The following is a 71333-nucleotide window of genomic DNA, read 5'->3' as shown; positions in this document are numbered from 1 at the left end:
GTGTGTTTAAGTGGTCTAGAGTGGGGACCTGTCTAAGGGAACTCACCAGTTTGAAGTCTGGTGTTGCATGCAAAAAGCTGAGTCCAGGCAAATGGCTGATGGGGCTGTGTCCGGGGGTCACTGGGGCATCAGATGGCTTTCCACTTGCTTAAGAGACAGTGGAAGGACCCATCATGAGTCACCGCACCAATGTAAGGAATTCCATGGAAACCACGCCGGACCCAGGAAATCACATAAAGGAGTTTATTAAGCAAAGAGTGTCTCCCTCCAGGGTAAGAGAGAAAATTAGAAGAAAAGAGAAAGGAAAGAGAAAGGGTGCACGCTAGAGAAAGTGGAAAGCAAGGAGGAGAAAGAGAGTGAGTCGGGGGAGAGAAAAGCAAGGGAAAAGATGGCGGGGTAGCCACCCTTAAGCAGTTGAATTCCGCCAGGCTAACGGGACCAATAATGGAGAAGGATACTTGCAAGCTGACTGATGAACCAATAGCTAGCTATGATGTTCACAGACTGACAAGTGGTTGGGAGGCGGGGAAAATGGCTGCACCAGAAAGGGCGGGGAGAGCAGCTTTCAGACTGACAAGCTAGGTTGTGATGCAACACAGATTTGTATTACAGAGCTGACATGAGTGTACTTCTTAAGTTGCATTAAAATTCATTGTTTTTCTTTTTAAGTGTCCATGTAGTGCTGTGCTTAGGCTATATTCTCCTGCCAGGTGTTTAAGACCAAGTTGGTCAAAACTGACCTTGTTTCTATCTATCTACCCTTAAGAGTCAGCTGAGATTCCTCAGAGATCACTCTTGGGGACATGTGTGAAGCCTTCTGGCTCCTTTAGCTTTCCTGCACCAGTGGTATCACTTGCCAGGATGGGCTGGGGTCTGACTGACCATATGGGGCTTCTCTCAGAAGCATCAGGGACATTTCCATCTCCAATAACCCTCCTCTTTGCAGAATGTGCACTGGTTGGCTTCCTGTTCTCTAGGGTCCTCTTGATCTCACTAATCAGCAGATTGGGCGACTCACCAGAGTTGCAGGGCCCAGAGAGGGGTCCCATAATTCTCTGCATCCTGGCTGAACTTAGAGGGCCAGGGCCAAAATATTGGCTGCTTTTTCCTTAGCATTTTACTTCCTTGACTTTGGTCTCCAAGTTTTTGATTTTAAACACCCAGCAAGTCAGTTTTACCAGTCTTAAAGGGGGAGTAACAGGTTACAACTTCAATATCTATAATTTTACAGATACCTCTTTCATTTAGTTGGGGTAGTATTATTACCAGAAGTCAGCATTATATACTATCTGCCTGTATGTGGTGGCTTATCTCAAATTAACCAAGGTTAGTTTTATATTTTTATTTTTTTAAGAAGCAGTACCTCTGTAAATCACTAACAGGAAACAGTTATAAAATTTTTAAGGAAAATACAAAATGAAATTAACAGAGAAAAACTGTCCAGTTTGTGTAATAACTATGAACCAAGAAGAATAACTTTTATAATCTTGAACCTTCAGTTATATATTATAGTCCCTGTCTGAGATCACAGTAATATTTACAACAAAGTCAATCTTTTGAACACAATTTTATATGAGCTGAAATCTAGCCTATTTTAGAGTCATTCTAACATGGTTAAGGTGGGAGGCAGAGCCTTATCTCAGGTAAGGTGGGCTCTTCACAATTAACACAAAACAACATTATATCTGAAAACATGACTCAAACACAGGCTAAAGGAAATTTTAACTTTATTTTTGTGGAAAAAGTGGCAGAATGCTTCCATGTTTTACAATATCACATTTAAACAGGTCAGGCTCTCCTTAATACCTTCCAAAAATACATTTAAATTCCAATTTTAGAGTGAGGAACAACACAAAATATAACTTATTGACAACAGGTTACTTTATCCAGTATAAAACATCAAATACCCACAAAAAATACCAACCAAATTGTTATTTCCACACCAACCTGAGACTTTTGCTATACCTAAATTTAGTTTGGAGAACACCAACTTGGCAAAGTACTCTCCAAAGCTTTACATTTAACTAAGTTTAACTTTTAAAGTACAATTTAGAATCCAGAGTGTATGATAAGAAAATCACAGGTCTGCACAGGTTAACAAAAATCAAAGAATAGCCTTATATCTCTTATACATTTAGAAAACAGTGTCAACAATCAGATATTGACTTAGTCAAAGCAAATAGATATAAGACAGGTCTTCAAATGTCAGTGTGGCCCTTCTATGTCAGACACAATGTATAAAAGAGAGCACTTAGTGGATATCTTGCCAATAAACTTACTTAAAATTTTATTTTATAAACTTTTATGAAAAAATAAAAAATAAACTTTTATAGAACACCTAGACAAGACTTAGAGAGTTCTCAAATGCATACACATACTTCTTCACATACATTTAGGGTGTCAACTACATTGTTATGACCTAAGTACAGTTGTTTGTTAACCAGTTACAAAGTAAACATTTATGACTTTAAAACAGGTACAAACCCTGATTCCTTAAAGACTTAATTTCCCCAAGTAATAAAACTGAACAAATACAAGAAAATCTCAATAGATAAGAGCATATCAATGTTTCAGACTTTGCTTAATATCATTAAAAGTTCAAATAACTTTGTGCTAATTATAGTCAATTTAATCACAAACACACACTTTTTGAGATTTACCTTCCACAAACCTTCTACAACATGCTTAAACATTCACAACTTCTTTACATCCTTAGTTTTGTCCTTTTGCATCTTGGACTTTAGTCCAAGACAAAATACTTTCTCATCCAGAAACATTTCTTTTACCTCTAATTTTCTATATTAAAATATATTTCCATACCAATTACTTTCTTTGATTTAGTTTCAGACCCTTTCTTAAATTCATAAGGACTGAAATAGTCCCTATGAATGTTATACATGCATTTAATTTACACAACAAATTTCATCCCAGGACAGGGTTGGACAATCCAGCATATACAAAAAAACTGTGCCTTAATCTTTTTCCTCCCAGGTTGCATTCAAGCGGTTGGAGAACAGGATATTTTTGATCCTGACCTGTCTCTGTTATTAATATCACAATGCCATCAACTTTAAGTGGGTTCCCTGCTGTCAGTTGTACCCAGAGGCTCCTTCAGGGCATTTTTCTTATGCTAGGTATATTGATATGCAATGGAAGAGGCCCTTTCTATCCTTTCTTTAGGCTTCCTTGAGGATCCCTTTGCAGAGCTGCCTACAAAACACAGGTTGGCCTTAGTTTCTGTCTTTTTCTTTTCTGGTTGCAGTTATTTATTCTGCCAGCCTCCCCAGGCATTGAGTTGAATGGGATACTGTTATAGCAAGAACTGCTTTGCCTCAGTGATGAATATTACATGGCCCAATGGGGCCTCTTGTCAGATCTTAGAAGGGGAGACTATTCTTGCCCCCAGGTCAGAACCTGACAGTACTGGAACCTTCTTCCACATCCTTTGTGGACAGCAGCCTCCACCACCTCAGGGGCAAAAAGGGCTGGATGGCAGGGCAGAGGCCAGGTTGTCTTTGGCCATTTTTCTACAGTCCGGGCAGTTTTTCTAGGATTTTTTTTCCAGTTTAGGGCTGGTGTCCTTGACCACAGTGAGATGATCTTTGGCTGCCTGGAGCCAGGCTGAGAAAAAGTGCTGGTAGTGCCAGCACTGGGTTTAAAAGATTGAAATCTTCTTTGGACCCTTTCTTCTGCTGCTCTGCTGTCCTTACACACCAGAGACAGTGCCTTTTGGCACCTTCAACTTATTTCCTGACAGTTCAGATCCCTTATCCTGCAACTGCATAAATGCGTGCACATATAGAATCTCTTTAACATACTTTTTCCCTGACAGACCAACTTCAACATCAAGATTGTATAACAATCCAGAAATTTAAAGGCCAGATTGTGTTATAGCAAACCTTCTTTCTTTTAGACAGGCTTATCTCTATAGGCGGCCCATGCAACCAAGATCTCTCTGCTCAAGAGACTACCAGTAAGATCAATGCAGCATGGCCCATTTCTTAAAGGACCAGTAACAGACCAAAAAGCAAAAAACCAAAAACACCACACATACAAGAGACGATCTCTGAAACCAGGCCTGAGAGATGGGAACCTTTAAAACAGATAGATCTTCAGGTACAAATTTCTTCCACTTACTTTACCTTTGACAGACCAACTCCAACTGCAAGATTGTACCATAACCTAGAAAGCTGTTTAAAAGCCAGATCATTACAGTAAAAAGCATTATCTTAGACTTATAGGTGGCCCTTTCTTCGACTCACTTTACCTCTGACAGACCAACTCCAATTGCAAGATTGTACAAAAAAGAAACAGAGAAACAACCAGAGAGGAGTCCCAAACCCATGTTCAGCAGATGGGAACCTTTAAATCGATGAGCTAAGATCTTCCCCAAGAGACTACCAATGCAGCACTGGCCATCTTTTAAAAGGGGCAGTGGCAGATACAAAGAAAACAGACAAGCAGTGGGAATTCCCAGGCCCAAGGCCAACAAATAGAACTTATAACAGATCAGAAGGGAGTGCATATCCCTAGGTTTTCCAGTCCCACTTAACTGTGACTCCTACACCACTTGTGCCACAGATGTTCCCAGAAAGAGGGACCAGATGTTCCCACAAAGAAGAACTAGGTGTATGGAATCAAGAATCTCAGTGTGCACACCAGGGGACCTACCAAATGGTCGAGGGTGTCACAACTTGTGTAGTTCAGGGAGAGCTTTGGCAGCTCCTGGGATGGTTCCTCAGTCCCTCCCTTACTCAGAGGAGCTATTTCCTGGTTTATCTGAGGCAAACCCACACTGCCCCCCAGTTTTTCCCAATTTCTCCAGTGGTCATCTCTCAACAAACTCGCCAGCCACTTTGTTCCTCAGTATGGAAGTGGGGGTTGTTTTGAGTGCCAGAACTGCCCAAGAAGCTGGAGCAGGGCTGCTCTTGGGTCCCATCTGGGGTGCCACATTTGCTGCCAAAATCTTGGTCCTTGTCCTTGATGCCAATCCAATAATGACATAGTTTTGAGAAAAAGGAAAAAGAGGGTTTATTGCTTTGCTAGCAAAGGCTGTGATTCAACATCTTTATTCTTAAGTTATAACAATCTTATTAACTTTTGCCCACTTAGTTTGAATGGTGCCTTAGTCAGTTTGGGCTGCCACTATAAAGCACCAGGGCCTGGGTGGTTTATAAACAACACAAATTTATCTCTGAGTTCAGCTGGAAATCCGAGATGGGGGTGATGGAATGCTCAGGTACTCATGAGGACCCTCTTTCAGGTTCCAGACTGCTAGCTTCTTTTGGTACATCCACATAGCAGAGAGTGAGCTAGCTCTCTGATATCATCTTAGAAGAACACAAATACAATTTGTGAGATTTCCACCATCATGACCCAGATAACTTTAAAGACCCAACTCCAAATAATCACATTAGAAATTAGATTTTGTTCCATCCAGCAGAACTGGAGCGAAGAAAGGAGACACCACCAATCTTTAGTTGACGAGATTTATTGCGTCCTCCCTGTTTTTCTGCCTCCTTTTTTCTCCCCCTCTCTCCCTTCTTCTACCCTCTCCCTCTCTCCTCCCCCAGACTCCTAGCTTATCAGCCAATTATAGCAAAGCTTTCTCTCACGCAGGAGAGCATGCAGAGGAATGTCAGCATAGCACTATATGAATCACGAACTGTCCACGCTCGGCATGATATTAGATAGCTAATCCTAGAGCCTGGCGTTAACATGTCATAAATCTCCAAGGAACTAGTAAGCAAGCAACTTATTTGGGTACTTCCTTATTTTGGTAGCCAGTGCCCTTTGGCTCACTGCCAGGCACCATCTTGTCCAAGACGGCCCTCAACAAGATTACAGTGTATGAATTGAGGATGAGACACGTTCAGCCCATAGTAAATAGTGTATGAAAGACATTTTATGCCTATATAGTTCTTCTTTACCTTTTATGTTGTTATTGACAAAAATTCCATTTGTACACATTGTATGCCCATGAATGTAGCTTTGTAATTGCTTTTTTTGCATTTGTCTTTCTAAATTATAAAGGAAGAGAAGTAATAAGCCCAAAACACAAGTATACTAGTGTTTATATTTATCTACACACTTTCCTTTGCTGATCTGTTTTTTCTTATGATTTGCTTTATCTGATATTTTCCTTTCAGTCTAAGGACTCCCATTATCATTTCTCCTAGAGAAGCTATACTAGTAGCAAACTATCTCAACTTTTGTTTACCTGGAAAATTCTTAATTTCTCCTTCATTATTGAAGGATGGTTTTGGGGATATTGACTTCCCTTTACAGCATTTTTCCTTTCAGTCATTTAAATGTTACTCCATTGCCTTCTTGCTACAATGGTTTCTGATGAGAAATCAGTTGTTAATCTTATCAAGGCTCACTTGTACATGAAGGGGTAGTTGTTTCATGATACTCTCTTTACTTTTGGATTTTGAAAATATGATTATAATGTGTCTCAGTGTAGATTCATGCTTCTGGTACTGGTACTCTCCATTGGTTTGCTTGTCTTATTATATGAGTGCATTTTTTTATTACTATATAGTGTGCCTTATAATCTCATAAGGCAAATCACACTTCTGTTCTTTTTTAAAAATTAAGTTGGCTATTTGTAACTTTTTATTACTTGATGAGACTTTTAGAATAAAGATCCTAAGATACTGTTAATGTTTTTCTTTTTTAGTGAGGGGGGCACTGGGAATTGAATCCAGAGTTACTTCACTACTGAGCTATATCCCCGGCCCTTTTCATTTTTTATTGTTTTAAATCTTGAGACAGTGTCTCCATAAGTTGCTTAGGGCCTCACTAAATTGCTGGGCTGGTCTTGAACTTGTGATCCTTCTGCCTTGGTCTCCTGAATTGCTAGGATTACAGGCATGTGTCACCATACCTGGTAGATACTGCTAAAATTTTATTAGAATTTATTGAGTTTAGAAATTAATTTGGTGGGGGGACAAAGAAATGATATCTTTATGTGTGAATTCTCCCCATTCAATGACATGTTATATTACTATATTTATTGAGGCCTTCTTTCATACAGGTATTAGGGTTAAAATATTACCTTTAGGGATGGGGGTACAGCTCAGTGGTTGAATGCTTGCCTAGAATAAGTGAAGCCCTGGATTCTATCCCCAGCAATGAAAAAAAGTTCCCTTTAAATGACTTGTGCCTTCTTTCCTAGGTTAATTCCTAGACATTAATATGGTTCTGTTGGTTTTTGTTTGTTTGCTAGTATCAATGGCATCTTATTTTATTATATATTTTAGTTGACTGTTAATGATGGAGAAGAACAATGATGATTACTATAAGTGTATGTTTAACTTTATATGAAATGGTCAAACTACTTTTGAGGATGGCTGAACCCTTCTGCATTCACATCAGCAATCTATGACTGTTCCATTGCCCTGCATCCTCCCAAACACTTGGTATTGCAGTTTTTATTTTAGTCATTCTAATAGGTATCTCATTCTGATTTTAATTTGCATTTGACATTGAATGATATATTATTGTATACTCATTTGCAATCCTTATGCCCTTTTTGAGAAAGTGTACATTGATTAATTTTATCCATTATTAAATTTTAATTTTGTTGAGGTGATTGTATATTCTCATGCAGTTATAAGAAATAATACAGAGGGGTGGGAGGGGGGAAGGGAAAAAATAACAGAATGAATCAAACAACATTACTCTATGTAAATTTATGATTACACAAATGGTATGCCTTTATGCCATGTACAAACAGAGAAACAACATGTATCCCATTTGTTTACAATAAAAAAAAAATCTTTCAAAAAAAAAAAAAAAAAGAAATAATACAGAGATTCCATATACCCTTTACCTGGTATCCCAAATTGGCAACAGCATGTACAGCCACAGTTCACTATCATAACCAGGTAATTGTTATATAATTCATCGATCTTTTTCAGATTTCCCCAGTTTTACTTGAACTTATTTGTGTGTACACGTGTTTAATTCTCTACAATTTTGTTGCATGTGTAGGTTTATGTATCCAACACTACAAGATAGACAGCAATTCCTCCAACATAAGGATCCCTCAGGTTGTTGTATTAGAATCATCCCCACCTACCTCCTGCCCCCATAATACTGATAACCACTAATTTCTTTGCTATTTGTAAAGTTTTGAGTCTCCAAAAATTAATATAAGTAGAGCCATATAGTATGTATCCTTTTGGGATTGGTGTTTGTTACTTAGCATAATTCACTGGAAATCTATCCAACTTTTTGCATGTATCAATAGTTTATTCTTTTTTATTGGTCAGTATTATTCCATAGTATGAAAGTACCAGTTTGTCTAAATATTCACCTACTGAAGGACATATGGGGTATTTCCATTTTTTGACTATTATGAAAGTAGAAGTTATGAACATTTATGTTCAGGTTTGTGTGTGAATACAAATTTTTATTGCTCTGGGATAAATGCTCAGTAATTGTACTTACTGAGCTGCATGATAAGAGAGAACAAACAATGATTAGAAGCTTAGAACTTTCAACCTCACCACACACCACTGGGAAGGGGGAGGAGCTAAAGACTGAGTAATAAGTGATCATGCCTATTGATGAAGCCTCCACAGTAATTTAAAGTATAAGGTTATTGAACATATGTTTGCTGAGAGTATGGAACACCCCCAACACCATGGGTACAGGGGATCTTGCATTCAGGAATCTTCCAGACCTCACCCTATGTACCTCTTCAACTCACTGTTCATCAGCATCCTCTGAAATGCTCTTTATAATAAACCAGTAAATGGAAGTCAGTATTTCTTTGAGTTGGGTAAGTCATTCTAGCAAATGATTGAAACAATAATTTGTTTCAAATCAAATGTGGGAACTTCCAGCTTATAACTGGTTGGTTAGAAGCCTAAACACTTTCTGCCTGCATTCAGAAACAAAATATGGATGCCAACTTTCACCATTAATATTCAGTTCTAGTGAGAGTGACTAGGCAAGTGAAAGAAATAAAAGGCATCTAAGTAGGAAAGGAGGAAGAAAAACTTTCCCTATTAATATATAACATGATCCTATATATATAAAAAATTCCGATAATCCACACAAAATTCATGAGTGCCAGTAAATTAATTTAGCAAAGTTGCAGGATACAGGCAACACCTAATAATCAATTGTATTTCTGTAAAACAACAATGAATAATCAAAGAATGAAATTAAGAAAACAATTCAGTTTATAATAACATCCAAAGGAATAAAATTCTTACAAAAATTTAACCAAGGAGATGAAAGATCTGTACTCTGATAAAAATTAAAGAAGATGCAAACAAAAAGAAAGATATCTGTGTTCAGTTTTGGAACCTGATATTGTTAATATGGAAATTCTCCCCAAAGTGATTTACAAATTCAATATAACTCCTATAATTTTTTTTCAGGAATGGAAAACTTGATCCTCAAATTCACATGGACTTCAATCTCAGAAAAGAACAAACCTGAAGGATTCACATTTCTAATTTCAAAACTTACTGTGAATTCACAGAAATCAAATGGTGAAATGCTGTCATAGACTATTGCAATAGAAATGAACCTCCAGAAATTAACTCTCATATTGATGGTCAACTGATTTTCCACAAGGGCACAAATATCATCCAATGGGGGAAAATAGTCTTTTCAACAATTAGTGTTTTGAAAATCGTATATTCACATGCAAAAGAATCAAGTTGGACCCCTAACTCACACTGGACAAAAGCAAAAGCTTTTGCTGAGGCTGGCTTTGAACTAAAGATCCTCCTGCCTCAGCCTCCTGAGCCACTGAGATTACAGGCTTGTGCTACTGTGATTGACTGACTTCTGATGTTCTTCCCCAAATTACCTGCTGTTAACTCTTCAGAGTTATCCCGTAACTGCTCTATGCATTCTCTAGATTTCATAGTCATTTCAATGTAACAGAAACAATGAAGAAAGCATTTCACTCTATCTTACTCAGAACTGGAACACCAATACTAATAGCTTTCTTTCTGCCTTTCCATTCCTTCTATCTTTTATTTCTTTTCAGGTGTTAGTGTACCTTCTAGGATCCTTAATATAATTTTGTTTAAAATCTATGACAGAAGCATAAATATAATGTTCTTGGTCTTGAATTATATATTGGCTAATATTAAATATGTTAATCTTGCTTCCTTTGATTCAATTTCCCTGATTTCATATTTTCTTATCCTTTTAGTATTAATTTTCTGTATCCTTATATGCTATGATTTGAATCATAGATGTCCCCCAAAGTCTCATGTTTTTAAACTTAATCTCCAATTGATGATGCTATTGGAAGGTGGTGGAACCTTTAAGAGGTGGAGCTTAGTGGAAGGAAGTTAGATCGTTGGGACTTGCCCTTAGAAGGGATAGGAAGACCCTAGCCCTTTTCTGTCTCTCTCTTTGCTTCTTAGCCTCATTAGATGATTAGTTTTGTTCTGCCACATGTTGCCCACCATGATGTTCTACCTCACCCCAAGTCCAAAACCATGGGGACCAGGTACTAGAGACTGAACCTTCTGAAATTGTGAGCCAAATTCAACTTTTTCTTTACAAGTTTATTTTCTCAGGTGTTTTGTCACAGAGATGGAAACCTGATACACCATATGTCTTATTTGAAAACTTTGTCTTTGATAAAAGAATTTGACCCGCTTACATTTATTGTAATTACTGTCTTATTAGGTCTTAATTCTGCATCTATTTTTTTAGGTTTTCATAAAGATATATATGTGTCAAGTTTTCTGGGATCCTTTTGCTAGATAACATATATTTCACCTTCACCTTTGAAGGATAGTTTAATTGCATATAACAGTCTTATTTTGAAGAATTTTTTCTTTTAACAATTTGAAATTTTCTTTGTGCACTCCATCTTGTTATTTAGAAATGTCTGATGTCAGTTTGGTTAATAATCTGATTTTTGTTTTGTTTTGTTGTTGTTGTGTGTGTGTGTGTGTGTGTGTGTAGGCTACTGGCAATTGAACCCAGGGGCACTCTACCACTGAGATACATCCCAACCCTTTTATTTTTTATTTTAAGACAGTGGCTGGCTAAGCTGCTCAGGTTGGTCTTGAACTTGTCATGTTCCTGTCTCAGCCTCCTGAGTAGCTGGGTTTACAGGCATGCACCACCTCCCTTGGCTCTAAGCTTTCTTCTACATTTTTACGTTTTTTCCCCTCCTTTTCCCTTCCTAATCCCTTCTGGAGTAGCTGCTCTACCTCATCTTTTAGCTTGGCAACTCCTTATTTGATTGCATCTTTTTCTTAATTGGCCCAACTGTTGAGTCCTTTATTTCATGTATTGTGCTTCCTATTCCCTAGGTAAACCAATTACCTTGGCAGATGAAGTGAAAGAGGGAAAGACAAAAAGTCAGGTCCCAGTGGTACTTCACCAGGTCAGTTTAAGGAGGAAGTGGAGCAACACCCTCAAAGCACAGAGCCTCTGGCAATATTCCTTGGATCCAAACAATTCTTATTTGCCATCTCTGTCACTGTTCTACCAGGAACCCTGCTTTTCAGTTGCCCTGTTATGTTTCCAATTTGGGTATATTCTTTTCAGAGAGTTAATGGGAGGAGAATGAGGGGTGAGATGAGAACTCCAAGGGGGCAGCCATTCTTCTTCCACCAATTGTTTTCCTATCCCCACCCTGGTCTGGCTCCACATATTCCCACCAGGGATTAACTTACCGTTTTAGTAGGGTGGTACTGGAGTTTTCATTTGTTTGTTTTTTCTGCCTCACAGTTTTGGCAGGCAAGAAGGATCTGCACAAGAAATGGTTGTGGGGAGAAAAGATTACCACTAGTTACTGCAAACTATACCTTCTATGTTGGGCTTTGTCCTTTTCTACTATGGACAACTGTGTATCCCCTCTACTCTACCCTATCCCCAACACAGCCACCAGGAGTCACTATCTTCTGTCTTCCCAAGAATTTCTCACCACTTTTTTTTTTTCAGTGTTTCCTATAACTCAAATCATACAATGCCTGGCCTTTTGTGTCTAGCTCTTTTCTCTGAGCATAAGATTTTCAAGGCTTATTCATGTTGAAGCATGTACCAGTACTTCATTTCTTTTTATAGTATTTATTCTTCGATTTATTAAAGATACATTTGTGGAATGTCTAGTGTATACAAGTTACCATGCTGGAAGGTGAGGGAGAAAGATGAACAAAACACTATCCTTCATAAGTTCACAACCCAGCTTGCAGACAGATGTAAGTGATATGATTGTTCTAAGTGACAGTGAATGTTATGGAACCACCAATTAGGCACACAAAACTCTTCCTGGTGGTGCTGAGCTTAGCAAGGAAAGAGGATGGGGGTTCAGTGTAATAGCTGTGTAAGTGTCAAATCCTAGTCTTCCTGCCTCTGTTACTTAGCTTAGTGAACTTTAGTTATTTAACCTCTGTAAGTCAGTTTGCTCATCTCTAAAATTAGGATTGTCACAATGGGTTTGGAATATAAATCCATTAAGATTCTTTCAGATGCAAGTAACAGAAAGCCCAATGCACATTATCTTAATTCATAATAAAATGCATTGACTCATATAACTGGAAACCTTGAGACAGGAAGGCTTTAAGGCTGATTTTGGTCCAGCTGCTCTGTTTTGTCTCCATTTTCTTGCCTCTGCCTTCCCTTTGTATGGTTCTGCTACATTCTCAGGTAGCAAAAGCAGCAGGACCAAGGTAGTTCCAGGCCTCACACAGGTGCATGCCCATGTTTGATGGAACAATGTATTTTCCTTGTGAGAAAACTTTCCCCAGAACCCCTAATAACTTTTCCTCTGACACTGTCAGGTGAAACTCTGATTCTTCAATAACTATAAGTAGTTTAGAGAATTATAGTTTTTTGCATGGAGTTGAGGGACTGGGAGATACCTAAAAAATTAGGGTTCTGTTGAGACAGAGAAAGGGAGGATAATGGATATTGAGAAGGTGGTCAATGAATGTGCACTGTAAGTGATGGTGACTATTCAATAAACGAATAAATCCCTATTCAGGGATTTTATATAATAAGAACTTGAAGACATGGCTTCTTATTCACTCTGTAAAATTCAGTTCAGTTGGCCTTGAAAAATAAATTTTCATCAGACAGAGAAGTAGGAAAGAAGCTCATCATTGCTATTGGTTTTCAATTATTACACATGAGATTCTTTTCTGATGGCTATAAATAAAAGGACATTTGGGGGTTAATTTCCATTTTAAAATTGGAAAATCACAAGGAAGAGTTTGACTCTGAGTTTTTCAAGACAAAGAATTCATGAGCAAATGCATGGAGGCCTCAGAATGCTTGACTCATAAACCATTCTGGATTCTTTGATGCAATTTGGAGAAACTGACTTTGATTGATAAAGTGGAAAGGAAATATTTTGGGGAAAAAATGCAGTTGCATACTGAATCTAAAGGGAATCTGGGTTAGAAAATATGCAGGGACAAAGAAAACTAGGAAGTAGAAGCCCGTCACGCCACAGGGGCAACCTGGCTCAGAGGTACTACCCTCTGAATACTACTGGTGCTTGTGCTACTGAAGAGAATCTGGGCCCTGCTGTTTCTGTAAGATGGAATTCTGAAAGCAGCTGGGAGCTTTACAGGATTGTCACTTGGGCGGTGGTATGATCAGAGGTGTTTCACCAAGAATTCTGGGATCTCTATAGGAGGAAATGAAGTGGGAAGAGATGGCCACTTCACATTGTGCTGTTAACTACATAGTAGATGCAGAAGGTGGAACAGGATCAGGATGGAGAGAGGAAGAAAGTGAGCTCAGTATCAGACACACTGGAAGTCAAACATTAGAGACATCCAGTGGGCAGTCAGAGGTTTTGACACAGAACTCACAAGATAGATTAGGGTCATCAGAGACCATCTAGAGGTGTGGACTGAAGTCATATGGTTATTATAAATCAAGTACAAAAAGTCCATGAGGCATACTACTAAGTGCTTAATATACATGATCTCATTTAACACAAAAACTGAATGAGGTGCATGTCATTATTCTCATCTTACAGGTAAGGAGACAGAGATTCAGAGTTTTAGTGACTTCTCCAATGTCACTCATCTCATAACTAGTAGAGAAACTCCTTCACATTTGCATGGGGAGATCTCTGTAAACATCATTGCATCACTGTAAAGAAAAACACCAGAAATCGTCAAGTAAATGGAATCGGTGAATTGTGGCATATTCAAATGGTGCCATTAATTAAAATAATGACCTGATGTGTAGGTACTGCTATAACTAAATCTCAAAAATAACAGACAAAAAAAAAACTTTGCAGATCATTACATAGAGTGTGCCATTTATGGAAAAAATGCAAAAACTATGTATAAATAATAATGACTATCTTTGAGGATGAATGCACATATACATACACATATATGATACAAAGTTAAAACAGACTATCTTGATGGTATTTGATGAATAATGATCCATTGTATGGGTACATCATATTTTATTTATCCACTCATCAGTTGAATGTTTTGGGTTGTTTCTAATTATGGGCTATTGTGAATAATGCTGCTTAAACATCTGTGGGAAAGTTTTTGTGTATTTACATTTCTCTTAGAAGTGGCATTATGAGATCATCTGGCAATTCTATATTTAACTTTTTTAAGAATATTTTTTAGTTGTAGATGGTCTTTTATTTTATTTATTTTTTATGCGATGCTGAGGATCAAACCCAGTACCTCACACATGCTAGGCAAGCATTCTGCTACTGAGCCACAACCCCATTCCTATATTTAACTTTTTTATTTCATAGCTAGGTATTGAATTCAGGTTTTCACATGTGCCAGGGCAGCACTCCACTGAGCTACATCCCCAACCCCTCTTTCTAACTTTTTGAGGAACTGACACACTGTCCTATCACTTTGAATTCCCACCACCAGTGTATGTGGACTCTGATTCCTCCAACACTTGTCACTACCTCATTTATTATTACTCTCCTAGTGCATGGTGATTTTGATTTGCATGAGATTTTGATTCACATTTCCCTGATGGCTAATTATTTTGAGTTTCTTTTCATGTGTTAAAAAGAAATATATAACTTATATAACTGATTTTAAGAAATGTCTACAGGTCCTTTGCTCTTTTGAAAACTGAGTTATATTTTTATTACTTTTTTTAAAGTAATAAAGTTATATTTTTATTACTTTAATAAAAATATAACTTTATTACTTTAATAAAAATATAACTTTATTACTTTAATAAAAATATAACTTTATTATTTATTACTTTTTTATATTTTTATTACTTTCATATACTTTCAAATAATCCTAACTGTGAAGAAGTTTTTGATTATTTGATTGTTGTGAAAAAACCATTGGGTAAACAGGCCAACTTAGTCTGCTTTGTATGGTTTATAAACATCAGAAATTGATTTTATCACAATTCTTTAGGCTGGGAAGTATAAGATTAAGGTGCCTTCAGTTTCCATTTTCTGGTAAGGGCTGCTTTTTGCTTCCAAGATGGCACCTTGATGTTGCATCCTCCAGAAGGGAAAAACACCAGGTCCTCTCATGGTGGAAGGCAGAATAGCAAGCTGACTGATTACTGCATGACACATCTTTTATAAGGGCTCAATCGCCTGTGACAGACCCCACCTTAATACTATCACATGGCAACACCTAGATTTTGGAGGGAACAAATTCAAGCCATCATTGCAATAGAATATGCAGTCATACACCACACAATGGCATTTTGGCATGGTAAAGTGGTGCATGGAAAGCAGTAATTGACCATAAATGATATTTCAAAGTAGCTTGTACCAGCTTTTTGACAGACCACATACGTGATGGTGGTCTCATAAGATTATACCACCTTGTGACATTGAGGTCATCTTAGTTTGCTTAAGTACACTTTATGATGTTCACACGATGATGAAGTAGCCTGATACTGCATTTCTCAGTGTATCCCCATCATTATAAGGAACACTTGATGGTAACTGCTTATATACTGAAGTGCCTATGATTTCCTTCAGAGCTCACTTCATGCCTCAAGGTCTCACTGAGAATGTAATGCTCTAATTATGTCAGTTTCATTGTCTTTAGGATTTAAAAAAAAAAGTCCCTGCAAATATTTGGGGATGTTTCCCAAATAGGAATACTCAAAATCCTCTCTCACAAAAGTGGAGAGTATAAGCCAATTCAGTTACATTCATTTGAAAAAGTAACATTATGCAAAATTGGAGACAGGTGTTTTTCTGATTCCATTTTGGAAGAGTTATGGCCTGAAGATAAGGCAGCATGAGAAATTGACCATGGAAAGTTAACCATTGACCAAATGAAAAAGTTATAGATATGATACCAATTATTTACACAATGTGAAGAAGCTCAGGAAATGCTCTCTTTATCTTGAATCTCACATTCTTTAGAAACAAAAATAAATGTGTATAAACATAATTCCAGCACCTAAAACAATGCCTAGCATAAAAAGTTCCCAGTAAATGTGTTCGCCGTGTTGAGGGAGTGATTCAACATACAGAATACTTACCTAAAAGTTCTAGAGAACAAACATCCTTAGGCAGGAACAGTTTTTGTCAACAGCTTAACAGAAAAGTCAATCTGGGAACTGCAGAGGTGATAAACAGCAATTTACAGCATAAGGAATTCTGATTGCAAAGAACTCTTGGTTGCTAAATAGGTTTCAATGATAAATGATAAAATATGACAAGCATTAATAAACCATAAAATATCTTTCAAAATAGTTTGTACCATACTTCTTGACTATCAGGGCATTGGGAGAAGAGGATGAAGGGAAGGAAAGGATACAAACTAAGGGAAAGGAGAGAAAAAATTCCTCAATAAGAGGATACATAATAACAAACAGGGAAGAAAGGAGAATGGAAATGTTAAATTTCTTGGTCATTTTTCTTCTCAGAAGTTACCCAAAAGTGATGGTCAAATGCTAATTAAAAAGACGTACGACAAAACAGGAAAGCTAAGAGGGAGGTGAATTATGATGACATTTTAATATCTTGAATACTTAATAAACTATTCTGAGTTCCTGAGGAATTGTTCCACATATGTTGGAAGGTAATTATCATTATTATTTAGTTCTTTGGGCTTCCAGGAAACCAGCAATTAACCTATGCCACTGAACTCTTAATTAACAAATCACTATGGGGCTCATTAAAAGTGCTACAATAGATCATGTAGTTTCCAGTTATTAAGTTGCTTTGGTGATCATTATGGAGAGCTGGAATCCCTTCTGTACCACCCTCATTATGAGACATTTGGGATGCCTGGTGTTCTCATAAATGAATACCCCAGGCAGAAGGCCAAGAGGGTCCTGTTATAAAGTCATCTTGAGAAGTTGTTGGTCAAGTTTTGGTGGCCATATGGGGGAGGGATAGGCAGCTCCTGTTCTCAATTAACCCAATTCCTGTGGGAGAGAGGGCTCTGCTGAGTGGAAACTTTTTCCTCAAAGGTGGTTTAGGGCAGAGATTGTTAAGAAGTATTTATCTCTTACGAATCAAACTATTTATGAGGAAAATGTTATCATGTCTGAGGTTTGCATTAAAATACTACTAAGCAAACAACCAACTACAAACAAAACACAAAAAACTGAAAGGGATAAATGAAATGAGATTGCAAGATGGTCATAATTTTTGAAGCCTACAGTGTTCATTATACTATTCTATTTTTAATGTATGTTTGATATTTTCCATTAAAAACCTTTTAGATATGTATCAAAGAATTGTCTCCTAGACATATTATCTTAATACTGTATACTTTTATGGCTCTTCCAGTTATAATTAAAAGAAACCCCAATTCACACTGGCTTTAACAATGAAGGGAAGGTGAAGACTGATGTAGCTGAAATGTCCATAGCCGTTTTAGGCCTCAGGTGATACTTGAAACTACAGCTCCATGATGGTACCAAGGCCTGAATTTCTATCATTCTGCTCTGCCTTTTATGATGTTGGTTTCATCCTAAAGTTCGTATCTATTATCGTTTCAAGAAGACTGCTAATAGCTGTTGGGTTACCTGTATCATCTGGAAAGAGCTGGATTTGTTCTAGCATTTCCAATAAAAGTTCTGAGAAGGGTTGGCTTAAGGTCAGATGCCTAACCCTAAACCATTACCTAACCAGAGGTAGACTCCTTCTCTTAATAACTTAGTTATGGTCACATTCTCCACTTCTGGAAACCAGGGTCAGAAACCTCCCAGACCCCAAATGGAATGTGAGTTGTTGAAAGAGAGGAAAAGTGAAATGGGTGTTCAGTGGCAGTCAAAAAATATGTCACATGCATAAAGTTTCTGGTAGAATAGAACAGAGGTCACTGAACACTACTTTATAAACATACAATGTTCATGTGGAGTTGTGGTCACAGACTAGCAGACTGGATAGTCTGTAGAGGTGGAAATTTAATGACAAGAAAATGTGCAGAAGAAAATGGTAGTGAGGGTATAATGTGCTCCATTTTGGAGTGAGTATCTATCCCATGATCTTAGGTGAGTGCTGGGTTTGTTCTGACTGTCCTGGGCTATGGTCAGTGGAATGTGGTCCTGCCACATAAAATTTTTCCAATGCCTTGGAGATAGATGTGATCACTAATACCCAGAACAGATAACAACATTCCTCACTTACCATGGCTATTTGTCTCAGAAGGATATTTTAAAATATATACATTTAAGATATCTATCTCTATAAAATATAGCTATCCACAAAGTGTATTTGTATATGTATTGATATGTGTCACAAATATACAGAGAGAAATTCATTACAATATTGTGCAGTTTAGTTAGGTATCTTTTCTCATGACTTCATAGTCAATTTGGTAGAGTGAGCCCTTGAGATGGTCTGAGAACATGAAGCTAATGCACCATAATGTATTTTCCTCAACTCAAGGGCCTTTGCCACAGTCTCTCTTTTATGCCAGGGTGGGTGGGTGGGTAAGGATACTGGGGACTGAACCCAGAGGCGCTTTACCACTGAGCTATATCCCTAGTCCTTTTCATTTTCTATTTCAAGACAAGGTCTCACTAAGTTGCTTAGGGCCTTGTTCAAGTTACTGAGGCTGGCCTTGAACTTGTGATCCTCCTGCTTCAGCGTCTCACACCTCTGGGATCACAGGTGTGCACCACTGTGCCCAGCCACATATTCTATGTCATGTCTTGGTAATCACTTTTGCCTCATAACAGCTGATAAAAAGATTTCAAATAAATCTACTGAAGGGGTCTCAAAGTTGCCAATGTAAAAGATTCTTGTACAACTTTGAATTAAGAAAGTAAAACTTTTCCCCAGTGGTTTCATGAACAAGGAAATGGTTTAGGAAATAGAATGTCATCACATGAAATAGGAATTGGTGTGTTTTATCTTTGTGAAGGGCATTAAAACTACCTGTGGAACAGACTATCTGAATAGGCCTGTATTTATTAAAGAAACCGGATCAGTAATTAATAAACTTCCCAAACACAAAGCACCAGGACCAGATGGCAGTCTATCAATCATTTAAGGCAGCAAATATGCCAATTCTCTACAATCTCTTCCAGAACACAGAAGCAGAGGGAATGCCTCTATGATCCTGTGATCATAACTCTAATACTAGAGCCAGATATTACATTAAAAAATGCCATATTTCTCATGAACATGGATGCAAAAATCCTTAACAAAGTACTAGCAAATCAAGTTCAACAATGAAATAAAAATTATATATCATGATCAAGTAGGGTTGTAAATTCTTATAATTTTACGTGACCTTGGCACCTGTTGTCAATGTTTAATTTTTCTCATGCCAAAAGCAGGGCTTAGTCACCCTTGACAGTTTCTAGTTTTCTACTTACCTCCCAGCATCCCAATGTGGATCTAGAACTGCCTCCCTATGGAGTAGCTAGAGACAACCTACTTGACTTGCTCCACTGAATCCCATGCTTCACATGGACTGTGCATGCCACACTAATCCCCTCTCAGTCATAGCATGCCTCTGTAGAACTTGTGTCTGCTTGCCCTAAACCTACCCATTAGAACTTCTACAGGAAACCTGCCTAGGTAGATGGACTCCCAAAGTACCCAAGTGTACAGGTTCTTTCTCTCCACTTGCTGAATGAATGTGTCTCAGATGACTCCCCACTTCCCATCAGTCCTGTGAGGCATGCTGCCCTCTTTTCTCTGTGATCTGTAAGTAATAAAACTGCTCCTATTATGTGTTTTGCTGCATTGCTTCCTGTCTTACATGACTGATGCTCCTGATACTTTCTTTCCCAGTCAGGGATCTCCTAGAGAGTGGCTACCTTGGTAAGAATAAACTGGAACACCTAGTCATCGTTAGGACCTGAGGCATTAGGTCATCCACCAGGATAAAAAAGTATTCCATGGAGGGCTCTGTAAACATCTGTGTCCTAACGGGGAAGGGCTAGAGTTTATAGTCCCTTTCCAGAGAGACTTCAAGACCAAATTAGAAGAAAATACAACAGGATTTATTTCAGGTATGCAAGGGATGATTCAAGATCTGAAAATCAATGAATATAATCCATCATATGAGCAAACTAAGGAAAAATCACATGATCATGTCAATAGATGTAGATAGGATTTGACAAAATTCAATCCTATTCATGATAAAAACTCTCAGCAAAGTAAAAATAGAGGGGGAACTTCCTCAACTTGCTTAAAAACTTGTTTAAAATCAGTCAGGTATGGTGGATGCCTGTAATGCCAGCTACTCAGGAGACTGGAGTAGGAAGATTGCAAGTTCCAGGCCAGTCTTCCAGTCTTGGCAACTTAGCAAGGTCCTATCTCAAAAAAGGGGGCTGGGGCTAGGGATATGGCTCAGCGGTAGAGCACCCCTGGCTGGGGGAAATCAACAAATACTACTACTTAATGATGAGAAACTAGGTGCTTTCTTGCTAAGAATGGAGTTCTAAGAACAATAGAGGCCAGTGATAAACCATTCCTGGCTCTTGAGGAGACAGGAGAGAGATCAGAATTTCATTGAGAATGACTGCACTCTCTGGGATGCCATTGCCCTGCTCTGAGATGATGAGAACTGGTATAAATGGTCAGGGTCATGGCAGGATGGAACACTGGGAGGCTGACTAAATGCTCATGGGGAAGAATGGCTATTGAGGAGTCAGACAGGAGCCATGACTCCTAAAGCCTGTTCCACACATGCATGGACAAGAATTGGAGTTCTTCCTAGGGATCTTCTATTCAAAGGAACTTTATCTGAACTGTGAACCAGGAAACCTCAATTTCTACCTGCACCTTCTCTGCATCTTCTCATATTCAAAGGCAACCACTTCCTGCCACTTGTCTGCCTTACAGGTGCTCTTTCAAAGAGATGAGAGATCCCTACTCTTTGCTCCTCCTGGGAACAGTAGATGAGAAAAACTTTGAATTTCAAAGATTCTGAGGTTGACAGTTTTGTGAAAGTACCATATTGCAATCCTGTTTTCAAACTACTCTTTCCCATGGCAAGTGCTGGAAGGTATCAAGACTGTTCTTCTTAAAACACTAGTATTTTCCACTAGGCACAGAAGATGCTAAACAGAACTGTTTCCTTTGATCTTGGAGGAGTGAATCCTGGGTAGGCCCTTGCAAGAGCAAGTTCTGTTATTTCCTGGAAGGAGGGTGTGCAGCTTGTAGTTCTACCTCACCAGCAATATTTAGCAAGGGGACCTGAAGCTTCTACTTTTTAATAGTCTAATGGATGCCTATGCCATGGACTGGAATCATGAACTGGAATCTTGACTGCTGAAAATATTTTTAATCCCCATAGCATTGCCCACTGGAGGATTCATACATGAAGGAAACCTAAGCATATCGTATGTTTTGTAGATGCTTCAAACAATAGCCCATCCTTGCTCCCCAGTGAACCTACACAAGAAACTATAAGATTTTATACTTATGTGTCAGCTTTCTATTACTATAATACCTGAGACAATCAACTTTAAAAAGTTCATTTTGGCTCACAATTTGAGATTACAGTCCATGATTAGTTGTGTGGCAAGGGAGCACACTGTGATGGGAGCAAAAAGAAAAGAGGAAGGAGATGGGGTTCCACTATCCTCATCAAGGGCATGCCCCCAGCAACCTAAACACCACTAAGTTCTACCTCTTAAAGCTTCCACTGTCTCCCAAGAGCACCAAGCTGGGAACTAAGCCTTTAACACATGCACCTTTGGGGGACATTTTGGATCCACTCTATAGCTATTTAGATGTAGTCTTACTGGGAAGAACACTAGAAAACAGTGTGGGCAAATCTCCAAGGCTTCTCACTTCAGAACCCAGTCAAAAGCTGGTAAGAAACCATAGGAGTTTTCATTTTGAGGTTTGATCTAAGCCCTCCTATCCTTCCCTTACAGTTAAAGATGTAAAGTTCCTAAGATCAATTCAAGTTTCTGGACAGCATGCTCAAGGCAAGGCCTCTACATCTAGCACTTTGACCACTTGGACTAGTAGGGAGAGAGGAAGGCAGTCTAGACTAAAAAAAATGACACAGTTCTCAGAAATAACTTTGTTAAGACTGCTGTCTAAACAAACGAGAATAAGGCACCATCTGATTTGTCCTGGAAATCATCTGGCTATTTATGGAGGACATATTCATTAGAATTTTAGTGCTTAATGTTTAAGACTAAACCTAGAGCTCTCATATTTCAGTTTCAAGCAAAGCTTCAAAAAACCTTTCTTCCAAATTCCACTCCAAATTTCAAGCCTAAGATATTGTGGGACATTGTGTTGATCACGACAGTCTAAGCCAGGACTTTCTCACTGGAGAACTACAACTGTCCTACTCCTGATTTCCTGCTCAACTCTCCAACTCTCACCCCTTAGCCCAGAGCAGCCACCTTCCTCTCTACATCAGTCTGAGGAAATGTGCTTTTGCCCTACATCTCTTCTGTTTTCTGAGGCACAACTGACAGTAAGTATAACAGAAGTAGGTGCCAAACCATACTATGAAATCTACTGCACTCACATGAAGAATGGGAACACAACCTCTCCTATCAACAGGTAAGGTGCAAGGGAGGGGTGGTGGACAGGGAAACAAAACAAGGAGGAAGGGAAGGTTGCCTTGTCCACTTGAACCACTAATTTCCCCTTGATTTGTCCCAGTTAGCAATGTCTTTCTTCCCTATAATCTAGTCTTGAGTGCCTAAGTGTTTCTACTGGAATTGCATTAGCTGCAAAGCATCTAGGAGAAGCTAGGTCTCTTATAGGACCAAAGTCAGGTGAAATGAAAAGGGAAATTCTTTTGAGTTCTATAAGTGTAGCCACCTCCAACTGCTCTTTTCTATGTTCTATTAAAACAGGCTGTGTTATGCTGCAGAAACACATGGCACCAGCATGTCCATGCTTTAACATAACATTTATTTCTCATTCCAACAAAGTACGTTATGGGTCTGGGGACTTCAGAATAGCTGACCTCTTTGCAGGGACTCAGCATTCCTGATGGCTTTGATCTTGTGGCTCCTCTAGCTATATATGTGCTTCCATGATTAAGGCAGGAAAGGAGAGTACTAGAGACTTGCACCAGAAAATAAATGCTTTGGCTCAGAAGTGAAGATTCTGCTCATTACCAGCTGATCAAATCTATCTCATGACCCTGGCTTACTACAAAGAACAAGAAAGTCATTCTTCTTTTTTACCTCCTTTCTCCTAGGTTCACTGGAATACATTCTCCATGAAAGGATGTGTTCTCTCCTTTGCTGTGTCTTCAGAGTCTGGACAGGGCCCAGAACACAACAGGGTTTCATTAAATAGAGCTGAGTGAATGCAGTGTCTGGAAGAAATCCACATGTCCTGAGAGAAGAGTCAGAGTCCCAAGGGTCTAAGACTGAAAGACTAGGTAGAGCAGAGCTTCCGATCTCTGTGCTTAGAAAACAAACTTGGTCCAACTTATCTCAAGGAATAAAACAACTGTTGCTGAGAGCTCCAGACCAATAGCTCAGGTAGCTCTTGTGACATAAATCATAAAACACTAAAACCAATAATCAAATCATCTTAACAACTCAAGTGCTCAAGTCCTGAATGGGGCTGCCACAAATGCCATTTGCTTTCTTAATGTAGTCAGCCAGTCCAACTTACCACTGGGGAGCAGGGGAAAGGGAAAGAACACATACACACCGTGTTTCTACTATGGGAGAGGCCATTTTAGGTGCTCTACTTTCATCAATCCATCTAATCCCCAAACAACCCTAAGTTGGATGCTATCTCTATTTTAGAGAGAAAATGGAGACACAAGAGTATTTCATGAACCATCCAAGAAATGCTAATAAAAAAACAGGAATGTTTTATAAACTAGAATTAGATACAATGCATTATTCAGGCTGGCTGTGTGGGGATAACATAAATTGGTCCTATTAATCCTGCCTTCATATATGATAGATGATGCTAAGTTGTAGTCCTTAGACCCTCTAGCAATGTCTTAATCAAGTTCCTGTCTTTAGGGAGGAGGTACTGGGGATTGAACCCAGGTCCTTGCACATGCCAAACAAGTACTCTAACAGTGAGCTACATCTACAGCCCTTTTTAGAGATAGGGTCTCCCTATTGCCCAGGCTGGCTTGGAACTTGTGATTCTCTTGCCTCAGCCTCCCAAGAGCCGGTATTACAGGTAGGCACCACATTAGCCCTGTATTACTTCAAGTCTCAATTTCCTTATTTATAAGAGACTTGGAAGAGATCATTACTTGAATCTTTCTTGACATATCTAAAAGTCCTAACAGGAATAAACCTGAGTTACTGTTTTACCTAAACAGGTCAATTATAAGAAAATCTATAGGCTATGCAGACTAACAGTAACCCATCAAATTTATCAACTTGAGGCTACTATTGAACACTGTGCTGGAAAGGTGGACCCTGCTTAAGAGCTTTCAGTGTAAAACATAACAACACAGATGTAGATCTACCTATACTTGTCCAACACTGAGCACTGGTTACCAAACATTTCTTTTTGGGAACCCAAACTCCCACTACATGTTCAAGTCTCTATACCAAGTGAGTGACAGGATCCTGCCTGTAGCACACACACATTCCAGTTCTCATACAAACATTACTCTTTTGTTCTTAACAAAAGTCAAATTAAAAAATAAACAGAAACTGTAAGAAGTTGATCCTAAACTCAGTTTTCTTTCATACCTAGAACAAGTACTAATTTTTATGACTGCTCTATGCTGACATCTTGAGGTAAGGAAAGTCTACTTTTTTTGCAGAAAATCCTTATATCTAATATATATTCATGGCTACAAATTCCAACCCGTTTTCATATGCTCTCATTAGAGATGTTTTCCACTTTCTGAACACCACCAATGAGAGGCATAAAATAGTGCATTATTAGTACATCTGGCAGATTCCCTAATGGTTTTGTCACAGTAAAATTTGTGCTAACAGGAAGGGTTCAAGAGCTGAAATTGCTAAAAAGTTCAAGGAACTCAAATGACGTCCATCTTTGTGAACAGTGTCCAATGACAAGAGAAAGGAAGAAAATCCAATTTTGCTCCTGGAAAACTTTCCATTAGAATTCATTTCTGCCCAAGATCACTGAAAATGTTTAGCCTGATACCCTGAACACAATGGTTTGCAATTAAACACAGATAAATGTTAATCATTTTTCATCCTGGAAGACTACATTACAAATGCTTCTACTATGTTCAAGTGACTGAGGACATCAATGCAAAACCACCATCAGCATTTACTTCTGTGATTACAGAGAACTACTGACTCGCTGCATCTGCTATCTGAAGCTGAAATTGCTATTTTCCTTGTACAATCCCCAAAGAGCCCTTTCCCTTATTCAGATGCTCTTAGAACATCTCTAGTGCTAAGGAATTCCCTGACAGTTAAAAACAGTAAGTAGTACAACTAATGTACCCACAGTTGGGTCAACCTTTCTATGAATCATGACATTTATACCCAATTTTTTGATGAAAAATTCTTCATGCTTCATGATTTTGCTTTTTTTTTTTACAACTTCAGTGTCAAGCTCCATTTGATGAATTTCTTTAGAATAAGGACACTGTACAACCTTCCCTTCATTGGTGAAGTTTCTGGTGTCTAAGAAGGCTTGACCGCCTACTAAAGTTTCTCTTGCATATACCACAGGTGTAAGGCTGTTCACCTGTGTGGGTTCTCCGGTGCTTAATAAGGTGGGAGTTCTGACTGAATTTTTTTCCACATTCGTGACATGTAAAAGGTTTCTCTCCTGTGTGAGTTCTTTGGTGTGTGTGAAGGTTTGTATTTTGACTGAAGCTTTTCCCACACCATGAACACTTATATGGTTTTATTCCTTGATGTGTTGTTAAGTGCTTATTAAGATCTGAACTCCATCTAAATCTCTTATCACACTGCTGGCACTTATAAGGCTTCTCTTCTGTGTGAATTCTTTGGTGCTTAATAAGATCAGAGCTAACTCTGAAGTTTTTCCCACATTCTTGGCATTTAAAAGGCTTTTCCCCTGCACGATCTTTCTTGTGAAGATCCATAAGTTTCAGTAGCTCTTGTTTCCATGTTGCAAGTTTCTTTCTTTTCTTCACTGGAAAATCTCGGTGCCACTTCCCCACTCTGTGTGTATCACCATGATTTTCTTTGCCCACTGTTTTCTGGGAAACTTTCACTTTGGCCTTTTTTGATCCTAAGTCTCTTGGTGCTTGTATTTCCAAGTCAGAAAGAGATACAGGCTGATGACTTTCAGTGTCATTTTTTAGTTTTAACCCTGCTGGAATAAACATAAGAATCAGTCATCTGTATCCCAGAACAAGAAAACTGCATGGGAGGAAATGGTGATTGATTACAACAAACAAAAATGGATTAAAAAAAAAAAAAAAGACCATCAAACCCTTAGAATGTTAAGTCCATATGAAGGTTCACATCAAGGCACATGTCTCCTCCTCCTGTGGTGTGTTTACCTGTAGGAGATTCTCTGGGGCAGGGTTTGAACTCTGACGATCCTTGAACCCATGGGTCTTCTCCTTGCTCTAGACAGGAGATGACTTTAGGTTTGGGAAGCACAAATAATGCTGTGAAATGGAAAAAACGGGGTCAAAGGCTTCAACTTCACAATGAATTGGTCTACTCATTTCAGATTATTCAGGAAGACCAAAGGACACTTCAACACTGTTACCCCATATCCAGAATCATTTTTATACTATATCACACTGCATTCATGGATAGATGTGCAAAGCAGAGGCTAAGAAATAAACCCCAAGGTGGATCAATGAAAAGGACACAGGGAGTAGAAACCCACTGTACATTTCCCCCTCTTCTGTTACTAAGAATACACTCTGTTCTACCAAGACAGAACCAAATTCCAGAGGTTGCAAGAAATATAGACTGGTTTTAATAACTCCTTAAGAAAATTTATCCTGGATAAGACCATGTATAGTGGAGTCAATGTAAAAGAACTGTAGGTTTGTATCATCTACAAGTGACTGCTGTCATAATTATAGCTGTTTATTTAGCACCAGGCCACAGATAAGGAAAGATTTCTACCCCTCTTATAGAACAGTTCCACATCCAGGTAGAAGAAATAGACCAAAAGCACTTGGTAGACCTTTTCTAAATAGTTTGTCCAGAACTATGTATCACTCCTCCTTTCAAGGAATATTTACTGGTGCTGAGGATTTAACTCTAGGGTATAGCACATTTTCTGCACGCACAAGGTCCTGGGTTCAATCATCAGTATCAAAAATAAGTTAATATTTATTTGTTATTCATTTACTTATTGAGTGGCTGTAACGTGCTAGTCACTACTCTATACCTTGGAGCTATTATGGCGAAGAAGTCCAACCCCATGATTTCAGAAAGCATATATTCTAGTGAGGCAAGCAAGTAAATAAAACAAGTCAAAGAATGTCAAGAAGCAATAAATGTTTTGAAGAAAACTGAAGATGGTAAGAAAGATTCTAAGATTCTGCTCTGGGAAACCATCTTTGACAAAGTATTATTTGAGCAGAAACATAAAAGTGGAAATTTTGCCACATGGTAGAAAAGTGTGCAAAGAAGAGAAAAAGAAAGCTGATATGAGTATGTAAAATCAAGAAACAACAAGAGGGGCAGCAATTGCAGCTCAGAGGTAGAGCACTTGCCTAGCATGTGTAAGGCACTGGGTTTGATCCTCAGCGCCATGTTAAAAAAAATAATTATTAAATAAATAAACAAATAAAATGTTAAAGAGAGTAATAAAAGAATTCTTAAAAAAAGAAATAACAAGAAATTATGTGGCTAAAGAGGATTAAGCAAAGGTAAAAGTGACAGGAGGCAAGGCCAGATCATGGAGAGTCCTGGTGCTCTGGTAAGGATTTTGAACTTTATTCTGAATTTAAGAAATCACTGCAGAATTCTGAAGCAATGAATGTCATAATCTAATGAAATTCTTAAAAGATCACTCTGGCTGTTGTGTGATAAACAGACCATGGGAGGGCAAGAGTACAGGCAGGACAACATTTAGAAAGCTATCTGGTTTGAGAAATGATGCTGGCTTACACAAGGATGCTAACACAGTTCAAGAAGTTGAGTCATAGGTGAAATCAGTACGCAATACAGTGGAGCTACGAAAACTTGCTAATGGGGGGCTGGGGTACTTGCCTAGCACATGTGAGGCCCTAGGTTCGATCCTCAGCACCACATAAAAATAAAATAAAGGTAGTGTGTCCACCTGTAACTAACAAAAACAAAATAAAAAAGAAAGAAAAAGAAAGAAAGAAAGAAAGAAAGAAAGAAAGAAAGAAAGAAAGAAAGAAAGAAAGAAAGAAAGAAAGAAAGAAAGAACTCGCTAACGGGTTGCTAATGGGATATGATGGCAAGATTGAAGATTAAAGGATAATTGTATCCCCCCCCCCCCAACTATCTAGATAATTCCTTTGCCAATGGGAAAAATATGGAAGAGTGGATTTGGGAGAAGAGAAATGAAATGGATCAAGAATTCTATGCAGGATAAGAAATGAGCATGTACATTTGGGAAAAGCTCCCACATGTATGGCATGCACCTTCTCACCCCTGCCACACCATCTAGTTGAGAACCAACCAGTTACTGAAAGAGTGGGACTCTAACAGGATTTCATTCTTAGTAAGCCAAGAATGAGGTTACTTGATTTCTACACAAGGGAGGAAGAATCTTTACCTAGCGAGATGATAGTCTTATAGTTTTCCTGCATTACATCATTGTAGAGAGCCTTCTGAGTGGGATCCAATAACTCCCACTCTTCCTTGGAAAAATACATGGCTACTTCTTCAAATGTCAACAAGCTCTAAGAAAAAGAATGGACTTAAGTTTAGTACATGCTACTACAGAAGCAGCCCAAACACCTGGATAAGAACTGTATGGTAAGCCAGGCCATGAAGGAATTAACAGTACATGATTATAATCACATGCCACAGAAGAATGTTTTGGTCACTGGGCACATAATGAAGGTTGTTCTATAACATAATGAAGCTAGAAATTTTCTATTGCTAAATTACATCACGAGCAATGCTTTTCTTATGTGTCCGTAGTGATGCTGGTGTAAACAAACCTTCTGGGCTACTAGTTGTACAAAAGTATAACACAGTAATGTACAGTATATATTACTTAATAATAATGACTAAGTTGCTTGTTTATGTATTTACCATATTTTTAACTGTTAGGAGTGTACTCCTGGTACACTGGGAAAAAAAGTTCACTACAAAACAGTATACACATGTTGTGAGGGCAGCAACTTCACACCTCTTATATTTACCATGTCTCTCGACTGCAGCAAGTGGTCTCACTGAATAAGTGACTTACATGATTGAGGGATGTGTACAATCTATGATGCTTGCACAATGAAAAAATTGCTTAATGACACATTTCTCAGACAGTATCCCCACCATCATGCAATATATGACTGCATTTTAAAAAGAAGTCAGAAAGAGGTGAAAAGATTGGCAAACAGCCTAGAAGGTATCCCAAGGGAGAAAGACTGGGTCTAACATGCCTCTGAGTTCCTCTTGGACAGTATGAATAATGGTCAGGAGGAAAAGGCAGCTAAAAAGCAAAGCTCACCTGGGACTCGGGCAAGACAAGTCCAGGTGCCACTGTCCAGACTTTGGTGTTTTTCTGTTCAGAAAAGGCTAGACTCTGCTGAGCAGGAACAGCTGTGGGTGGAAAAGGAGCCAGAGGAAATTTCTCATGTCTATAAACATCCTGAGTTCATTTCTGAAATACAGATCCTCTTTACAAGTGCTATGTGTGGTGACAGAGTAGCTTCTCCTAAATAAGAACCAAGTACTTACCAATCCTTAGAATCAGTTCCCCAGTTGACTGTTAATTAGTAGTCATGAGAAATTAATAAAATCCCTTTTCATTTTCTACTCATGACAAATTGTTCTGAGTTAGGCAACAATTAAAGATATTTCAAAATGAAGTACTCAGGGACTCCAGTATACAAGAAATGAAGTTTGTCTTTCATTGTTTTTTTCCTGGTAGACAAGTATCTTCACATTCTACCAACAATAACCCACTTCCTCTTGCTAAATGTCTACTTCTGATCCTACTTCTTTCTGTATTTTATGAAGATGAGGTAGCCCCAAACCTTCCTGCTTGATCTCTTTTCCTTCTCTTCACTTTGCTAAGGAATGGCATTCATGGTTTTACCAGGGTTCTGTAGTTTGAATATAGTTTGAATGTTCCAGGCTAACCCTCACCTTTGCCAATGTCTGAACGGATATCATAACTACTGTGTACCCAGAAAGTGCCCGTGACATTTTGGCTAAAAAAAAATTACTATCACAGTTCCCAGAAATTACCATGAAATTTCTTACCACTCTCAAAAACAGACTCAGTTTCTTTACAAGAACTCCTGCTCAGATGTTCTTGTACACCCTGGTATGTATTCCAAAATTCTTCATCCTTAGACACACCTTCTGATTGAGACTTTGATGGCTTCACCTTTAAGCCTGGGGTCTCTGGTGTTTCTCCCACAAGCACTGGCTCCTTTTCCAGCTCGTGGATTTCAACCTAGAAATAATTGCCCATCCTTGTTACCACAGAACTTATCTTTGGTTGAGAAGTGGAGGTAGAGGGTAGAATAAATGTATGCTCCAAACTATAAGCTTGAAACAATATTGCAATCTTTGAACTTGCAATACAGTTCACTTCAGGCCACTAGCAAGTTTGGGCAGTGAACCTATTCTCATATTGCCTTGTCTGGCTTTCCCCCTTGACTTAGATTCTTTCCTGGGTGGTTTCCTATCTTCTCATTTTCTCTAAAAATTAAGGAATTGAGCTGGACGTGGTGGCACAGGCCTGTAATCCCACCGGCTCAGGAGGCTGAGGCAGGAGGATCCCAAGTTCAAAGCCAGCCTCAGCAACTCAGTGAGGCACTACTCAGTGAGACCCTGTCTCTAAATAAAAATACAAGAAAGGGGTGGGGATATGGTTCAGTAGTTAAGTGCCCCTGAGTTCAAACCCCACTATTCCCTACCAAAAAAAAAAAAAAAAAAAAAATTAAGGAATTGAATAAAGTTTTCCTGTCAGTCAATTTTCCCCATAACCAGGGAAGGTTTTCAGAGAATGTAAATAAAGAGAATAAGAGAGGAAGAATGGCTCCAACATATACCCAAATGGTGGTTTTTTTTTTTTTTTTTTTTTTTTTTTTTTGTGGTACTGGGGATCGAACTCAGGGCCTTGTGATTGCGAGGCAAGCACTGTACCAGCTGAGCTATCTCCCCAGCCCCCAAAAGGTTTTGATACCAAAAGTCCTGCCATGTACTTTTCATAGTAGGCCTAAGGTCAGCAGGTTTTGCCACCTGCCCAAAGTTATACCCTTATTTCTCACTCACCAGCAAAGCCAAGTGAAGCCACTAAGGAAGGGTAATGGAGGCCCTCAAGGTAGGGAAGGCATCATCCCCCTTCGACTTGCAGTTACTCTCTTGGGATTTTCCTTCTTTCCAAATTTTTGCTCCCCTCTATTTTTTTTTCTTTTCCTTTGCAGTATTTCCCCAATTGTTTGAATTTCTCCTTTACTATCCATGCTCTCCTTTGGTCTCTAGGCTTTCTCCCTATTTTATATCTACCCTCCCTCGCCTTATTATCTTTCATTTGATTCTAAGAATTCAAGTTGTGTCTCCTCAGCCAAGATCACCCTCAATTTGTCATGGCTCCAAAAAGAGCAAAATTCAGTTCTTTTAAGTCAGAAAAGTCTCTGCAGTGATCTATGGAACTAGTGGACTTTTCCTTTCCTATGTGCTTATGAGTTCAAGTCCCAACATAAATGCCCTAAAAGCACAATACAGAGGAACTAATTCATCATTTCTCAATTAACTGTCCTCATTCCCACTATCCACCTTCATTCTATTTCACTGTACATATCAGGAATCTTTCTTCTCACCCCATTCCTCCTTTGACCAGTTTCCCTTTGTAAGTATTCCACCAAGTCAACAGCCTCCTCAATGCTCTGTGGATGGTGTTTCTGCATCCAGGTCTGCATCTCCCTGGGCAGAATGGTCAGGAACTGCTCTAGCACCAGCAGTTCCAAGATCTCCTCCTTTGAGTGAATCTCTGGCCTCAGCCACCGACGGCATAATTCCTGAAGCTGGCTGACAGCTTCATGGGGTCCAGCTGTTTTGTGATAATGGAAGTTCCGGAAGTGCCAGCAAGAGCGCCTGGGATCCAGACTGTCTCTCTGTGTAGATTTCTTACTTTGATTGGAGCTCTGAGTCACAGGTTCCTTAGTCTCCCACAGAGCCCTGATCTGAGGGTCCAAATGCTCAACCACCTTCAGATCTACCATCATCATTCTGCTCTAGCACCAGTTTTGATCCGGTGTCTGGCACCTTGCTGGTGCCACCTTTGATAAAATTAGGACCTGTCTGCTCTGGTACAAAAATCAATGTAAGTATCTTCTTCCTATGGACATTGAGGGCAAAACAAACAAACAAACAAAAAAACCCAAGTCAATAAGAAAGTCACATGAATCTTAACACTTGCTATTTAATGAGAAAAATGAACAGAAAAGGACCTGTCTTACCTTCCCTTTAAAATCAATAGCCAGGTCCTTTACTTCTCTCAAATAGCTCAGAGAAGACAAATACTGAATAACATTGCCTCCTTCTTTTTCTTAACATTTCAGGTTGGTGGTTGAGTTAATTGGTACCCACAGGCTGAAAGGAGGTTTAGGATTATCCAAGGGCAACTGGTGTGCTTTCTAGTTCATGTTTCTCATAAGGGAAGAATATGAAAAAATCAGATTAGGAGAGATTGAGTTCCCCTTAAATTTGGGTCAACCGTCTGTCTTTAATAAGGGGGTACAATTTCCATGACCTTCATTTATTTGTGAAGACAGAAGTCTTCACTTTGTGGAAGTATAAGGACGATGGCAGGAGAGCTTGAGGCAGTGAAACCATAATAAAGAGAGAAATAATTAGGGGAAAGGTAGTCATATTCTTCTCCAAAAGCATCTCCCAACTAACCAACTAAATGCTCATCATTCTTCTTTGCAAGACATATACAGGACACTATGAAAATGATTTATACGAATTTTTAACCTAGGAAAAAAAAATCACAGCTGGTTTTTGTTTGCAAATTATCCAATTATTTAAAAAGACAGTGGCGTGATGGCACATGCCTATAATCCCAGAAGTTGAGGAAGGATTATATGAGTTCGAGGCCTGCCTCGGAAACTTAGTGAAACCCTGTCTCAAAAAAAAAAAACAGAGTTGGGATGTAGCTCAGTGGGAGAGCACCCCTGGGATGAATCTTTTAAAACTTTAAAACAGAATGGGAATTGGCGATGGGAGGTGACCCTCTGAGGCTCGTTTCTTGGAGGATTATTTAGATCCGCAGGGGACGCGGAGTAGGGCCTCGTGAACCTCGCTTAGCCGCGGGGACGCGAATTCTGGCCCAGTGCCACGGGCGTTCCTAGACGAGCCCCCACGGAAGCACGCCACCGCCGCGCCCTGCGCAGCCCCGGGGCTCGTCCTGCTCCGGCCTGGGCGGAGGCTGCTGCGGGTGCGCTGCCGGCCCCGGCGCCCCGGAGGCAAGGCTTCCGGCCGCCACGCCGCAGCTCGCCCCGCAGAGGCCCGCTCCTGCGCAAAGGGAGCCGAGAAAGGCTTCGGAGCCGCGCTGTGGCCTCGCGCCCGCCGTGCCCACCGCAGGCACGGGCCGCCTGGGCCGGAAACGCTGCTGCCCACGGAACGCCCGCCCGCCCGGGGTAGCAGCTCCTCAGTTACCTCGCACAGCTCCGCTCCGCTTCCCGCTGCCCCGGACTCGACCGAGCCACCGCCGCCCTACGGATCGCGGCGCTCCGCCTGCCCCGATGGAGGCGAGCAGGAACGAGCGCCACGCGAGCCCGCCGGGCCGTCGCGGGACAAGACGCCCACCCACGACGTCTTAGTGGCGCTCTGGGAGCCGCGCACGGGCGGAAGCGGAAGTGACGCGCTGCCCCGTCCCTCCCTCGCGCGAGGTGCCTCACGGCCGCGCGCCTGCGCTCAGGGCGCTCGGGAGGGGCGGCTCCCCTCCCGGGCCGCGGGGAAGCGTCGACGCCTCCGAGCGGAAGGTGTCTCGTGCCTTCGGACCCGATCTCGCCGCCCTGTCGGGCCGCCTGCTCCGGCCGTCGCTGCGGGCTCCTGGAGAGCAGGCAGCTCGTGCAGGTAGGAGCCGGCGCGCCCCGCGCGTCGGCGAGGCTCTCGGAAGGGCCGCGCGGCGCTTTCCCCGGCTGTGGGCGCTGTTTGCCGGTGAGGTAGGTTGCCTCGCTCCCCGCAGCGCACCTCCGCAGGGCCCGAGCTCCAGAGGGGACAGAACTGTGCAGGAGCAGTCACGGTGCCCCGGGCCGGAGGTTTCCGGACTTGCCCTGTCCGCTAGTCCCAGCCCGGCGTTACCTGCGCGGCGGGCTGTGTGTAGCCAGCGCTGGAATACGTGAGGCGTCCTGGCCGCGAGAGACCCAGAGGACCGCAACCTCGGGGACAGCAGCAGTGAGAACTCCAAGGAGATGAAAGGTGGTCTGGGTTGGAGGAAATTATTAAAGGCTTGAGGATTTTGCCCACAGCAGAGTGGGGACACTTGTACAGAAGAGCACACGGAGAGAATCGAAAGCTGGACAGATTAGAACATAAGATGTGCAGTATATTTTCAGGGAGTCGGGCTACATTTGGAGGAAGAGTTTCAAAAGTTAAATAAGTTTATGTGGGTCTTGTGGCATTTAAGAAAATCATTTCTTGAGCTCCAGTTAGAGGGTTTTGATGGCATATCCTTCTAGGGCAATTCATCCAGAGGTAAGTTTAAAGTCAGAATGAAGATGAGGGGCTATTGTGCTACCTCTGTTTTGGGACAGAATGGTATACTCACCTGAGGCATAATCTTGAACCACTTTAAATGAGATTAAACAGATAGTAATGAGCATTTGCCTAAGCCATTTGGATACGTGTCAAAGAAGGTTCATTTCCTTAGCTCCTAAGTTGGGAATTAAGTCCTTAAAAATTAATTATGGTTCCCAGCCTCGCATAACTAATGGACAGTAAGACCTTTAGCATTGAGATTCTCATCACCAGGGCTAGTGCTGAACATATAATCAGTATTTATTAAACTGAGTAAAGGAAGTTCTGGGACTGGGGTTTTGTGTCCGAGCACTTGCCTAGTATGTGTGCGGCACTGGGTTCAATCCTCAGTACCACATAAAAATAAAGTATTGTGTCCATTTTAAAAAAATAAAGGATGTTTGGTCAGCAGTGACCTTATATGTCATTAGCAGGCCTAAGATAACAGAGAGCGAGCTGGTTAAAGGGAGGAGAAAGGGGAAAGAGGCACTGTGGAAAGAAGAGGAAGCAATGCAAAATGATGAGTAATGGTGATTTTCATTGTGAGGTTTGGTGCCATAGTTGCTTACCCTTCCTGTGGAGCTCACAAAAGTTCCCTGACTTTTTTAACAGCATGTCTCCCTGCTTGTGCACTGTTTTAGAAGTGATGAATGTACAGCTAGGAAACAACAAAATACAATGAGTTAATTTGGAAATATCTGTACAACTGCCATAGTGGACATCGTTTTTGCTGGGTGACTAGTGATGATGCTGCTGCTACTGGCTAACAAATAATATTTTCTTTTTTCATTTATAATAGTTACCACTTAGTAATTGGAATGAATGGGGCAGTCAGGCTCTGATGTAATGGAGAGGAAGAACAACAAGATAGTAATCATTTTCTTCATTTCTGACATTTTTCTTTCTTTATAGCACCTGGAATGGATAAAAGTGGCAGTTTTGTTTCTTCTCATGAAACTGTTTATCTGGGATGAAAACCATGGAATTAATCTAAAGTAGAACATATCTCAAGACCTGGAATGGCTTGAGCACCAGGAGGCCCTGAAAGGAGGCCTGAGGGTACAGAAGTTTGCTAACAGAATGACTTATGAGAACAACTGATCAGAAACACCAGTAAAAAACCTTTTGAATTCTTCAGGCGATTGATTCTTGGTTCAAATTAAGTAAAATCTACATGAAAGAGAAATTAAAGTCTCAAATATGAAAAGTATATTGATATCCTAATGTAAAAGACAAAGGTGAAATGGTAGACCTTTTTAAAAAGAAACTGTGGTTAAGTATTTGTAAAACTTTCAGACACAGCTCTGAGAATTTCCATGATTCTGAAACTTGATATCCCAAATATGGAATCATTTCAGTGAAAAAAAAAAAAAAAAGAATACTTGAAAATACATTTGGTATACCCAAGGAAGAAGAGCTCAGAATGGAAAAGTGCCACTAACAAATTATTTACATATAATCTTGGCAACATAAGACACTCAGGTTTGAATACAATAAATGTTGAATTTCATTCACATGTGGAACAGAACCTACTGACTGTCCTTCATTTAGAGAGTCTATACAACTGTCCCAAGCTCCAGCTCTCTAGATGTTCCAATGCCAGGGTCCTTGAGGCTTGGGGTCTATACGGGTAGATGAACTGTTGCCGAGTGAATGCTTCAAACAGAGCAACATGAGCACTGTTTTCTGTTCCAGCAGTGAGGTAAAATCAGGTCGTTTTGGAAGAAGAGAAGCCACACTGCATCTCTGCTACACAAGATTCTTCTGTCATTGCCTTTGAGTCTTTCATACTGCCTTCTCAAGCATCAACTTTGTATTATTGATTTAACCCACCTGGTTCTGTTCTTGTGAGCACGTCTCTCAATGCATCTCCTCTTCATTTTGTCCCTTTTCCTCTGTTGAATTAGAGAATATATGTAGGTAACCCTGTCATCAGGGAGAGAAAAAACAATGGGGTTCCAAAAACTGATTTCCTGTATCTTTCAGTAGCCAGGCAGGACTTTGATAGTGGCAACTTTTGAGTACATAAGACTCGCACTTCAATCATGAACCCTTATCCCTTTCAGCCCATTACCCTCCAATACAAATGCCAGAACCTTCTGGGACTCTCCATTAGCTTTTTCTTATTTTAAAATGTTTTTCCCAATTCAGTAAGGCATTTCCCTTTCTTTTATTTTGTGGTTGTTTGAAATCAAATTCACTATGAATAAAAGAGGGAAATATACAACATTGAATTTGGAGGAAAAAATGAAGGTTCTCAGCAGGATTGAAGCTGGACGATCTCTTAAAAGTGTAATGGATGAATTTGGAATCAGTAAGTCAACATTTTATGACATTAAAAAGAATAAGAAATTGATTTTGGACTTTGTACTGAAGCAGGACATGCCATTAGTAGGAGCTGAGAAGAGAAAGAGGACAACAGGAGCTAAATACAGTGATGTAGATGATGCAGTCTACATGTGGTACCAACAGAAACGCTCAGCTGGTGTCCCTGTTAGAGGTGTGGAGCTTCAGGCTGCTGCAGAGAGATTTGCACAATGTTTTGGGCGAAGAGACTTCAAAGCTAGCACTGGTTGGCTTTTTAGATTTCGAAATAGGCATGCAATTGGGAACCGAAAAGTATGTGGAGAACAGATCCTAAGTTCAGCTTCAGAAAATGTTGAGCCATTTAGACAAAAACTGTCTATGATAATCAAAGAGGAGAAACTGCATCTAGCTCAGGTATACAGTGGGGATGAGACTGACCTCTTTTGGAAGTCAATGCCAGAAAACACTCAGGCAAGTAGAAAAGATATCTGCCTGCCAGGAAGGAAAATAAACAAAGAACGGTTATCTGCCCTTTTATGTGCAAATGCAGATGGAACCCATAAGTTAAAATCAATTATTATTGGCAAATCAAAGCTACCCAGAAGTGTGAGAGAGGACACAAGTACATTACCTGTGATATATAAACCTAGTAATGATGCTTGGTTCACTAGAGAATTGTTTTCAGAATGGTTCTTTCAAAACTTTGTTCCTGAGGTTCGGCATTTTCAAATTAATGTCCTAAGATTCCATGAAGAGGATGTCAGGGCATTGTTACTTCTGGATAGTTCCCCAGCTCACCCTTCTACCGAATTACTAACCAGTGAGGATGGTCGAATAAAATGTATGTTCTTTCCTCATAACACTTCAACTTTGATCCAACCAATGAATCAGGGTGTGATCTTGAGCTGCAAACGACTTTATAGATGGAAGCAACTTGAAGAGAGTCTGGTAATTTTTGAAGAAAGTGAAGATGAGCAAGATAAAAGAGAAAAAGGAATTTCCAAGATTAAAATCTACAACATAAAAAATGCCGTTTTTAACTGGGCAAAAAGTTGGGATGAAGTAAAACAAATAACCATAGCAAATGCTTGGGAAAATCTTCTTTACAAAAAGGAACCTGACTATGATCTCCAAGGCTTAGAAGGTAGAGGTTACAGAGAGATTCTTGAAAAATATGGTGAGTTGGAAACAAAGCTGGATGATGATAAGGTGTGGTTAAATGGAGATGAAGAAAAAGATTGTCCTACAAAACCTAAAGGTGTAATTACAAAAGGAGTTGTACAAAGAGAAGGAATCGAGGAGCAGGCTGCTGAATTTAAGTTATCTGCTGTGAGAGAAAGTTTGGACTACCTTATTAACTTTGTGGATTCCACACCTGAATTTCAAAAGTTTCACTTCACACTGAAAGAGATGCAACAAGAAGTAGTCAAGAAACAGTTCCATAGTAGAATCCATTCGAGAATTGGTAGTTTTTTGAGACCTAGGCCTCATAATATTAAGGATACCTTCAATACACCTTCAACTTCTGGTTCTAGTAGTTAAATTTTGTGTTTAAAGAGTTCTGCAGTTATATGATTGTGTATTATGTAGGTCTACCGTGAATTGTCATTGTTTTTATCAACTAACATTATTTTGCATATCAGTGCCCAGTTACATGTTGGTTATGAAAATAATAAACTTATGTTTCTTTAAATGTATGAATAGATTATTCTTTTCTATTTAAGACAAGGACCTGAATTGTTAATGAGGAATTACTGTCCTGGATTATCAAAGATGGAGTGACTGTGAGAAAAAGCACTAGTTTATATTCAAATATGTAGCTCAGTAATAGAGCACATACTTAGCATGCACAAGGATCTAGGTTCAGTCCACAGCACCAAAAACCAAAAAAAACCTCATGTGTTCTCAGGCTAAAGCAAAGCTGTATGCTGACTAATTCTAGTTACTTTTAAGGTAACTAGACTAAATAAGGCTAAATTTGGCGTCCAATTTAATGATGTGACATTCTTTCTTAACTCTTACCACCTATTCAGTGGTTGTTTTCCTCATATTATGGAAGTAACATGCTGATTATTGAAAGTACATAAAAAGAGAAAACACCCAGTCCTATTGACCAATAATATCCTTTTAAAACTTGGCTATTTTTTTTTACTTGGAAGGTTACTGTGTAAAATAAAATTTTATATCTTAACACTTTATGCATTGGTATTAAGTTAATATGTATTGAGTATACAGGATTGTATATATGTGGGTTTATTTAATCTTCACAATCTGTTTCTGAGATGTACATTCTGTTCCCTTTTTAAATAGGTGAGAGACAGGTATAGAGAAGTAAGGTAACTTGATAAGGTCACATAAGCTTGTGAGATTTAAATCCCATTGAATGCCAAAGTTCAGACTTTAACTATTATGCTACTTGAGATTTTTCCCCTGACATTAAAATCTCTTCACAAACCTCAAACATGATGAGTAATTAATATTCCACCATGTGACACCATATCAGCTGAATGAACCATTCTCTGGTTCCGTATGTTTCTTATTTTTTGAAGTAAATAAAATGGTGAACAACTTTTTGTAGACAAATTCAAGCTATTACCTTCAGGAAGGTTATTAAAAATTAAACTTCTGAGCTGGTTAGTAGTGCATGCCTGCAGTCCCAACAACTTGGACTTGGGGTCAGCTGGGCAATGTAGCAAGACCCCATCTCTTAAAAAATAAAAAAAATTTAAACTACCAGGTCAATGAGTATGATTTTTTTAAAAAAAGGTATTGTTTTCACTTTCAGACCCAGAATTTGAAAGTACCCACCCCTCCAGGCACCACTTCTAGCATTGAATATTGCTGTTAGTTTTTGCTCATTTTATAGAAGATTGGCACCTTTTTTACTGTTTTCCATTTTAGTACAAGATGTCATGTGAGCATTTAAGTTGATATTTGCAAGTAACAAGGTTTGTTAGGATCATTAAGTCCTTGCTAGCTTTTAATATTTCCTTCCTCATATTAAGTTCAAGAGTCTGTTTCTGAGATGTATAGGTCAATACCAGGTACCTATAGTGTTAAAATTAATGATTAAATGTAGTACCGATGTCTACTCTTGCTCTATTACCTTACCCTTTTAATCAGACTGTTTCAATATAAGGCAAGTGCTTATTATCTTCAGAAATATATAAGCTGATCTTAACCTATTTTTCAAATCAACTTCAGCATAAAACTGTTCAAGCATCCTCCAAACACACCAATTCCCTCTGGGAATGTATGTGTAATTTAATTAATTTGGTAAGAATTTTACATTTACTTTTCTCCTCTTAAATGGTAAATGTAGTTTTTATAATTGAGTCTTCATCTTTTTATTGTTATTCCTAGGTAGTTTTGCTGTTACTCTGAGTGGAATCTTTTATTTTAATTTGTTATTTTAAGCAAGCAGGGTAGTACATGGGAGGCTGAGTCAGGATGAAGAATTTGAGGCCAGCTATGGCAACTTAGACCCTGTCTCAAAATAGATTTAAAAGAGGTGGTGGTGTAGTTCAGTGGTAGAGCACTCCTGGGCCAAAATCCTCAGTACCACACACACACACAAAAGTAGTTATTGCTGATACATTCTTACCTTGTAAATTCAGTATCTTAAAATGTCTTTATTACCCAGAACTTACAAAAAAAAAAAAAAATTAAACGTGCCACTGTGTACCCTTTTACATTCAATTTAGACTTGCTTTTGTGGTTCTTTTATGGTTCAGTCTGAAGCCTAATGGAAACTGGGAAACCTGTGACATTCAGCAGCCTGACTGTTGATTTTAAAATTTGTCTCTAGTTTGTTTTCCCTCCTTTGAAGAGGACTTTTCAAGCATGGGTTTGTGGAAGAAATTGAGAGTGTCACATGAGGACACTGCTTAGCTCTCTAGTTCCTTCTAATTGGGGTATTTGCATTAATATTTTTATTCTTTTTCAATGGTAATAAATCCCACAATTGAATGACCAAGCATCATACCCATTTTTAAGAGTAATCACAAATTCTGAGAACAGATCACTGTTCCATGAACTAGACAAGCTGTGCTGGACAGTCACATCTGAGTAACAAAATGAGTAGGAATAAACCACCATTGGATGTGCTGGGGCCCTAGCTAAAGTGAGAACATAGACATGGCTTTGAGCTCCCTTGAATAGCAGAAGTAATCTGAAGCACCATGTTACTCTAAGTTGGGCCTTAAGGTTTAGGGAGCATGCACACAGGCCCTTGAGTGTGCATGTGAATCTCCCTGGAGAAGATACAAGGTCCCTGGGTGGTTGTTTTATAAGCACCTGGCAGAGAAGAGCAGCAAAGATGGTTCAGGGGCAGATTGTCAGTGACCTTGAGGGACATCCCAGGATTTTAGATGTTGGCCTGGGCCCAAGGTACATCCTAATGGCTCTACCCTACTCATTGTCCCTGCCCTGGTGTGGCCCTCATTACCCCAAGCCTTCCTGCCACTTTTCCTTCCTTCCCCTACCCTGTACAGATGGATGCTGTGGGGCACACCTGTAATCACAGTCACTTGGGAGACTGAGGCAGGAGAATCACAAGTTTGAGACCGTCTCAAAAAATAAAAAGGACTACGGATGTAGTAGCTTAATGGTAGAGCACTCCCAGGGTTCAATCTCCAATACTGCAAAAAGACAAACCCTTGCTTTCCCCTTGGACCATGAGGGCCAGTAAGGGGTGGGAGTGTGGCCACATTCAGCACCACCAGTGAAGCAAGGCTTGCTGACCAGTATTTGTTTGCAGTGCTGGGGATTAGAACCCAGGGCCTCATTCTTGTAAGGCAAGCACTCTACCAACTGAGCTATATATCCCCAGCCCCCACTGCTGACCAGTATTGAGGGTGAAACCCCTCAAGAGGCTAGAGCCACAGGCTGCTGGTTTGTTTTGCCCACACCTGGGAAAGGACTGAAGTCTCTGGATCCAGAACTGCTCTTGGAACCCAGGCAGGATTCCTGAATTTCAGTTAACCCTCCTGCCAGGTAGCTGCACATTGGGGAGAGAACTGACATCCCATTCTAGGAAGGAGCCTTCCTGTCTGGGAGAAATGTGCACAGAGGCACAGAGTTCCTCATTATGTCCAGAACACCCCTACATTGCAGAATCACTTCTTAGTAATTTTCTTTCCCCATCCTTCCTGCTTGGAAAAATACCCTGAAGCAGACTTGAATGCTTGTCAACCAATTTCTGACATTCTAGCATTCAAGGTGTTTCAGTGACAAACTGAAATCCTTTGTGGACTAATCATCTTCTGCACGCCAGGCACTGGCTGTCTCACATGCGATACTTTGTGTAACATCACCTCATTAAAACAAAGCTGAGATGCATGTACAGTTTGCAAGAAGGGGTGGTAGATGGGGGACTGGGTGAAGAGTCCCAACAGAAAGCCTTTTACCCCCTAGGGGAGTGAAGAAGTTCCTCGTTATTCTAGCTTCAAACTCCAAGTAAAGCAACATCAGTTGGACAAAATCATAAGATCTGCAAGGGTGATACTATATTATATATGTGAATATCATTATATATGTGTATGTGAGATTATATATATACATGACAGGAATGAAATGAACAATCCAGGTAAGCTGCCATCTTAAATAGCTTACTTAGCCTTAACACCAGCTTCACACCATCATACCCAATTCATATCATCAGAAGCCACCCCAGCCCTGCTCTGATCCACTGGACTCCATCTGCTACAGATCCTACATTAATCTCTTTAATCCTCACCCCACTCCCCTGTCCCTCAATCCCAACATTACCACTGCTCTCTTCTCATTAACAAGATACATAAGAAAAATGGATATTAGTAGGAAACACATATTTTAAAACTGGCTCAGAAAACCAAGGAAAAACTCACACTGAGGCAGGGCTAAAACAAGACTGATAAGCAAAGTGAGAAGGGACACAGTTGTTTCCATCACTTAATAGTGATTTATTTGATAGTCTGTTGCTAACAGACTGTTCCATCATCTTTTTCTCCCAGAGAAAAGCTAGCTCCGTACCTTCCTTCAGGGCCATAAAGGACTTTCTGGTATTTCCAGAATACCTGCTGGTACTGTCTTTCCTCTAGACACACATTCCTAGAATTCCTATTCCCATTCTAATACATGCTTTCCCCTTATAATTCCCCCCTGCTGTATATTCCCACCATTAATGATCACCATTAATGACTCAAAGACATTAGGACCATCTTAGCTTCCTTCCTAGGAACCAGCTGCAAAAGCCAAATATACTATCTATATTGTTTTTTGAAAAGCCTGACCTGCCTCAGGTATTTTATAAGAATATAAACTTTCTTAACAAAGAATGGAAAACCTTTTTAGTGCTGTGCAGCAGAGAAAGAAAGAACAACTTTGGGAGACCCTATGACATCACCCCAAGCAGTCATTCAGCTTGACCTTGTTAGCTGGTGAAGTTCAGCGTGGAGCCCACCAAGTTCATAACTTCCCTCAGTCTATCTGCTGTCACCTTTGTCACCAACCCAGGAAGTCCACAAAAAGAAATCAGGGTCTCTGAGAAGAGGCAAGGATACAGAGCAACACTGGAGGTTTAAGACAAAGGCCCTCAATCAAGATTCACACACATCCATGTTTCCCAAAGATATTTATTACCATTCAAACATTCTCAACAGGGGAGACAAAATCCCTAACTTATGTAGGATCCACATTTCAATGTTTCCTAGGGAATTCGCTTTGATGGAACCCTCCACCCAGGAACAAGACTCCAAAGCTCTGTGTACCTTTTTTTTTTTTTTTTTTTTTTTTGGGGGGGGGGGGAGGGGGACAAAGGTGAGAAAAAGTCTCAATCTCTACAAAGGGTGGGGTAATCACACACCCATTATATCTGCCAATTTCTGGGCTTACCTGCAAGTTCCATCTTACAATTTCTCTTAGGTCTCTGGTTCTTTATCTCCAGTCACACTTGCATGTGTGGTCTGCCGATGGGCACTCCTTCCAAGTCACTGAGAGGCACTGCACTGTGGTGGCTAACCAGGACTCCCCACAGCTTCCTAGCCAGAGCCTTTGAGAGAGTTGCAACCTGAGAGACCTTGTTGGACCTCCAGCTGGCTTGCCAGGAGACGTGGCCACTCTTCTGTGATCTCAAATTCCCCAAGAAGCCCAAACACTCCTGCTGACTCCCAAGTGAGGAGTAGTAAAACAGGTTCCCAAAGTTGTTGGGATAACACTGGACACAGTAAGGCACCCAAACCACACCTTGGTTAAATATGCCAAGAAGTGGGTGCACCTTTGGACAAAAATGGCCCGGAGTAGGTCACTTCAAAGACTTATATCCTTACTACTGCAGACTGAACTCCTTTTTAGTTTAACGCTAATCATTTGCTGACTCTGTACCTCCCTCTAAATGAGCCTTCTTATCCTCTTTATATTTACTACCTGGAAAACACAGGTCATTTAGCCAGCTGGGCAAGGAACACCAGCTCTGGGTAAGACCTTTGAATACGCCACCTAATCTGGGGCTAAGAGAAGTCCCACTGTCCTTAACCGGTGTGAGTTCTCTGATGACTCATAAGACGTGAACTTCGAGAGAAGCTTTCTCCACATTCAGAGCATTTATAGGGTCTCTCTCCTGTATGGGTTCTCAAGTGACGAATCCGATTAGAGCTGTGAGAGAAACTGTCTCCACATTCATGACAGGTATAGGGTTTTTCTCCTGTGTGAATTCTCTGGTGCCTGATTAAGTTGGATCTATGAGAGAAGTTTTCCCCGCAAAGGGTACATTTATATGGTTTCTCTCCTGTGTGTGTTCTCTGATGTCTGGTGAGGTGCATTCCCTGGCGGAAGCTTTTCCCACAAGTCAAACATTCAAAGAGTTTCTTCTCAGCTCTGTGGGTTCCATGGTTTGTAAGAAAGGGGGCACTGTCACTCACTGCCTCCCCACACTCAGAGAACGGATCAAGTCTGTCTTTCTCATGGGTTCTTTCATGAATAACAAGGTGTGAACTCCGAGAGAAACTTTTCCCACATTCGGCACACTTATAGGGTCTCTCTCCTGTGTGGATCCTCTGGTGCCGAAGGAGGTTGGAGCTATGAGCAAAGATCTCCCCACACTCTGGGCACTTGTACGGCTTCTCCCCAGTGTGTGTCCTCTGGTGCCTGTGAAGGTTGGAATTGCAGGAGAAGCTTTTTCCACAGACACTGCACTGATAGGGCTTCTCACCTGTATGGGTACGCTGGTGGCGAGTCAGGTGGGTATTTTGACTGAAGCATTTTCCACATTCCAGGCACTTATGGGCCTCTTCTCCTAGGTGTGCTCTATGCAGTGACAGAAAGTGTGGGTGCCCACCAAGAACATCACCACACTCCACACCCATACACAGTCTTTCTGCTGCATGTATTCTCTGGTGCCTAATTAGGTTCGAGTTGTTGGAGAAATTTTTGCCACACAACGGACATAGATGGAGTTTCTTCGGCTGCAGTTCCTTTGGTCGTGCCAGTTCTCTGCAACCTGTGGCTCCCCCTAAGGACTGCTCCATTCTGTCCTCTGGGGGAGGTTCCCAATGCCCTTCTGTCCTGTCACGAGGTCTTCCCAGCTCTGGACTCCAGGGCACCTCCCCTCTGGCCTGGCCAGGGAACAGAACCTGAGGATGGGTGTTCTCAAGGGAAACAGATGGAGCACTTCCTTCTGGGTTCTCAAATTTCTCTTCCCCTGGTGGAGACAGTAAAATCGAACTTCTACATTATTTCTACACTGGAGGAAAGAAAATCCCACATGTCTGTAACTACCTTTCAGGTCAGAGGCCCCAAAGGGCTAGTTCTACCTCCATTTCCCATCCTCTCCCTATAAGTACAGCACTCCAGAAAGGAAGGATAAAAGGTGAGGCAAACAGTCAATGAACCAGAGCTCAGACCAGTCTCGGAATTCTTTCTTAAGACCTCCACCTCACCTCCAACTGGGCTTCTTGCTTCTGCCCTCCAGGAGTGGTTGGTTTGGAGCAAGGCTAGGATGGGCCAAGTGAGCCTGAGTGAGTGTTTCCTCAGTCTGACCCTGGGTTCCTCATTTGCCTCACAGGCATGGAAAGTAGGCAGTGGAGACACAGGAAGCAATGTGTTTCCATGCCAGCAGTGTTGTGCTGGCCCTGTACCAACCTTCAAACATCTTGTGTTTAACTCAGATGCCTTGCTGGGTAGATGTTCACCTTCATTTCTTACCTGGAGCTGCACTTCTAGGGCTCACATCCTCCTTGCAACTCTGGACACTGGGATCCCATGGTCTCCCTCCTTGTTCTACCTGGGTGTTTAGGGCCTCCTGGCTGGGAATGCGAGACTCTGTTTACAATGAAAAGAAACAGATTGCTGTATCACCACTCTCTTCTACCAAGCAAGGGAAACAAAGATAATCTTATTCCCTGACCTTAGTGGGGAGATGCAGAATGCTTAATAAGTCTGATGTTGACTACTTGGAATACACACTGAACTATTCCCAGTGGTTACCTCTATAGAAAGAAATTAGGGGAGAGAATTTGTTTGGTTGGTTGTAATACTTGCAAATACTTGAGATTATTTTTCCATGAGAATGTATGCTTTTGTAATTAAAACAACAATAAAATTAACATGTTCAGTGCGGTTAGCTCTTTGAAAAATCAGTTTAATATGTAAAAGAGCCTTGACACTTACATATAAACATGATTTGACTGGACAATTCCAGAGGAAGAAAATATGACAATCAGAAAAGAACCCAGGGCTCCAAAAGGATGAAGAGATTAAAACCAAAATGTACCATTTCTGTGCTATGCTAAAAAAGAAAACTCCACCTCCAGCAAACATGGACCCAAACAAGTTCAATTCCAACAAAATGATCTGATTTTCTCTTCCTAGTCAGCACTCACTAAAAGAGCTGTGTTCAGCTCTTTTAACTTTGGGCAATGCAGAGTGGAAAAGCAATGAAAAACTTGGACATGGTCCCAATGAAAAGAAACAAAAGACAGCAATTAACCCTTTGCAGAAATAATGTATCTGAGTCCATAAGTATGATTCTTTTTTTAAAAAAATTTTATTTAATCTTTTCAGATGTTGATGAACCTTTATTTTATTCATTTATTTATGTGGTCCTGAGAATCGAACCCAGGGCCTCACACGTGCTAGGCAAGCAACTCTACCACTGAGCCTCAACCCCAGCCCCTATGATTCTTTTTATAGAAACCTGATGGATGAAAACAAAGTGTAATGTGATTTGTGTGCTGTAACAAAGCTAGTTATACGATATTGTTTTAAGACCTCTCTCCAGCTTCTATTATGAAAATTTTCATATTCACAGGAAAGTTGAGGGAACTGTACAATTACCTATACAACCTCCATCTAATCCAACTATAGATTTGTCATTTCATGGGCAGCATTTTTAATCTCTGCACAATAGTTCAACACATACATGCATTATAATTTATGCATTATTTAACCTGCTTTGTTTCCAAATTTCCACATGGCCCTCCACCTTCCTGAATTTCTATGGACTATAAAGGCTAATAAGTTACAATGCTGATGCCAGTGCTTCTGAAATTTTTGTCTTTGGAGCCTATAAATACTAATGGGGGACAGGAAACAAGCAAGCTGTGAAGAATAAGAATCTCAAAATTACAAAGTATTAAGACCTCAGAGGCTCTTCAGTATCCTGCAACTCTATGTGTGATGTAGGCAACTGGTCACAGGATTTGATTTGTGCTGCCCTTGGCAGTACATTATGTTCAAACTTTCTGCCTTAGTACAGAGTTCAGCAGCTAGAGCTCAGATCCAGGGCTGCCCATAAGAGTGCCAACTGTCTACTTGACAGACATTTGACTAATCCTAGCGCGGGGAAATTTAGATAAAGGGAGGCCTCCTGAGAATGCTCCTTGGCAAATTGGAGGTTAAGTGTTCAAGGGCCAAGACCCTGGTCAGAAATGCCACAGTCATCATCTCTAAGAAAGAAATTCCTTACCCAATGAGTCCACATTCCCATAACTCTCCTGCACCGTGTCCCTGGAGAGGACTCTCTTATTAGGATCCTGGTGACCCCACTCCTCCTGGGAGATGTACATGGCCACATCCTCTATGCTTTCAGGCAACTGAAACAGCACAAGATCTCTTTTAGCCCCAGATGCATCAAGAACAATTCAAGTGTAGTCATAAGTTAAAGGGGAAAAACTCAGGGGTTCCAAAGACACACAGGGAAGAAAGGTCCCAAAAGTATACACGAAGGGTACAGACAAAGAAGGTGAGGAAAACATTTGGTCAGGGAGAAAGGATCCTCCCAGTGGATGAAGGATCCCTTCCCACCCCCAAAAGGAACACTCCAGGGAAGGAAGGAGGGTGCCGGGGGATGGAAACAATGGGAACTTCCACATCACCTGGGGCCCAGTCATCTCCTTGTCTTCTGTGTTCCCTTCAGGAGGAAAGAGAGAAAGCCAGGGAGCAGATAATGCTGAAGGTGATAGAAATCACAATGAGAATGGCATTCCAAAATTTTGGCAGCCCGCACATTATAACAATACAGTATGTGTTCCAGTACACCCAGGCTTTGTTTTTAGGATTGACACTAAACAAAAGGTGGCAACAGGCATAATAAAGTGATATCCGGAATGACGGGAGTCAGAGTAAAGGAATGCTAGCAGTCTTCCAAACTGGTCAGCAGCACTCCAAACCTCCCATCATTCATCTAGCTCTATATTGCCTGTATTGCATAAAAAAGGGTTCAAAGAGATTGCCCTTTCTTCTCCCACCCCCACAGAACTCACACCACCACTTCTAGGTCTTTCAAGCCATATCTCAGAACCTCCACTTCAGAAATTCCTTCTCCTTGGCACCTGTCCTACATTCTGCTAGTGTAGGGGGCAACCCCAAAGCCCCTCCTCCCTCCCACCTACCCAGATAACTGTTCCTCACCCCTGTCCTTTACAGCCTGAGGGTCCCTTTTAGGGCTGGGGCCTAGCAGCTCCTGCAGCCTGGGGCCAGGGCTTCGCTCAGTCTCCATTGGCTCCAACTTGAAACTCGGTGACTCTCCTGCTGTTTCCAGAGGCAAAGGCTCCTCCAAAAGTACTTCTGTTCCCCGCCCTTGGTTTGTGACCTGGGAACCAACCCACATCACTCATCATCACAAGGGGGCGACAGAAAGGGAAATTACTACAGGATTCTAAGGGCAAGCCTTCAACGGAGAACCACAGAAGATTCCCTTTGGACTTGGTGAGGGCAGTTTACACTAAAGGCATGTGCATCCCATGTGAAAAAGGGGAGGTAGGAATAAAGTAGGGAAGGATGGTGTCCATTCCCAACACCTTCCCCACACTCTTGATTCACCTGGCTCCTCACGTTCTCCTTCACCTTTTCTAGATGCCTCTATTTCTCACTACTGCATAAGTTAAACTTTGTTGGGGAAGGGGCAGTGATCTCAGAGCCTCAAGGCCAAATTGTTTTTCAATTAACAGAGATCCAGCTCCGCAGGAGGCCACACTGTCCACTTTAACATAACAAGAACTAATGGATATTAAACACTAATAATAAGCCAGTAGACGTGTCATCAAAACTTTACATGCCGCTCTTCCTCTTACCCTCAAAATGGCCGGCCTTTTATCATCCTCTTTTGACCAGGGGGTAAAATGGGGCCCAAAGAGACCAAGTAACTTGCCAAATTCGCAAAACTAGTAAACAGTAGTGTGTGGATTTGAACGTTGGCGCTCTAACTCTAACAACTACTGCCAAGGCACTGCCTTCTTGTAACAGGGCACTTTACACTGCTCACCGTGTTCATACTGGGAAAATCTTAAGGATAAATGCTCCGGACTAAACCACAAAAAGGCCTCTTCCCCATATGAGATCTACTTATAGCAACTAGGCCAGCGAGATGTCCTCGAGGTCAAACCAGGGTTAAAACAGCCCTTTCTCTCACCTGTTGCCTCAGTCTCCCGAGCTCTCTCTGCATATCCTCCACGAGGGTCACTGCCTCTTCGCCGCTCTCCGGATGCAGCTCCTGCACCCTGCTCTGGATCTCTTGGGGCAGGATGGTCAGGAACTGTTCCAGCACCAGCAGCTCCAGGATCTGCTCCTTGGTACGCATCTCTGGTCGCAGCCAGCCATGGCAAAGCTCCTGGAGCCGGCTGAGCGCCTCCCGGGGACCAGAGGCCTCTTGGAAGCGGAATCGTCTGAAGCGCAGATGGGAGGCCTCTGGGCTGGGCCCTGGGTCAGGCGGGGGCAGCTCCTGGCTCCAGGCGCAGTCCTCCTCCAATTTCACTATCAGGAGCCCTTCGCGTTCCTGAGATCCCAGGCCCGACGCCATTGTGGTTCCCCCAGAACGTCTTGGTCCCGAAACCAGCTATGCCCGCCTTGGACAGCGCCGGGTGCAAGAATAAATGGCGTCGGCAGAAGCCAAGGGGCCGGGAGCTCCGAATCCTATAGGAGGTCCCCAGCTTGACCTCAGCGGATCCCGAGATCCACTACTTTTCTCCACTCACAGACACACGCAGCGCTCGGACCTCGGCTCCCACGCCGGAAGTTTCAGCGCGCGGTTTAGACGTCACAACTCAACGGCCCCTCCTCGAGACCGCTTCACGGGTCACGTTTTGCATACTCCAGCGTCCATTGGGTCAGGTCTCGCCACACTACTGACCAATGGGAAAGAAAGATTCGCCCGCGGAGGCGGGACTAGTTAGGGCCAATTGGAGACGGGAGGCGGGGCCTCATGACTAGTCCGGGCGATCTAAGTAGATGAGGCAGGGAGTGGGCGGGGCCGCGAGATGGAAGCGGGCAAGTCCGAGGTGGGTGTGGCCGCCAGACGACTTGGGTCAGGTTTCCCAGTAAAGTTAATCAATATGTAAATCCCCAAGCCACGCTTGAGCTAGAGGCAAGCTAGGTCAGAGCGGGGCCCAGGAATCTCAGTCGTTAACAGGCGTCCGGAGACCTTCTTTCCCCAGGAAGTCCCCAGCTTCCCGGACCGCTCGGGGCCTCAGGAGGGCACCACCCCCTTGGGCTTGACTGCGCGGCGGCCTGCGCGGAGCCTGCCGGGAGTTGCAGTCCGTGGCGCAGCACCGCTACTGCGCCTGCGCCGGGTCTCCGGCAAGCGCCCGAGGTGGGCCGCGCGTGGGAACAGGTCGAGTCCCTTGCCCGCTTCTGCCGCTGGGCGTCCCAGAGGAGCGCTTGGCTTCAGCCCTGCTGCTCCTCTGTCTGCGGGCCTCACCCCGGCTTTTTCAGCCACTCGCCCAGGGTCACGCCGCTAGCCTGCCCGGGCTGCCCTGAGCGAAGGGCGCCGTGGGGGTGAGCAGATCGGGTTTGGGTGACTAGGTGGCGGAGTTCTGAGAATTCCGTTTTGTCTCATTCCAAGTGACAAAGATAGGCCCACAGTGGGGTGGGGTTGCGGCTCAGTGGTAGGGCGCTTTCCTAGCCCGTGTGAGGCAGTGGGGTCGATTATCAGCACACACGTAAATAAATGAATAAAATAAAGGTCTATGGACATCAAAAAATGTATTAAAAAACAAAACAAAACAAAAACAGGTCCACATAGCACACGGGAAAGTACAAGTGCATTTCAGGAGAACCTTGAGACCTGTGACCCGAGCCCACTTTGACCATTTGATGTTTTCAGACAAGTTTCTATTTCAGGTGACTGTAAAGTCTAACCACAAAACCACTTCTTTCTGGCATTTACTATGTGATCTCAGGCAATTTATTTAATCTCACTAAGCCCCAAATCCCAGTTCTCTTTTCTGTTTCGAGGGTGTAATGTTTTGCCCACCTCATACAGGATTAGACTATTTATGTTCTAGTACCTAGAACAGTGCCTGGCTCATACTAAGTGTGAACTCAGTATATTATCGGGTACTGGTAATGCAGAGCAAATTTTCAAAGGCTTACCGTATTTCACAAAAAGGCCACTTTATACTGTAGGCCCGAGGTTCAATTCCCAGAACCCAAAAATTAAATTTAATAAGAATTTTAGAGTCACTTAGATAACTTGCAGAATGTGTGTTGTGGAAATGTTTGGAGAACTACACATACCTTGAGATAGTAAGAATGAGGGATTAATCATTTGCTACCTAAGTTCCCTTTGATTTTAGGCTATTGGTACTTACAGGTGGATGAATTTTTAGGGTTATTACAATTAATATTCCTCCATTTATTTCAAATGGTCTACTTATATGCAGAAGATTTGGGGGATAAGATTATAAGCAAGCAGATCTATCTATAAGGATTCATTTGGGTGTGGGGGTCTTTACCCTAAGATCAGTAAAATCTTAGAGCTATACTTGCCAGTAGAATTTTTTTGGATGGTGGCTCCTGAACACTTCGAATCACTTAAAATGGAGTTGCTAAGTCTTACCAAGTGGCTACCACATTAGCACAGTTCTAGAGGATGGGTTTGGTAATTTTGGAAACCTTTTGATAAATTTTGCAAAATAGCATGTGTATGTCTGTTTTCCAGGAAGTATGCCTTTGCTATCAAATTCTCAAATCCACCGAAGGATTAAGAAGTGCTAGTTGGGTGTGGTGGTGCACACCTATTAATCCCAGTGGGCTTGGAAGGCTGAGGCAGGAGGATCTCAAGTTCAAAGTCAGCCTCAGCAACAGCCTAAGCAACTCAGGGAGATCCTAAATAAAATACAAAATAGGGCTGGGGATGTGACTCAGTGATCCAGTGCCCCTGAGTTGAATCCCTGGTACGGAAAAAAAAGTGCTACTTTATGAATCAAGTATGTAGGCATTAGACCAGAGACCCTGCACCTACTAGAAGAAAATGTAGGTCCAGTTTGCCATCATGTCAGCTTAGGAACTGAATTCCTCAACAAGACTCCTAAAGTGCAAGAAGTAAAATCAAGAATCAATAAATGGGATGGAATCAAACTAAAGAGCTTCTTCACAGCAAAGAAAATAATCAAGAATGTGAAGAGAGAGCATCTACAGAATGGGAGAAAATCTTTGCCACCTGAACATCATATAGAGCACTAATCTCCAGGATATATAAAGAACTCAAAAAACTTAACACCAAAAACCAAATAATACAATCAATAAATGGGCAAAGGAAATGAACAGGCACTTCACTGAAGAAGAAATATGATTGATCAACAAATATATGAAAAAATGTTCAACATCTCTGGCAATTAGAGGAATGCAAATTAAAACTACACTGAGATTTCATTTCACTCCAGTCAGAATAGCAATTATCAAGAATTCAAGTAACAAATGTTGGCAAGGATGTGGGGAAAAAGGCACACATACATTGTTGATGGAGCTACAAATTGGTGCAACCACTCTGGAAAGCAGTATGGAGATTTCTCAGAAAACTTGAAATGGAACCACCATTTGACCCAGTTATCCCACTCCTTGGTATATCCCCAAAAGACTTAAAATCAGCATATACTATAGTGATGCAGCCACATCAATGTTATGGTGGCTCAATTCACAATAGCTAAGCTATGGAACCAGCCTAGGTGCCCTTCAACACCTAGGTGCCCTTTATGAATGAATAAAAAAAAAATGGTATATATACACAGTGGAATATTACTCAGCTATAAAGAAGAATGAAATTATGGAATTTGTCAGTAAATGGATGGAACTGGAGACTGTCATGCTGAGTGAAATAAGGCAGTCCTCCAAAAAAGGCCAATGTCCTCTTTGATATGTGGATGCTAACTCCCAATAGTGGGTGGTGGGGAGAATAGAAGTTCATTGGATTAGACAAAGTGGAAAGAAGGGAAGGGAGGAGGGATGGGAAGGGGAAAGATAGTAGAATGAATCAGACATGGCTTTCCTGTGTTCATATATGAGTACAAAACCAGTATAACACCACATCACATAACAACCACAAGATGGGAAATTATAATCCATGTATGTATACTATGTCAAAATACACTCTACCGTCATGTATGTCTAAAAAGAACGAATAAACAAAGAAGTGCTACTTTAGGGCTTTGGTAAGAAGGTACTACTCTTGTATGCCCTCATAATCACTACAGATTCTACCTTTTCATATTTTCTTGTCCTCACCTGTAGGTGGCTCCTATTTCAGAGAAAATTTTGAATCTCAAAGAACTCCTACCACTCCTGGTTTTGGGTCACAGTGATACTGGACTCTAGGGTTGCCTTCCTGATTTTTTTCCTAGGGCTGTCCTTACCTAGTTCTGAACAGATTTCCTGGCCCTCAGGGTCTGTGGTCTGTGCCTGGTTCTCCAGGTGACATCTGATGAGAGGTGCAGTGTTAAGACCTTGCAGTCAGCTTGGTGGAATGTGAGCATTCTGAAACGCTGCTCTTCCTTCTCATCTTGGGATCCCCCTGGTTCTCCAGGCTCCCGCCACTACGAGCCTTTGTAACTTGCTGCTCTCTACCAGTTTGTTTCTTCCCATTTTTAGTTGACTAGGACTTTCCTTTAATCTATAACGTAGGTTTTCTCTTACCTACACCACATTACTCTTTTTAAAAATGTTTGTCAATGGACACAATCCATTTATTTATTTGTTTTCATGTGGTGCTGAGGATGGAACCCAGTGCCCCACACAGGCTAGGAAAGCACTGTGCCACTGAGCCACCACCCCAGCCCCACCACGTTACTCCTTGATCCCACTCAGCTTTGAAATCTAGCACTGGAAATGCATTTTTTATTAATCTAATTATTTCATTTGAAATTCATTTTGTTACTAATCTAAACAAAACTGCTTCTTCTCCATAAAAATATAAAATAAGGCATCTTACTGCACTGCCTATATTTTGATGAAATCTTCTACAATTTAAATTTTCCTTTGAATTAACACTAACCAAACTATCTTGTTAATATTGTTTGGTAATGTTAATATTTAAACATTTTCCTCTGTTTTGATCTTAAGCCACTATTTACCAACCCATACTTTATTATAGACAGTAAACTTTCTCTGAGAAGAGGAGGGAGAGGAAGAGACATGGAAAGAAGGTGCAAACCATAACCTGAAGGAAGTGATAGTAGGTTGCAGCAGGAGAGTCACCTGGAGGAAATTCTAGTAGTCGTTGGACTGAGAGAAATAGGTAAGTTTTGTATTTTATCAAGATAATCCACTTCTAGATTTCAGCTAAAACAAAAATATAAAGACCATTTTTGCTGCTTACCAGCCAACTCAGTTCAGAAACCAATTTTTATTTGAAAATATCTTAAAGTAATAAGGGTCTATAGTTTCATAACTTTATTTCTGTGCTGGTGATGGAAACCAGGGCCTTACACCCTAGGCAAGTACTCTCTACTGCTCTTATGATCACCACATTTACTTTTTCTCTCCTGGGACTGCTTAGAGTGAAAAGCCTTGAGATTCTCTTCAGGGAATTCTGTTTTCCCTTTAGTTAAACAATGCATGTTTTTATTTTTTTCCCCTCACTTTATTTCTTATTGAAAAGAGTAACATATGCTACTTACTTTTCTTCTCTCAGGTTTTGAGGTCAAGGGGGAAAGATTCTTCAAAGTAGAAAAAACTGGGTACTGTGCACTGTTGCTTTAGAAGGGAATGCTCTCCATAGTCCCATTTCACACAAAAAGACTATAAAAACATTTAGGGAATCAGTAGGGAAACCCTCCCCCCGTGACTTAACAAAGCTTGTATATCACTAACCCTCTATAGGGAGAGAAGCCTCAGAACTCCATCTGGAAGGACTTCTCAAGCTTAGAACCCCCCTAAGAAAAAGAGTCCAGGATGGAGACCTCACCAGTGTTCTCAAGACAGAAAATCTGTTACTAAGAAGGTGTAACTTATTGAGCACCAGAGGATTGATTCAGGAGAGAAAAATTAATAAGTGCCCTGACCGTGGGAAAAGCTTCCTCAGTTCAGACCTTTATAGACACCAATGTCCCCACACAGGTGAAAGAACCTAAGAATTTCTATACTTTATGGAAAGCAATTTTGAAATGTGTCTTCTCCCCCTTATTCAAGCAGTTCTATCTTAGGGGGGAAAATGAAATAGCATCAAAAAAATTAAAATCTTCACACACACACACGCCTTCAGTGGGTTCCCCACCATCAAAATAATAAAGCATAAATTTCTAAAGCTGGAAAAGTCTTCATGACATAGGCCTCGAAGTGTGGCAACAAGTACTGCATTAACTCCTCCTTCCACACCAAATCAGAATCACTTTTGTCTGTGTTCCCATGGTGATTTGTTTATATCTTGCTTTTGACACTTAACATCATGGTTCGTTTTGGTTGCACTCAGACTCCAACCTGAATCCTCTCCTGCCCTTCCAGTGTACATCAGCAACACACATGGCTGGATTTTTCAAAAGGTAGAAAACACCTATAATTCATCTCTTCGCCCTAAAATGCCCTGTGTATAGTAAATATTAAAGTTTCCAAAATTGAGGCAAGGTATCAAGTAGCTCTTAGAAACCAGGAACATAGAACACTGCATGGATGATTCTAGTTATACTTCCAATCACTTAAAAAAGTGCAAACATCAGTGTCTACCTCATAAAGTACTATAAATACTAAATGAGGGCTAGGGGCATAGCTCAGTAGAAATACTTGGCTGGCATACACAAGGCCCTAGGTTCAATCCACAGTAACACATGCACACACCACAAAGACTAAATGAAATATATTTAAGTGCAGGCCCTAAACATAATAAACTTTCAAAAATTGGTATTTTTTTTTCTTTTTGGATGATAAAAAAGCATTTAGGCTATGACTTTTCCTCTAAATGTAGCTTTAGTTATATCCCATAATTGTTGTATATAATATTCTCCTATTTCAAAAGTTTATTATTGCAGTTAATTTTATTTCTTCTTTGATCCCCACTGCCCTAATAATAAGGCATAAACTCCTCAATAAGGCTGGAGAGTCTTGCATGTATTAGAGAACTGCTCAACTGGTCCAGCTGTTGAAGAAATTTTTCCTTATAGATTTTTTTACTGCATTCACTAGAAATGAGGTTCATTCTGTTTCTGTTTTGAAAAGGTTCATTCTGTTTCTATTTCCTTGTAGACTTATATTTGATAAAACATTAAATATCCTAAAGAAACACAAAAAAGTGAGGAAATGATCACATCCCTACCTAACTTCTCCCTCTTGAGAGGGTTTTATTGGCTGTGCATCCTATTAGTCTCTTCAGATGTGCTTAACATACCTATATGTATGCATTACATGTAGGCATCAGACTATGCATATTTTCCATATCTTTTTAAAAAAAATTAATAGTGTGCCTGTGATTTCTATCTAGGCCCAATCAATAGGCCTTTCCTAAATGTTCAACATCTTTAGTAATAAGAGAAATGCAAATCAAAACTACCCTAAGATTCCATCTCACCCCAATTAGAATGGCGATTATCAAGAATACAAGCAACAATAGGTGTTGGAGAGGATGTGGGGAAAAAGGTACACTCATACATTGCTGGTGGGACTGCAAATTAGTAGCCACTCTGGAAAGCAGTATGGAGATTCCTTAGAAAACTTGGAATGGACCTACCATTTGACCCAGCTATCCCACTCCTCAGCCTATACCCAAAGGACTTAAAATCAGCACACTACAGAGATACAGCCACATCAATGTTCATAGCGGCTCAATTCACAATAGCCAGACTATGGAACCAACCTAGGTGCCCTTCAATTGATGAATGGATAAAGAAGCTGTGGTATATATATATACAATGTAATATTACTCAGCTATAAAGAATAATAAAATTATGGCATTTGCAGGCAAATGGATGAAATTGGAGAATATCATGTTAAGTGAGATAAGCCAATCTCAAAAATCCAAAAGAGGAATGATCTCACTGATAAGCGGATGATGACACTTAATGGGGGGTGGGAGGGGGACAAGAATGGAGGAAGGAGGGACTGTATAGAGGGAAAAGAGAGGTGGGAGGGGTGGGGGAAAGGAAAAAAATAACAGAATGAATCAAACATCATTACTCTATGTAAATATATGAATATGCAAATGGTATGCTGTTACTCCATGTACAAACTGAAACAACATGTATCCATTTGTTTACAATAAAAATAAATTTTAAAAAAAGAAAAGAAAAAAAAAGTTCTTCAATTTATTTTTTAAAAAAGTTACATGCAATTCTTCAATAAACTGTCAACAGTGTTAAAAAAAAAATAGGCCTTTCTTACTCTTATCAGCTATGCAGCGTGGGCGTACCATGGTTGTACTGACCACTCCCATGCTGATGTGCATTTAGATTATTTCTAATCTTTTGCTCTAATAACCAACACTTCAGTGAACATCTCAGATTTAGTAATTTCTTTACGCTAGAGTTCTAGAAGTGGAAAAACTGAATCAAAGTGTGTATGCATTTTTAATTTTGAATAATTTTGCCAAATTGTCTTCCAAAAAAGCTTCACGACTTTAACTTCTACCCTAGGGTATGAAAATGCCTGCATCCCCACATGCTCACTAAAGCTATGCTTATCAACCTTGATTTGTGCCAGTATTGTGGGTGACAAGTTATATCTCTTTGCTATTGAGATTTCATTTCTCTGATTACTTGGAGACTGAGCATCTTTTAATGCCTAGTGGCACTTTGTGTTTTGTTTGTAAATTGCCTATTTATGTTCTTTGAGTATTAAAAAAATAGAGTGCTTTACTTATTTGTTTGTGGTACTAGGGATCAAACACAAGCCCTTATTATTCTACAAGAATTCTACCACTGAGCTACATCCCCTGCCTTTTTTATTTTTTATTTTGAGACAGAGTCTTGCTAAACTGCCAAGATTGGCCTTGAACTTGCAACCCTCCTGCCTCAGCCTCTTAAGTCACTGGGGTTATAGGCCTGTGCCTCCATGTCCAGCTAGAAATATCTTCCAGCTGCAAGATCATATTTAAAAAATCACACGTTATACTTCTATTTCTTTTAATAATTTAGTCAACTCTTTTGTACATGGTGAGGCAGAAGTATATATTTTCCAGCAGGATTATCAACAGTCCCTTAACCATTTATAAGTTGGGCTTCCTTTTCCCCTGGACTTTTAATATCATCTTTGGTATAAGATAAATCCATACACACACATTTTATGGATGCTTTTATTTCCACTTAACCTGTATATCCATTCTTATAAAAAAAACTCTGTTTTAATATCTGTATTTTTGCAGTATGTTACATCTGGTTTGATACTTTCCCCCACCATTGTTCTTTTTCACAATTTTCTTGGTTATGAATTTAGGGTTAGCTTGTCAAATCCTATTTTTTAAAATCTTGTTATGATTTTAACTTGGGTTGTAAATATTTGTTGATTAATTTAGGGATACTTGATGTATTTATGATACTGACTCTTCCATCCGGGACTATCATATATTTCTTCAATGGTTTGGGACGTTTTTTATTCTGTAATACTATACACTTTTTTTTTTTTTTTACATGTCTTGTGAATTTCTTATTGGAATTATTTCTAGTTATAGGTTTTGATACTGTGGTGCATAGGATCCTTTTATTAAAGTTTATTTCCTAGTTATTCAGATCAATTTTTCAGTGCCTACCACCAGCCCCTTAAAACCAGCTTATAGTTGTCAGTGGTAGATACCCTTCTCTCAGAGTTAGTCTGTTCTGTCTGCATCAAGAAACAGCCTGTGGGCTTTGCTGTCCTTAAAGACACAATAAGTAAAGCAATTAAAAAGTAGTGCCTGTTTGGCTTTAGCATATTGGGGTGGGGGTCCTATGGCTAGAAGTCCCTACTAAGTAGTCCAAGAAGTCCATGAACCCTCCAAGATCGTATAAGAAATTGCAGCTGCACCTGGCCTTTTCTGGGAAAAACCTTTATTTCTACACGTTAAAGCATTTTAATAGATTGTTCAAAAAGAATCATGAAACAAAAATTCTGGGGTTCCCAGGGGCAGGATTTGATGAACCCTTGCTTTCTCGCCCCGGTTCGGGAGAATACTGGGACTGTCGTTGAGCTTAATGATCTCTCTCCTTTCACCGCTTTTGTCCTAACTGGACATCACTGTTACCTGTTTGTGGTCTATGCTTCCCCCCACCCACCAGGTAAACCCGTGGGCCGGGATCGTGCGCGGCGCGCCCTTCTGCCCTGGCACATAGGTGGGATGCGCTGGGTGCTGGGTGAATGAAGGACGGTGGCTCCTGAGGCGTGGAGTGCTTTGGGGCCGCGGAGGGCGTCCCTCTCCGCGAACCTCCCGCCGCCCAAGCCAAGCTCCCTCCACTTCCCAGCGCCGTGCTGGGGAGCAGCGCTTCTCCCCTCTTGGAGAGAAGCAGCTACCGGCTGTCCGACCCGTCAGTCAGGTCGCGGTCGGAGCCCCCCGGGAGATGCAGGCGCTCGGCAGAGCCGGCGATTCTGGGGCCAGTCGCGCTGCCCCCGCCGCCCCTCTCCGAAAGGAGCCGCGGGGACCCTGCGTACCTCGGGTCTGGCCTGTCTCGGCTTGTCCGGGAGGCGCAGGCGGGGCCCGCAGGGCTGGGCTCTGCTCTGCGCCAGCCCACGGACGCCGAGGGCGGAGGCCGGGACTCACTCCCAGGTGCCAGGCCCTTTTGCAGATGTTCTCTGAACTCCCGAACCAACCCATTTGCCAGAAAGCGGAAGCTCAGAGGAGCCGGTTACCCAGCTCACGTCACGCAGGTCCTTTTTTCCCCACCACTTTGCGCATTTCCAGACCCATAAACAAGCAATTTCGAAACAAGGTAAAGCGTGGCAATGACAGAAGCACAGGACAGGATTAAGTGGAGGGAACTCAGAGGAAGCCCTGCACAGAGCAACTGGGTTTCGGTTTTGTTTTTGTTTTTGTTTTTGTTTTGTTTTGTTTGTGTTTTTTGTTGTTGTTGGGTTTTTGTTTTGTTTTTGTTTTCCTCTTTCACTGAACTGAAGCCCTGTAGCTGCCAGAGACTGTATGCCCAATGGCTGCTAGTTGGTTCCTGTAAGTATCGGTAGGAAAGAAGTTGTTATACAATTCTGAAACAGTAAGTTGAATGAGTAAAATGAACACTTAACCTCTACCTAGATGTAACAATCAGAATAAATCATATAAAGCGCATAGCACTTTATGAAGCCCTTTGCTTAACGTTATCATTGCAAACAAACTCTCATTGATGAACAGTGGGGGGACCTAATCCAAGTCCGGTTACTGCAGCCCCTCAGCAGGGTCAAGCCCACCGGCAGCACCTGCTTTAGAAGGCTGGCTTCCTGTCCTTCCATTCTATCCTCAGGATGTCCCAGAACTTTGTTAGGCCTCAGGAAGTGCTGTTACTAACATGTTTCTCAATGAGAGGAGGCCTCAGTGGCAGATCTGGGTTGGAATAAGTAGGAGGGCTGGCCAGAGTTGAGAAGTAGATCCTATGAAAGCTCCTGTACCTTCAGATTTTAACAGGGACTTCTCGAGGTAGCATGAAGAGCCCTTTGTATGATCCTCCCCAAAGCAGTGGTTTCCCAATGCCTTCTTACATCTCCATATCTAATCCCAACCATCCACATCATGTCAGCTCCATCTTCAGGGTATCCAGAATCAGACTCCTACTTCTAGGCTGATTCAAGGTCCTGCAACCCCTGTCTCATACATGGCAATGGGTTGCTTTTCCCTCTCTCTGTTCCTTTTCTCTTCTACTGTCTCTTCTTCATACAGAAGCCAGAGCTTTTCTTTTAAAGCATGCCAGATCATGTCACTGCTCTGCTGAAACGCTCTAGTGTCCCTTCATCTGAGAGGAAAAGCCAAATCTTTAGTGTGGCCTGGAAGGCCTACCTGAACTGGCTCTCTGACCCCTGCATTCACTCCTGCTTCATGAGCCACACTACCCTTCCTCAAACTGTAAGCATACTTTACCCCAGGGCCCTTGCACTCACTATAAATAGATGAAGACTGCTTATCCCCAGAATGAATTTATGGCTCACTTTCCCCCACATCCTTTGTGTTGAAACACAAAGGCCTTCTCCTGCACTTATAATCCCCTTATTCTGATACCAGAGAGGGAAACTTTTGATGAGATGACAATAGAAATGAAGTCAAGTGAGTGGAAATAGGCAAGTCTTTAATTGGGGCTTCTGCTGAAGGAAGATAGCACTGACTGTAGGACCTGGCTGCTCCCTGGACAAAGGGAGATGGGAACTTTTATTGATTTGCTGGGGTAGATTAGTGTCTGGTAATTTTCCATTGGCCAGGGGCATGGTTCCAAAAAATATTTCTTCTTTTGTGAGACTCACAACACCAGGTGATTTCAGTCAACTTGTCCGGGGAACTGCTGAGGTACTTTTGCAGTTGGCACCATTACCCTGTTCAAATTTTTTTTTTTTTTTTTTGTAGTTGTAGATGAATAGCATGCCTTTATTTTATTTGTTTATTTTTATGTGGTGCCAAGGATCAAACCCAGTGCTTCACACATGCAAGGCATTCTGCCACTAAGCTATAGCCCCAACCCTATCCTGTGCAAACATTCTGTCCTTGGGGCAAGTTCTGGGCCTTGTGATAAGGTTGAAGGACTTTGGGTGCTTGGCCACTGAAAAAGCGTAAGGGTGGAGTAAAGGAAAGCACATCCCTGCTCCAGTGGATAACCAACATGTCTGCACGCCCAGCTGAACAGAATCTGGCCCAAAGTTAAGGCAGTAAAGGGGACAGACGTAATGTGAAGACAGATGTCATTTCTGTCACCTCAGATATCTGCATATCCAAGTGAAGAGTCAGTATTTTCAGCAAAAGCCACTTTCAGAACCCTGAAAAGTAACCTAGGCAACCATTATCATCACAACCCACACATCAGAAGTTGTTAATCACAGCAAAGTTGGTAGGAAACTAAAAATTATGGCTGTATCATCCTTACAGAAAATGGGGACAGTGAAACACCACACCCCTGAATGCCCCTTTTCTGTTCTCAATGATCTAGCCAAAATAGGGGAACAACAAGAGCAAGCCAGGGCTGGAATGTCCAGATAAGATCTTGAAAGACACCAGCTTTCCCTTATGTACTCTGGGACCTAAAGTGAGTTAGCATTATCTGCAGAAAGCTGCTTTCTTGCACTTACACCAGGACAGTTGCTCCTTAGGATGCTGATCACACAGGCAAACTAAACGAGATGGTGCTGATGATGTCACTGCTTCTGCAGCCTAGTGTACAAACCCTTCTCTCGGTGGTGACGTGCAGAACTGAGGGCACTGTGGGAAGGATATGTGTCACTCACCCAGCCAGACATCACCCAACAGAACGCCACAAGGGAGAGAAGGCACTGCTTGGTGAAGCACCTAGAGGGGCAGGAGTGCGTGTTCGCCTGTCACTGCTGGACTCCTCTTGGAGCCCTCCCTAGTCTCTTGTAAACTTTCCCCAGGAAGTCATGTCTCACAGGCCATCTCTGGGCACTTTCTCTGGCCTTCCAGAAACCACTACCATGGCACAACTGGGCTGTGAACTTGACAATTGCCCAGCTGTGTGACCTCCAAAGTTGGTGATTTTTTAAAAGTTGACTAAGAATAAGAAGCTGGAGGGTTTCTTTAGATTTTCCCCTGGTAACAATTTCATCTTGTGTAAACATTCTGCTTCTCCAGGCTTATCTGGGTCTCATGATGGGGTTTGTTGAAGCAAGCACAAGAATAGAGCAGCAGCATGCTAAAAGGGACCCTGCTGAAAGGGTCACAGCTTACTGTGCCCAGGGGCTATTTCATTGTCGCGGCCTTTTGGCCCGTGACTGTCTCAATTCTGTTGTGGGATTTTTCAGCCTCCTTACAACTACCTAACGTGTAATGTGTTTGTTTATTGTCTGTCCACACTTCCCTGTAAGAATGTGAGCTCTGCATGGGGCTTGGTTTTATTCACTTCTGTGCCCAGAGTATCTAGAAAGGTACCTGGCACGTGACCAGTACTCAGTAAATGTGAGTTAAATGAATGACTGTGGCTGTCCCTTCTGGCTGTTTTTAGTGTCATTTAACCTCTCCAGAGATGGCTGCCTCGTCTGGTTTTCCCAGGATGGGAGGAGTTCCTAGAATGAGGGCCTTCCAGTGCTACAGCTGGGTCCCATATAAACATGTTGGTCGAGCTGGGGAGATAACTCAGTTGGTAGAGTGCTTGCCTTGCATGCATAAGACCCTAGATTCAATCCCCAGCAGCAAAAAAAAAAAAAAGTTGGTCACACTATTTCTAAGCCAAGCTTTCCTCATTTATTAAAAAAAAAAAAAACTTTTTAAAAGTATCTTCTTCATCAGGTTGAGTGGAAATTAGAAGATATCATTGTGTAAAATGTACAGCCTAATACTTACTACACAAAGACACTGTTAGCAAGAGTGGTAGTTGTGTTTTGACAGCCTGTCAGGCCTACATACCCGCCTAACCCTGGACCCTTGCCCATGCCCTAACACCTGGTCTGGATAATTCAAGACCACCGTTTCATTTTGGCCATTTTGATATGGCTGTTTGGGTATATCAAAGTATGTTTGTCTGTCTTCCTTCTTTCTTCACTGGGGATTGAACCCAGGGCCTTGTATGTGATAGGCATATTCTAACTTTTGATTAATCCCTTTGGACACAGAGACACTTAGAACTTTGGTCTTTTAAAAACTCATTGATCTTTTAGGTTCTGCATTTTTTTTATCAAGCACTGTGCAAAACACAACCTCAGTGCTAAAAACGAAGAACTGTGTTGGGATAAGGAGCCAGTTAGCCCACAATCTGTGAATGACCACAGGACAATTACCAGCTTGCTGACTCCTGATAAACTGTTGAGTAACTCTAAGCAAAGCCTCTGTTCATTGCCTGGAATTACCTTACACTTGAATGGTTGCTTTCTCAGAATCTCAAAATTACATATACTATGGGAGGGGGGATTTGGGTCACAGTGGGACTCATTATCCTCAGTTCCTGATCAACACAAGAAATATTCTATGATCTCAACTGTTCTTTCCATTCTCTCAATACAGTTGTTTTATTTAAATACCATAAGCCTCCTTAATCATGATACTTTGGGGGACAGAATGGATATTCCCTTAGGGGCTAAGCTAATTATAAATGACCACTTTATAATTATAAAGTAGTATAATATTCATTTTTTTAAAGAACCCAAAATGGGACTAGAGATATCGTTCAGTAGTAGAATGCTTACCTAGTATGTGCAGGTCCTGGGGTTGAATCCAACACACCAAAAAATAAATAAAAACGATATAGAAATGAATGCCACAGAAAGTGGCCAGGAATGGAGTAAAGGTCTGATTATCTGAGCAGTGCACTACTTGGGAATATAAGCAGAAGGTGGATCCTTTGCAGCAGCTGTGTTGAATTTAGATTTATCATGTTAACTCCAAACAGGATCACACATGTAGTGACAAAGGGCAAGAAAGAAGAGCCGAGGACCAGTCCATTTTGACTGCTAAATCAAACAAAATACGTCACGAAGGCTATAATTCCATTTTCATATCTCTTCATTCTAAAAAATCACTGGAAACAAGTTTAGTGAGCCTTTCTTAACATAAAAAGGTCCCAATGTCATCAAAATGCTGCCTTCCAGAAGTCTGCCTCAAAATTGCCCCTGTTGCAAAAAGTGGTGTTGCAATTGCAAAATATCCTGCTTTTGACTGGAAAGCCCCATTCCTTACCCGGTTTTGTCGTAGGTGTTCAGAGGAGTTCCTGACCCATCAGGGTAGGGTCAGGAATCCCAGGAACCTACCACCCCTGCATCTCACAACCTCATCATTTCTCTGTGCAGCAGTGGGATGCTACCTGGGAGATCCTGGGTGGCAGCCTTCCAAATTCTGGTATGGGTGCTGGTCCCAATGAGACTCAGTAAACACTCTTCTGGGCTAACCTGAGAATTTCACACATCTTCCATCAGCACCCTACATTTTCACTGGAGTTCACCCATATTTTTAGGGAGAATGTTATGTTTGGGAGTTTCCTTCTCATCAGGATCCAGTGACTGGACGTGACAAACCAAAGAACAAGCGTGAAGCACCGAGCACTCTGTGAAGTGTGAAGCCCGTGGACCATCAGGCAAGAAGGTGAATTCTGCCAGCCAACACCCATCAGATGCCAGGCCAATCACACCCAGAGGTGCTCACACACTGGGCAAGTGTCAGATGTTGAAATTAACCTGTGAGTGGCTCATTCTGAGTTTCAGTGGTCAGTTGACAAAGTGACATCCATGGATAGCATCAAATAGTAAAATAATAAGCTACTACTGTGCAGGGAGACAATGCTGAGAGGTGGTTTAACAGTGTGTTTGCATTCTTCCTCTGAGCCAGTCATGAAGCAGATTCCTAGTGGCAAGTGGGAATGATGAACCCTGCCCTGCAGGGTGCCACTGAGGTCTTAGCAGAGTGTGTTTACACAGAAGTTGTGCCTGGCACAGAATAAATGCTATTGAAAAATGAATTGTATTGTCCACAAAACACCATTTTTGTTTTTGTTTTTGCAGTGTTGGAAATTGAACTCTAGGCCGTGGGAATGCTAGACCAAGTACTCTACCCCTGAACTACATTCCCTGTTCCCACTTACATTTTTAATCCAAAAATTTTATGGGGTGGACAGAAAGTTTAAACCAAAATATGCAAATAATCCAACTAAGTCATAGTCAATGAATCCTAAAGCTATTGGGTGAAAGAAGGTAGGCAAAGACACACACTCAGGTCACTGATAAGGAAAAAAATAACCTCGAACATGGCACCCTCAGCAGACTTATGAGGAGACAAGCACACAGACCTAAACTGATAGATGTTCTACTTGAAACAGACTTTTTCTGAGTCTGTTTTTAAATTTGTTCTGATTAGTTATACATGACAGTAGGATGCACTTTGACACATGGTACATAGATGGAGTGTAAAAATGAACTTTTCATGGGGCTGGGGGTATAGCTCAGTGCTGGAGTGCTTGCCTAGCACTCATGAGGCACTGGGTTTGATCCCCAGCACCATACAAAAAACCTAAACAAAATAAAGGTATTGTGTCCATCTGCAACTAAAAATATTGTTTTAAAATGAACTTTTAAAAATCAATGTCTTAAAAAGAAAAAAAAGACTGAGGAAGTATGGAAATGTTGCAGATAAAAGGAAAATATAAAGAGTAGACAACTGAACACAGTGCATGATCTCTGGACCCCAAGGTTTGGGGGGAAAAGCTATAAAGGATATCATCAAGACAACTGGGGAAATTTGATCATGGACTGATTCTTGTAAAACAAGGTTGCCTTTCTTGTATGGGATGATCATATTGTAATTATTTAAATTAATATTGCATTCTTAGTATTTAAGGTATGTAGGATATTTTAGGTGAGAATGATTGCAATTTATTACCAAATGGTTGAGGGAAAAAAAAGTGTGGAGGAGGGAGTAGAAAATACTGTAGCATGTTAAGTTGTGGTGGCTCTATGGATAAGCGTTCACTGCCCCAAACTCTCCACTTTATGATAGATTAAAATTTTTCAAAACAAAGGGTTGAGGACAGAAATCAGAGCACAAGAAAAGGACAGAAGTTGGAATGTACAGGAGAAGCCAGCTCCCACGTCCCATGTAACCCCCTTTAGCTTCAGAGTCACCTCTAGGCTGTGAGCTTGGAGGAACATCTGTAGCTTTTCACCCTGTATCTTCAGCTTCCTGGCAAGTGCCTCAAACATGTGTCAGAAAAGCTCCAGGGAGCAAGGGCTGGTCAGCTCTGGGAACAGACAAGTCAGGAAGGTGGTCCTAGGCATTGCCTTTGGAGGCCTTGGTGTAGCAGGATGGGCCAGACATCGACTGGAACCACATCAACAGGAATGACACCAGGACTTGTCCCCTGGCAGTGCCTTTCCAGCCTCGCCTGCCTTCTCGAGCACCCAGGGGAAAGCTTGCCGTGCTACCTGTTCCTTCCTCTGCTGTTGGCCAAGGGTCTATGAACTCCATAAGTCAGAAGGGGAACCATTGGCCAGAGATGCTGACCTGCAGCCTGGCTCTTTGTCCTCATCTCTCCTTCATCCCCAGGTCCTGGGAACAAGAAAGAGCAGATGGAGGGTCTGGATTCCAACCCCAGGCTACCTTATAGACTTGCCCACCTCTCTGCCATCCAGCATGGAGTGAAGCTGAGACTCTGGGCACCACACAGCTGGAAAAATTGAGCCTTCTCCACTGGAAAAGTCTTTGAGTCTGCGAGAAGAGGATGCCACGGCTTGGACACACCCTCATCCTGGGTCTCAGTTCCCACTAAAACACCAAGCATTTCCTGTGCCTTTCCGTTATTTCACAAGCTGCCACTTCCTCATCCTCAGGCTGCAGGTCAGGGAGCTTCTTCTACTACCAAGAGCCAAAAGCTGGACAGCTGGCTCCAGTCTCTCCTGATCAGTGCCATGGCCAAGACCCTTAGTGACCATCTGCTGAGCACCCTGGAGGAACTGGTGCCCTATGACTTTGAGAAGTTCAAGTTCAAGCTACAGAACACCAACCTGGAGAAGGAGCACTCCCGGATCCCCCGGGGCCATCTTCAGATGGCCAGGCCGGTGAAGCTGGCAACCCTACTGATCACCCATTATGGAGAGGAATATGCTGTGCAGCTGACCTTGCAGGTCCTGCGAGCCATCAACCAGCGCCTCCTGGCAGAGGAGCTGCACAGGGCCACTGGCCAGGGTAAGTGGTCCAGACCCCCTCCTGGCCCAGCACCAATTGCTGGCTGCTGGCAGGAAGAGGGAAGCCACCTTCAGACCTAAGTTCTCTGGCCTGCTGCTTGGGAGACCTTGGTCCATAGCCCAGGCAACTTGGGTAAAGGACATCTTGTCCCTCTCTGGTCTCTGTAGCTGGGTTGGTAAAGCACCCTCAGATTTGTAATGGCTCTAAAAAAGACTGAGATTCTGACTGGGTCAGAATAAGGAGAAACAGGATTGGAGCGCCTGTTCCTAGAGAATTCTTCATTCCATTTGCAGTTAGCACTCATGTGCAGACCAGTGTCTTTGGGTTAACAGGTTAACAGGAAGTATATGCAAACCAATCATGTTAACAGGGTTGGTGCATGATATTCTCATTGTTGTCCTGTTGTCCACCTAATGTCAAATTTCTTTTCTTTCTTTCTTTCTTTCTTTCTTTCTTTCTTTCTTTCTTTCTTTCTTTCTTTCTTTCTTTCTTTCTTCTTTCTTTCTTTCTTTCTTTCTTTTAGAACCCAGGGGCACTTAACCACTGAGCCACATCCCCAGCCCTTTTTTGTATTTTACTTAGAGACAGGTCTCACTGAGTTGTTAAGGGCCTCACTAAGTTTCTGAAGCCAGCTTTGAACTCACAATCCTCCTGCCTCAACCTCCAGAGTTGCTGGGAGTACAGGTGTGTACCACAGTGCCCAGCTAATGCCCTTTTTAACTCATGGTTCAAAAAAAATCTCAAGAGGATTTCTTCTCCCTCTCTCCTTCCTTCTTCCTTTTTTCCTTCTCTCTCTTGCTTTCTTCTCCTTCCTACTAATCTTTTGTAGTAAATTTCTGATTTTATTATATCTAAAATGTAATCTATTTGATTTCTACTTTTAAAGACTTTTGTGATAGGGAGAGCCTAATACATGGTCAGCATAAAGAAATACCTTTCGGTGTTCGAATTTTTCTTCTATTTCTAGACTTTTAGGCTATATCCTAAATACCTAGGAGAAATGACTTCTAGGTATTTCTCTGAGGCAGAACAGTTTGAACAACATAAAATTTCTCTACTCTTTGAAAGAGTAATAGAACTTAAACCATAATCTGAATCTGGTAGAATTTAATGAATAGAATTTTTAAATTTTGCATGTTCTAAAATCTGAGTATTAGCATGTTTGGGGTTTCTCACCAGTTCTTGAGCCAGTTTTGGAAACATAAATATTTCCAGAAAGCCAACTGTTATAAAGAACTTAAACTGTTATAAAGAACTTAAATTTGTGTTTGTGTGTGTGTGTGATGCTGGAGATCAAACCCAGGTCTCATGGCTGCTAAGCACTTACACTACCCGCAGCCCCAAAACAACTTTAATTTTAATAAAAGCGTCTTCAAGCCAAAAAGTAAGGTGCTGAGTACAGATTATCTTTATTTCCTAATGTAGACCTTGTAAATAAGGCCTTCTCACCATTTTTTTCTTCTCATCATTTGTAAACAGTAAACAGTATCCTGAAATTTCTAGGCAAACTTTTTTTTAAATCATCATTTACATTCATCTGTGCAAGTTAAGATTTTCTTTAATTTATGCAACAAAAGAAAAACACAGGCTCCTTTATAAGTCCTAATTTCAAATGTTTGTGCTGATCAGACATCTTAATTATTTGTTATTGATTTCATAAAACGAATATTGTACATCTATAGTAACATAATTTTATACTAATAAATCACAGTTTTATTTATCTATGTTTTGGAATTCTGCATAATACTTTATTTGAAGCAAATTCTCCTGCTTAAAAAGTTTGAAAAGTACTCTTGAGAAAAACACAGCAGACCATGTGTGTGTTCTTACTTGTGGTAATTGACTACTGTTGTCCAGCATGTTCAACACTTACCTTCTGCGATGCTGAAGGGGATCCCCTCTCTGCACCGCCCCCCCAGCCCTCAGCCCTGAATGTGGTACAACTTCATTTTTGTATCTGGTTATCCTTCCAGGATATCCAACACAAGACAGCGGCATCGACACATCCACAGGGTCTTCTTCTGGAGAGAATAAGCCCAAGAGCCAGAAGGAGCCAGGTGGCCCAGAAGATGATGGGCAGCAGCAAAGTGGTGGGGGGTTGGCCAGCCTGCCATCCAGCCAGCATGAGGCGGGGAGGGGGCCCCAGAAGAAGTCTCAGAGCAAACGGAGGGATCAGAAGGGCTCTGAGGTCCTGGATGTGCAGGGAAAGCCTCTGTCCCGGAGCACAGGGCTGCCCTCCAGAAGAAGCCTGGTCCTTGCCCAACTGCCAGGGGACAAGGAGATCAGGAAGACTGCCCAGCTCCGCAGGAATGCCAGCTCTGCAGGAAGGCTCCAGGGGCTGTCCAGTGGGGCTCCAGGAAGGAAAGAATCCAAGAAATCTGAAGTATATTTACATTCAGTG

The 71333-nt window shown here is 41.3% G+C and overlaps 4 protein-coding genes and 1 long non-coding RNA gene across 6 annotated transcripts in view; 2 read left to right on the top strand and 3 right to left on the bottom strand.

Moving 5' to 3' along the window:
• Positions 1–25863: 25863 nt before the first annotated feature.
• Positions 25864–30052, bottom strand: LOC306649658 (zinc finger protein 75A-like). Its single transcript, XM_079120799.1, is given in 5 exon segments — positions 25864–25946; positions 25950–26629; positions 26820–26930; positions 29033–29159; positions 29933–30052. Coding segments are annotated over 4 exon segments (921 nt in total). The 5' UTR covers positions 29133–29159; positions 29933–30052; the 3' UTR covers positions 25864–25916.
• LOC306649661 (zinc finger protein 75D-like) lies at positions 26834–34251 on the bottom strand. The gene is made up of 6 exons (XM_079120802.1): positions 34099–34251; positions 32898–33561; positions 32259–32776; positions 30691–30886; positions 29933–30024; positions 26834–26930 (listed from the first exon to the last, which is right to left on the bottom strand). The coding sequence occupies exons 3-6, from the start codon at positions 32664–32666 to the stop codon at positions 26889–26891; spliced, it is 738 nt and encodes a 245-aa protein (XP_078976928.1). The 5' UTR covers positions 32667–32776; positions 32898–33561; positions 34099–34251; the 3' UTR covers positions 26834–26888.
• Positions 34252–34340: 89 nt separating this feature from the next.
• Positions 34341–39185, top strand: LOC306649663. Its single transcript, XR_013760678.1, has 2 exons — positions 34341–34518; positions 36094–39185. It is a non-coding gene; the product is annotated as an uncharacterized lncRNA (long non-coding RNA).
• A 5084-nt stretch (positions 39186–44269) lies between these two features.
• On the bottom strand, positions 44270–51001 carry ZNF263 (zinc finger protein 263). Of its 2 annotated transcripts, XM_079120780.1 has the most exons (6): positions 50375–51001; positions 49375–49555; positions 48840–48913; positions 48431–48557; positions 46669–46785; positions 44270–46165 (listed from the first exon to the last, which is right to left on the bottom strand). In XM_079120780.1, the coding sequence occupies exons 1-6, from the start codon at positions 50759–50761 to the stop codon at positions 44997–44999; spliced, it is 2055 nt and encodes a 684-aa protein (XP_078976906.1). In that variant the 5' UTR covers positions 50762–51001; the 3' UTR covers positions 44270–44996. The 2 variants fall into 2 exon arrangements, with proteins under 2 accessions (XP_078976906.1, XP_078976907.1); XM_079120781.1 differs by lacking the exons at positions 48840–48913; positions 49375–49555.
• A 17570-nt stretch (positions 51002–68571) lies between these two features.
• Positions 68572–71333, top strand: part of MEFV (MEFV innate immunity regulator, pyrin) — an 11030-nt gene continuing 8268 nt past the window's right edge. Inside the window, exons 1-2 of the mRNA XM_079120779.1 lie at positions 68572–68932; positions 70906–71333. The exon at positions 70906–71333 is cut by the window's right edge and continues 382 nt beyond it. Of these exons, the coding sequence (XP_078976905.1) occupies positions 68656–68932; positions 70906–71333 (705 nt within the window). The 5' untranslated portion in view covers positions 68572–68655. The remainder of the gene's footprint in view (positions 68933–70905) is intronic.

The sequence above is a fragment of the Sciurus vulgaris genome (assembly GCF_902686455.1).
Source record: "Sciurus vulgaris genome assembly, chromosome: 18".
NCBI lineage: Eukaryota > Metazoa > Chordata > Mammalia > Rodentia > Sciuridae > Sciurus > Sciurus vulgaris.
This window is presented reverse-complemented; position numbering and strand designations above follow the sequence as displayed.

Excerpts from the sequence above, each read along its gene's own strand:
- ZNF263 (XM_079120780.1), bottom strand. The coding sequence starts at position 50,761 with ATGGCGTCGGGCCTGGGATCTCAGGAACGCGAAGGGCTCCTGATAGTG. Across the intron at positions 48,914-49,374 it reads TCAGGCTGTAAAGGACAGGG|CATTATCTGCTCCCTGGCTT; the intron begins GTGAGGAACAGT and ends TATCACCTTCAG. Across the intron at positions 48,558-48,839 it reads AGGAGATGACTGGGCCCCAG|TTGCCTGAAAGCATAGAGGA; the intron begins GTGATGTGGAAG and ends GTGCTGTTTCAG.
- LOC306649661 (XM_079120802.1), bottom strand. The coding sequence starts at position 32,666 with ATGATGATGGTAGATCTGAAGGTGGTTGAGCATTTGGACCCTCAGATC. Across the intron at positions 30,025-30,690 it reads TGAGTCTGTTTTTGAGAGTG|CTGTTCCTGCTCAGCAGAGT; the intron begins GTAAGAAATTTC and ends TTCCACCCACAG. Across the intron at positions 26,931-29,932 it reads TTGTCTTGCCCGAGTCCCAG|CATTATTTGTGCTTCCCAAA; the intron begins GTGAGCTTTGCT and ends TCCATTTCACAG.